Source organism: Diadema setosum, chromosome 20 (assembly GCF_964275005.1).
Source record: "Diadema setosum chromosome 20, eeDiaSeto1, whole genome shotgun sequence".
Taxonomy (NCBI): Eukaryota; Metazoa; Echinodermata; class Echinoidea; order Diadematoida; family Diadematidae; genus Diadema; species Diadema setosum.
Window position 1 is genome coordinate 25,329,142 of NC_092704.1, and position 66,152 is coordinate 25,395,293.

Below are 66,152 nucleotides of genomic sequence, written 5' to 3' on the forward strand. Positions count from 1 at the left end.
AAAAATCAGTGGTGCCTGGTCGGTCACAGGTTGGTCACCGGTGGGTGTCCGACCGAAATTGGCTAAAAACTCGCCGACCGGTCGCCGAGCAGGCTGATTTTGGGGATTGTGACCGTAGCCTTAATAATGATGTATCAGTCAACAACAGCAGTATTGCTTTATTAGTGAAACACTGCTTAATTAACAAAATATTGTGTGTGAATTTCAAAACTTTCAGGCCATATTTTCTTACATTAATTGAAGCTGTACTTCTGGCAAGGACTTTGAAGTTTATCTTCATACCAATACATGTCATTTGGCTCTGTAACATTGTAATAACATCTGGCATGTTTATGCAGAAATGTAAAAAAAAAAAAAATATTGGTGCACTGTAATTCACATATTAACTCATTTCCTTGGAGTTTATATTTGTTGGGTTTGTTGTTAAACAATTGTCCTCTCCAATACACTTTGATAAAATTAAAGGGATCGTATAGTTTTGGTTGAGACTTAACGTCAGGTTTTTATAATTTTTTGGTGAGATAGTGAGAAACATCTTATGAAATATGAAAGAGCATGGAATTCCATGAGGATTTCAACGTTTATTTGATGAAAATTGATTTTGAAATGGCTGAGATATCCATAAGAAAGTGATCCTAATAAAGTGTGGGACCCACATTTTATTACGATCGTTTTGTTTTACTTTGTTTTTTGGATGTTTCAGCTATTCCAATCCCGATTTTCATCAAATAAACCTTGAATTCCTCTTGAAATGGTATGCTCTGTACTATTTCATAAGTGTTTTCTTGGTATCTCGCAAAAAAGTTAAAGTCCAATTTTCATCTCCACCAATGGTCTTGTACCATCCCTTTAAGGTTTGGAAGCTCATGGTTCATTGGTTCTTCCACTTACTTAATTATTATACACAACAACAAACAATTTACACCTAAATAAAACACTGAACATCAAATTTGAAGTCATATTAAAAGAATGACTAGAATTTCTGATGTCACAACATAAATTTTACCCCATTCATATCGCAGTTTGCCACCTCACACATTTATTTTGTGGCAAAATATGGCTAACCTGAAGTTGAAATGAGTACATTGGCACTTGATAAGTAATACAGATACATATAAATACACAGAGAACCATATTTGTAGCAGTTACAGGCTTGATAAAGCTGATGTGTTTCTTGTTAAACAAAATGTCCTCTCCAGACGCCTATTTTTGTTACCATTATTTCAGTTAACTGTTTAAACAATAAGTAAACATGGACTTGACGCTCTATAATTTTAGATATAAATGGCATATACCCTACGGTTTCAGATTCTGTATATAATTTCCCCTAACAACAACTTTCATTTTTGGCCCTCTGTGAGAAAAAAAAGTGTACTCTTGGTGTGGGTTTTCTTTCCTTTTTTCGTCTCAGAGGTTCCTGATCCTTGTGCACAATAGTCCACACTGTTTGTCACAATCATCCTGTATTAGTCATTAAAAACTCCACAGCCTTTATGCGTCTCTGGCACCACGGAAATATTGGCCATATTTTTGTGCCCAAAGACTTTAGGTTTTCATCTCTACTAAATCATAGTTAGGCAGAATGCTCTAGAAATCATATTGATATCTATAAAGTGGTCATGGACAATTCAATCTGTTACATAATCAAGATATGGGACGACTATGAAGAATTCTAGTATAAGAGACGAGATTCCTAATATTAACAGATTTTTAGTTTCGACATGCAGCAGGGCACATTATTTACTCCAGCCGGGATTGAGTAACTTCGCACCTTTCTTTTCCTTCTTTTTTTTTGCGGCCATAAAGCCATTTTGTATTCCTATTTGGCAAAATAAAATTATTAGTTATTTCTTGTTTTTGTAAGCTTCAGTATAATGTTAATACCAGTCTTTATAGTGCGCGTATAAACATAGGATGCGGCCATTTTGGAGCCATTGAGTTTTGGCTGATCTGACAAATTCGCTTTACTTACTTGTGTACCTAACATGGGCATAAATCCCAAGGGGGATGGGGGTATGAATCCCCCCTCCTCCATTTCGGGTGGCCTGTACAATCATACCCCCCCCCCCCCTGAAATTTGAAAAAAAAATGGAGGAAGCAGAAATGTGATTTTATCAATTTTGGCATATTGCATGACGTTCGTACGCCCACCTTCAGAGAGGTAACAGAGCTGAAAAGTATTCAATCTTGTAGGAGCGCTCGCTCGCTTCGCTCGCTCGTGAAGAAAGTAATATCGACATATGGTATGGTCCAGACGTTGACAACGTCAAATAGTATAGGCCTACATGTAGACATGCTATGACGCGAGCATAAACATGCAAAAGCTCCACTATAACTGGGTCCCTTTGTCACTTTGTACAATTTTGAGATTGACGTATTTCGTAATATTTTATCAAAGAGTGTGCAGCAGAATTTTCACTTACAAAAGTTCCCTCATATTATGCAGAGGGGGGGGGGGGTGGTGGGAAGGTTCCCCCATATAAGTATTGGAGACAAACATAACATTTTGCTCCTCCTCGTAGCTCCCGAGGTGTAGAAATTTCTTACTTTTTTGATAGAAAATAGAGATCATAAGTTTTTCAACATTTCACTCAAAGTGTGCACCAGATCGTTGAATCTCTCGTGCTTGGGAGGGAGATACCCCCTCCCAAACCCTCCCCCTCTGTGCCCCTTCCCCTAGCCTTCGTACACTTTTCAGATTTAAAAGAAAAAAAAAATCTGAATAATTCTGAGTGCACAAGACTTATCACTTAAATTCCAAAAACTCAAATGTTCCCTCATGTACAAGGGGAATATCCCATTTTAATCAACACTTCCTTCGCTCAGTTCCCCCAGATCAATTTTATTTTTTTTTTATACTTTCCCAAATATTCCATCAAATATGCTTATACGAGATATCTCAATTTCAACTTTAAAAAGGCAAAAGCTCCCTCGCACGGGAAGGGTGGTGATAGCACTCGTCCACGCCTTCTCCCTGCTCGCCCGCCCCCTCCCCCCCCCCCCCCCGCCCTGTATATGTATACAAGTAGACTGTGGCTACACTTTGAACATAGAGAGTTTTCCAAATATGCCACAAAATGTGTGCACCAAAACGTTTAAATGCAATCAGAAAATACAGAATCTTCCTCGTGTATAGGAGGGGGGAATAGGGCTTATCCCCTCCCACCTTCTCTGATTGACAAATTTCCAGATATTCCAACAAAAGTGTGCACCAGAATGTTGAATTTCAGTTCTAAAACTGAAAAAAGCTCCATTGAATATGGGAGAGGTATCTTGCCACCCTTCAATTTCTTGGTCCCCTCTATAGACTTAGTACACTTTGGGGAATGACAATTTCCGAATTTTCCACAAAAAAAGTGTGCTTCAGATCGCTTTATTTCAATTCTAATAACGCAAAAGCTCCGTCGAGCGGGGCTCCCCCTCTCCCTAAGCTCTACCTCACTAGACTTTGTACATACACACAGATGGGGCACACTCGGAATAAAAGCTAAATTCCGTGATTTTAACACTTTCCTGAAAAAGCCCTATTTATTCCATTATTACTTTTTTGGCACCAAAGGTTTGCACCAGATCGCTGAATTTCAGGTCTGAAAATGCAAAATCATCTTCGTGTGGGAAGAGAAATGCCCCTTATCTACACCCTCGTGTGCTTGCTTTTTCTGTTTGATTGCTTAACAGACAGCGTTCATGATAATATTCATTGTAATAATATTGGTACAATAAGTTTATTTAAATAATACAATTTTATAGGCAAATTGTTCAATGTAATCTACATCACAATATAATGCTACCTTAAACAAGTGGGACTGTTTCAATCGATAAAACACGCAAACATGCATAAAATTGCACCATTTACAACATCAAAATGCAAAAAGTTCTCACCGTGGGAGAGGGACACCCCCTCGCACACCCTCCCCTCCCCCTTCGCTCGCTCGGCTCGCTCAGGCTCGGCCGCGTTCATGACATTCAGTGTAAGAATTAATACAAGAAATTTATTGAAATGATAATAATTTACATCAAAATATACTGCCACCTTCAATAAGTGGGACTGTTTCGAGTCGATAATTCACTCCAAAAAAAAAAAAATGCATCAAATTGCACCATTTACAACATCAAAATGCAAAAAGTTCTCACCGCGGGAGGGGGGACACACCCTCCCCTCCCCCTTCGCTCTCTCCGCTCGCTCAGGCTCGGTCGCGTTCATGACATTCAGTGTAAGAATTAATTGGGCCTACAAGAAGTTTATTTAAATGATACACATTTTATAGCCAAATTGTTCAATGATAATCGACATCAAAATATATTGCTACCTTAAACAAGTGGGACTGTTTCCAGTCGATAAAACTCTTAAAAAACATGCATCAAATTGCACCATTTACAACATCAAAATGCAAAAAGTTCTCACCGTAGGAGGGGGACACGCCCTCCCACACCCTAGCGATTAGCGCTAGGGTGTGGGAGCCTCCCCCCTCGCTCTCGCTCCACTCGCTCGGGCTCGGTCGCGTTCATGATATTCAGTGTAATAATTAATACAAGAAGTTTATTTTAATGATACAATTTTATAGGCAAATTGTTTAATAATCTACATCAAAATGTACTGCTACCTTTAACAAGTGAGACTCTGTCAAGTAGATAAAACACTCAAAAACATGCATCAAATTGCACCATTTACGACATCAAAATGCAAAAAGTTTTCACCGTGGGATGGTGACCACCCCTCCCCCCCCCCCCCCTCGCTCGCTCCGCTCTCTCGGGTTAGGTCGCGTTCTTAATGACATTCAGTGTACGAATTAATAGGGCCTACAAGAAGTTTATTTATATACCATTTATTTTCATAGCCAAATTGTTCAATGATAATCGACATCAAAATGTATTGCAACCCTTAACAAGTGGGACTCTGTCAAGTAGATAAAATACGCAAAAACGTGTATCAAATTGCACCATTTACGACATCAGAATGCAAAAAGTTATCGCCGTGGGATGGGGAACACCCCCTCCTCCCCCCCCCCCCTCCTCGCTCGCTCCGCTCGCTCGGGCTCAATTCGGTGTAAGAATTAATACAAGAAATAGTATTCAAATGATACCATTTTATAGCGAAATTGTTTGATAATAATCGACATCAAAATAAATTGCTACTTTAAACAAGTGGGATTGTTTCAAGTCGATAAAACGCGTAAAAACATGCATCAAATTACACCATGTACAACATGTACTGGTATACCTTAAACATGTGGATTAAATTCGATAAAGCACGCAAAGAAGCATCAAATTGCACAATTTACAACATCAAAATGCAAAAAGTTCTCACCCTCCCCTATTCAGCTCGATGCTACGTTTTTGAAAGAGAAACAACAACAACAACAACAAAAAGTCTTAATACTTTTAAGGTGTGATTTTCCTCCGAAAATCGGCTGACAAGCAAAAAAAAAAAAAAAAAAAATGAAAACAAGAACAAAAATTCTTCATATTTTTGCTGCCACTTCCCTTCCACTTTATATTTCATGCAAAAGAGTGGGGATGCAAACATTCAATCCCTGTAAAGTGTGTGTGTGTGTGTGTGTGTGCGTGTGCGCCCCCCCCCCCCCCCCAAAGGCTGCGCCGGTCCGGTTATGAACTTGAATCGTGGTGATGGTGACTATCGCCGATCATCCCCCCCCCCCCCCTCCTCACTACGGATTTACGCCGTTGTTACCTAAAGATACGGATTATTGCTTTCGCACTGGGTTTAATCCCCAGTTTCAATTCAGAATTCAATATTTGATAATTTCTTTAAAAAATATGTAAAGGAATTTACAAAGAAGCAAGAGTCGCATCAACCCAGGTTCGGCTTTAGCACCCTCGAAATAGGATAAAACTTTCATTTAATATTTAACGTGTTTCGTATTTTCGCCACTTTATAAGGAAATATTCATATTGGAATCAAGTTTGACAGCTATTTTGGAAGTCATCTTGAATAACTCAAACCCTTATAAAGAATGCAAAAGTTGTATCAGCCAGATTCTGCTTCAGCTCCCTCGAAATAGGTTAAAACCATCACATATTTTATTTTTATTTTTTGCCGTTTAGAAGGAAATACATTTAAATATCCATTTTGATGGCCACTTTGGCAATGACCTTGAATATCTAAAAAGCCCCAAGGATTCAAGAGTTGTATCATGCAGATTCGGAATCAGCACCCACTTGTTATCAATTTTTCAAGATTCAGACGGAAATACATAAGAATTTCAGTTTTGGCGGCCATTTTGGCAGCCATCTTAATTGGATATCTCAAAACCCTCAAGGATGCAGGAGTTGCATCATCCAGATTCGGATTTACCACCCTCGATGTAGGCTAAAACCATGAAAAAAAAAAAAAAAAAAAACCTTCAAAACCACCAATCGTAGGGGCGCTGTGGCATAGTGGATAAGACTCCCGACTAACCCAGTCGGAGGACCCGAATTCGACTTTACGTCCTTGGACAAGATGCTTTTACCCACTGTGTCCCTCTCGACCCAGGTGTATAAATGGGTACCTGGCAATGCTAGGGTAATAATAATAGCAGGGCCCTCTGGTAGAGCAGTGGCAACACTGAAGAGGCTGCCCTGGATAAATAAGACATTATTGTCCCCGCCGAACGAGTTCTAGCAGGGGACCATGAAACGGGCTCCGTACGTGTGTGTGTCTGTGTGTCCGTCCGTCCGTCCGTCCGTCTGTGTGTGCGTCCGTGTGTGATCAAAATGTTCAATTTGCTACTTCTCTGTCATTTATTAGCCAATTTTGATTCTATTTGCTTTATATGATAGCACTACATGGGAGCTTTGAAACTTCTACACAGAATTTCAGTTGTGACCTTTGACCTATATTGTACATTTTGCTTCAAAATGCTACTCCTTCGCCATTTCTAACCCGATTTCGATTCCGTTTGCTTTAAGTGATGGCACTAGGTGAGGGCTTCAAAACTTCTACACAGAATTTTGACCTTTGACTTCTTTGACCTTTGACCTTGATTTTTGACCTATATTGTACATTGGCTACAAAATGCTACTCCTTCGCCATTTCTAATCCCATTTCGATTCCGTTTGCTTTATGTGATGGCACAAGGTGAGGGCTTCAAAACTTCTACACAGAATTATGACCTTTGACCTTGATTTTTGACCTGTATTGTACATTTTGCTAGAAAATGCTACTCCTTCGCCATTTCTAACCCGATTTCGATTCCGTTTGCTTTATGTGATGGCACTAGGTGAGGGCTTCAAAACTTCTACACAGAATTTTGACCTTTGACTTCTTTGACCGTTGACCTTGATTTTTTACCTATATTGTACATTGGCTACAAAATGCTACTTCCGGCGGGGACATATATTACGCACCGCGTAATTTCTACTTTTCCTTGTTATTATTATCATTATTATTATTATTATTATTATTACTATTATTATCATTATTATCGTTATTATTATTATCATTATTATTATTATCAAAAACGTCGGGAAGACGGCAAACAAGGTTCAGCCTCTGGCACCTATAGACTATTATCTGTATGGTGCGCACTTTTAGTGAAATATTTGGACGACTTTCAAAACTGTAATGCTACTTATAAAAAAAACAAAAAAACTTAGTATATAAGGCTACATGGGCATAACGAAATATTGTGTTGTACAGTTTATTGACATTATTGCCTTACGGTTGTTCCATCGTTAGATTTTATGTATCAAGAGTATGAAGCAGGACTTGCGGTAAAAATCTCATCACGAAATTGTGCAATTATTGATTCCTGTTCAATCAGTTAGCCATCCAATATTGTTGGGGTTGTGGTGGATCTAACACGATCTCAGAAACTCGACTGACCGAGCTTTGTAATGGTGCATGTGCTAATGCATGAAAATCACAAAAATGGTCAATTAGTAAGAATTAACCAACTTTTGAAATGCAAAAAGTGCCCAAGTGCAAGGTCAAATGTATTTTTTGTATTTTTTAGAAAATTAGAATGCAACAGCGAAAGCAGAACTTGATTTTTTCATTCATTTTATTTTTACTTTTTAAAAACATTTTTCTTTCCTTATCCAGCTTGAAAGTTTTGCAGTGAATCAGCACGATAGCGATGCTCGAAACCAGATTACCAGCCCAGCGAAAACACACTTCACTATCGTGGACCCGAAGAAGACATATCGATTGTGCGATCGACTAGATGTCATTATCGACGCGAGGGATGGTAAAGGCAGGCCAGTATTATCGGGCGACGATTATTTCAGGGCGAGAATCTACAACCCGCGTTTAAAGGCCGGTGCGTCGTCTGACGGATATGTCAAGTACATCGGACATGGAAAGTATCAGGTATACAGGTTGACAATAACCGCCTTTTTCATTTCTCTTCATGTTTATCACCTGTATAGTCAAGTGGGGATTAAAAAAATATATATCAATGCTTGCGGCATTTTAAAGTAAAAGTTGGGAGCCGGGACTTTTGTTGGTAACTAGAGTAAACTGATTATAAAAAATGCTAAAATAAAAACGAAATTCTTATTAAATGACGATCGATTTTACGTCTGTGTGCGTCGATGGTGTCTGTTCGAACAGTACGGTCTCTGTCATAAAGTACAAAATAATACCTTTTAAATGATATATTGGTCACTACATATAAAGGTACGTTTTTTGAGTTATGGTCAAAAGAAGCAAAAATTTTCTCATTATTCTCTTTATTTTTCTTGACCTTTCATCGCAAATATCTCCATTTGGCAAATATGGACTTATCGGTTTTTGCAAACAAACTCTTCATATATATATATATATATATATATATATATATATATATATATTACTTGGGTACCTAAGGGGGGTCACCGTGCACCCCCCCCCCCCCCAGGACTCCTCGAAACTTACATTTTCAGGATCCTCATGACATACCAAAACATAATCAAGATGTTAACAGGAACGAAAAGTGGCTGTTCTAGGTGAAATTTAATGTATTCTATTGTTTTTCATAATTTCTTATGTATTTCTTTGAATTTCAACTTTTTCAACTTTTGTTTTTTCTTTGTTTTTCTATTGGAAATTGTCACTGACCACTTTTCTACCATAATTAGCACAAAACTAATCAATGAAAGTGATTAATTGTAAAAATAATCAGGTTTTCATGACCTTCATGACAGAGCACCTGTTTTCCATAGGAAATGTACACATAATCACAAAATTGTGCCCGTTTTGGGGAGACATACCGTTACAATAATGGGCGTGACTTCGCAAAAGTGTACGCGGATGTTGCAAATTTGGTCTCAAAAGTTGTGCGAGACTTGACCAAACAAAGTCAAGAAGCCTCGCGACAGATTTATAGCGCGAAACTTTGAGGGGGGGGGGGGTGGCGGATCCTCCCCCCCCCCCGTCCTTATGTAGGGCCTACATAGTAGGGTACCTAAGGGGGGGGGGGTCACCATGCACCCCCCAGGACTCCTCAAAACTTACTTGACTTTGTTTTGTTCAAGTCTCACGCAACTTTGCATCGATTGTCCAATTTTCCTCAAACTTTCACTGATGTGCTTTGCTAATGTTGTTGCTTTCACTCAATCCACATTGCTCTTTGGGTTTACCTTCCCTTTAAGTTGTCAGTTTACGACGATTGCGTATAGTCTTCGATGAGCAATAGCAATACGTGTATTATACGCTCCACTACACAATCCTTAAAGGCATAATTTACCATTTGCAGATGAAACAAAAACCCAGCATTAGTGCTTTAAAATTATGTGAGTCAGGGATAGAAATAACCACTGTAAAATTTGAATCCGTATTATCGATGTTAAATATCAGTGAATATTGTTGAATACACAAAATGTGAACAATAGTTACAGTATAACAAGAAGTTTCCAGACTTAACCGTCTACAGTTATGGTTAATTGAGAAAAATACTTATACTCCTTATATTTCAAGCTTTATGACGAAAAGTTGTGATACAACAGACCCACACATATCTGCATCATAATTACGTGATATTTTGATTTTTTTTTTTTTAAATCACTGCTCCCAAAGGTAAACAAGACCTTTGATTAAGGACTTTGTTGTTGTTCACCTAAAATACATTGTGAATTCAGTGAATGCAGAAATTACAAGTGGTACAATTATTTTTAGTGAAATTTAAGGTAAATTTGACAATCTGCTCAAAAGTCATGAAGTTTTAACGTTTTGGCTAAGTCTGTAAGAGAGAATCCTAACATATTTTCATTGCTTTTATGTCATAATGAAAGAGTATTTAACATCGCTTCCAAGGTATGAGAAATACTGTTGTTCCTTCCATATGTCAGTAATAAGTAAAAGTAGAATTTTTGTGGAATATTCTTCAAATTCATTTTCATTTCAAACCGTTCAACTAATCTAACATCACGATTTGTTGCAATCTTTTCATCTAGCTATTATGGCGCATCGCCATGATCTTAACAAACAAACAAACAAACAAAAAACTATCACAACATTTGAAGGCATTGTTCGTTTTTCTTCAAACTTCAATGTTGTATTCCTCTTACGTTTCTGCGTCTACCGAGTCCACAACAGCAGGGTCCCGTTTCATAAAACTTGCTATCCGTGACAAGTAATCATAGTTGTTATAAGCTGCTGAAATCCTTGCGTCTGATTGGCTAAGAGCAAATTTGTCACAGAAGAATGTGGCAGTTGCCACTGGTAACAAGTTTTATGAAATGGGACCCTGGTCTTACCATATATGGTGTACTTATCCTCTAAGCCGTGGATGAATTTGAAGAGCTTTGTCATTGGTTGCAGAACAGGTTAAGCGTCAGTTTGTATTGTTTTGAAATGCAGCAGTAAGTGGAGCAAAATGAAACATTTCCAAAGATATATACTTCACTTGTTACACAAAAAGGAGTGTTCTTATAGCTGTGACTAAAACTATCCATATTCTTGTTATTTTCTTTGTTTTTTTTTAGCAGCTTTAATCGCCGATATCTTAACACAAGTGGAGTTCATTCATTTTGCGATCGAAATCTTCATTTTGTACATTAATTGCAGATACAAACAAACCTCCTTTTAATAGATTTATTGCCACTTGGTCTTCTGTCAGATGGTCTACTTCCCAGTTCGTCTAACACCAATAAGGCTAAACTCATTTGGTCTACTATCAATTTCGTCTAATGCCAGTTTGGTCTAATCCTCACTCCTTGATCTAATGCCCAGTTTGGCTAATTGTTATTTTGTCTAATGACCAGATGGTCTAACTGCAATTTTGTCTTCTTGGATTTCCCCATTTCGTCTAATAAACTGTGGGTATTTAAGGCGAAATGGGCAAACCACATCAGTAAGTAGACCAACTAGTAATCAGGCTATAAGTGGCAATTGGACTAAATGGTCATTAGACTAACTGGTTGTAGACGAAACGGGATTAGACCATGTGGGTTGAAACTGAATGGCTATTAGACGAAATGGGAGTAGACCAAGTGATATAGATCACCCTTTCAATACACGGCTGCAGGTGTCGTTCGTGCTGCGGTGGCCAGGCGAGGCTTTTGTCAGCGTCACCCTGGTACATCCCGCGAAGGCCGTCCAGATTCTGCGGAAAATTCGAGACGACTTCCCGTCCAGATGCGGCTACAACGGCAAGTTCGTTCGTGCTCTAGAGGGGGAGAAGGCCATCACCAAATTCACCTTGTGCAACGTATTTCCTCCCGATCCGAACGTACGTTTCAGTTTAAGTTTAAGGTTGATTTCATTTGTCCACTTATACAAATACACGGAAATACACAATGAGAATGACAAAATGGAGATTTATCTTACTCATAACATAATTTAGACACAGAGGTACACACACACACACACACGCACACACACACACACACACACACACACAAAGAAACGATTATTATTTCGAGGTACAAGTTGAGAAGACCGTTATCAATGAGACATGTGCTTCACATGTGCCGTGAATGGAATACATTACGTTCAACATAAGACTATAACAAGACGAATGCGAAGGACATGCAGAGAACAGCTGGAGAAGGGGATACATAAAATAAAGAGAAGGGAGGAAAAAAGGTGATCGATTAAGGAAGGAAGTTGTCTTCTTATCGTACACAAAAATTGATACCCAGGAATTCTGTACATTGAGCATTCGAGCTTTGATAGTAAAATGAGCAACAACAGTGAAGATATTAATGAAATGCAGATTAACGAGTGGGATTATTAGTCGAATGTTACCTTATCAAAAAAGTGTTTTTTCCTAAGACTAATTAAAAACTGCATCGAAGAGAAACACTGCGTCTAATATATCCTCAGACAATGAGTTCCAAACATTCTGGTCCATAATGTCTTATGGATTTTTGTGCTATAATGAGTTTGAGCTTTTGCAATTACCTTACCATCAAACAGTCAAAACTGGATTTGGCAAACTTTGTAAAGGAGGTCTTACTATATAAAGTACAGTGTATATCATATATATATATATATATATATATATATATATAGGGCCTATATAAATAAATAAATAAATAAATAAATATATATATATATATATATATATATATATATATATGTATATATATATATATATATATATATATATATATATATATATATATATATATATGTATATATACCGTATGCAAGGAGTGTATCTAATGTGATAAATCACACTATAGACATGAAGCAAATCAAATTGAACTCAAAATTGTATATAATTTTACGGTATGTATATATATATATATATGTGTGTGTGTGTGTGTGTGTGTGTGTGTGTGTGTGTGTGTGTACACGAGTGAAATCCTACATCGTACTCGTGCTAATATTCCTGTGACGTTACATTGTTAGAGTCATTACTATCAAATTTACCAGATAATTAACATTTATGGGCTTAGCAGTTTGTTGCAGTGAATCTTTCTCCTGTATAATTAGTGTTACCAGTTTAGGGGGAGGGGCACGAGGAACGCTACGATTTGCTCTTTGTGACGCACTTCCATAGTGCTCCTTTAATTCCATGATTATAACGTGACATTAAAAAAAAATCTGAGTACAAGGTATGGCGTAAATGTGATAAATCACGCTACCGACATGAAGCAAATCAAATTGGACTCAAAGTTGTATATAATTTTACGGTAAGGGAGTTCCCCAAATAAAGATGTATTCCAAACTTTTCCTCTACTATAGACTTGAGAGGGTCCCCCCCCCCCCCCCCAATGGATTGCTCTTTTCTATTAGTTCTTTATAGAGCGCCTTGATGTGTGAGGTATTTTTGTCAAATCGTTCACGGTGGAATATCTAACTCGTTGCATCTTTTTTTTTTTTCTTTTTTTTTTGGGGGGGGGGGGTAACCGTTGAGAGGAAAATACAATAATGCGTACAAGATACTGATTATGTCTGTCTTGATTAGAATACAACATTAACAGCATCAAGGATGGAAATAGGCCAAGAGAAACCACATTCTCTTATTCTACTCAAATGCATGATTTTAAAGAAAATACACGATAAACACGGTTACTTTTATTGCTAACGTAGGCCGTAGTAATGAATGTATTTTCGTGATAATTAAGTTATGTTTGTGTGTGTACCACAAATCCTTACAGATGTGTATGTAGCACATTACCTTATACAAAATACGGAGAGAGAGAGATAGAGATGTGGATATTATATATATATATATATATATATAATTTATATATATATATATATATATATATATATATATACACACACACACACACACTATATATATATATATATATATATATATATATATATATATATATATATATATACATATATATATACAATTATATATATATATATATATATATATATATATATATATATATATATATATATATATATATATTGTGTGTGTGTGCGTGATAGTGCTGGGAGATAATACAGGTCATACACATAAATGGTAATTCCTTTTCTGTGTGTGCTCTTTACCATGCTCCTTGCAGAAAACAACGTGTGACTTCAGCAATCGTCGTCTGAACGCTCCCTGGTTTTGTACGTTGCCCGAGGAAATGCAGTGCGCAGACTTCGCCTGGACGTGCACGAACAGTGGCTGGGCGGAAAGCCGTCTCCTGCCAATCGTGACGGCGAGTGTTACGTGGCTGTTTTCTTCTGTGTACGTGTAGAGTATGCACAGTTGGGTGTCTTTCGTTTTTTGGTTTTCCTGGTCCTTTTTGTGAATAGAAAGCAAAGTGTCAGTTGTGACATTGCTTCACAAACCACCTAAAAGTCGCCAGACGTCGATTTTTAGTTAGGGCGGATTTCGAAAAAGTATAGACTCTATATTAAGCTTTAAAATGACATATACTTCAATACAAAGGGACTTTCCGAATCTAAATAATGGAAAATGAGTATACACTCTGGAAAAGTGAGTAGGTATATATACATACTAAGAAAAGAGGCTTATAAGTTTAGGGTCTAGTCAAGTCTGTAATTTCACCCTGCTGTGATTTGCTCTCTGCAATGAATGGAACACACACACACACACACACACAGACACACACACACAGAATATATAAAGTTCCATGGAAGACACTGTGAAGGGATAATCGAGCTAAACTCTTGCTGGTGGAGGTATTATAGTAAATGTAGTGATCAATAGTCTTTAGCAGCCACGCTTTCACCTCCCTGGACTTTCTATATATAGTGTATACAGGTGATAAGAATATAGAGAAAATAAAGAAGATCCGTTTTCAGCCTTCCCCGTTTGACATTAGACACTACCAGGCTTTCAGAGACTATGATATTAGCTTGCCCGGCGGATGCTATCACTATAGAAAATCATCGCCACTAGAACATGACGCACTGTTCAATGCAGATAAGTCAGATAAGTATTGCATCCTGTTTTGATGTTTGCAAGGATATCGATTGATAACTAACTTGTAACCAAATCACTTTGGTCGATCTTTTGTTTCATCTTTTGTTTTATCTCGCAAAAGTTTATGCGCAGACGATACAGGGCATCATACGCGCGTAAACCAAGAGAACTAAGGGCCCTGTCCCATCACACACTGCCATTTCACTATTCCAGACGGTTTTCACACTACGGCAGATAAGAATTTGTTGTTTTTTCTGTTTTGTTTTGTCGGTTTGTTTGGTAGTTTGTTTTTGTTGTTTTTTCTGTTTTTGTTATGTTTTGTTATGTTTTGTTTTGTTTGTTTGTTTTTGGGGGCTTTGGTGGTTTTTTTTTTTTTGCCGTGGACAGTTGATATCACAGTAAAAGCAATAACTTCGGAGAAACGTGTCCTCGACGATTAAAGAGATCGTATAGTTTTGGTTGAGACCTAACTTCAGGTTTCTAACATCTTTGGTGTGATATTGATAAACCGCTATTATGAAATATGACAGAGCATGTTATTCCAAGTGGGATTCAATCTTATTTTATGAAAATCGGTTTTAAAATGGCCGTGATCTCTAAAACAGAGCAATCTTAATAAAAGGTGGGACCCACCTTTTATTAGGATCTCTGTGTTTTATTTTGTTTTTCGATGACACAGCCATTCAGAACTGATTTTCATCAATTTATAATCTTTGAAAACCTCGTAGAATGATTATGCTCTGTATTATTTCAAAAATGATTTCTTGGCATCTGGCAAAAAGTTAAAAGCCTAATCCTCATCTCCACCAATACTATGCTATCCCTTTAAAATCATAACCGCGCCAGACATCAGTGCAATTCATTATTTTATTTTGAGCGTCTTTGCAGCCTTATCTGAGTAAACCATTTCGTAATGAGCTAATGTGCACTTTTCGGAGCTGCCTTTTCTTTTTCTCAATTGGTTAGGCACTTCAATCATTTCAAAGAGACATATTTCGACAAATTTGGCGAAATATGGGGATATGCAACGCGCAGAGTCCGAGCAGTCACCGAGCGATGCCCCATCGGCAACTGGACGATCTCCCACCGGCCACCGGCCGATTTTTACGAAATCGCTCAGCGACCGACGGGTGATCGATAGGTCATCTACCGGTGACCCGTAGGCTTACCGACGGTCACCCGCCGGTCTCTGCCGGAAATTTCTCACGAGCTACCTGCGTTTATTAATATACCTATGTGATTTGTGATGTGTTAATTGATTAAATGATTAAGATAAAACTCGAGGCAAAAGATCTAAGAGTTAAACTATCAACTAACAAGCCTCAGCTATGTGATACCACAGATAACTAGAAATTAGGAAATAAAACAAAAGGGAGGAACACCCAAGATAGAACAAAAATTAGAATGGATTAGAATTTTGCAAAATATCTTGTTTGCTTCTATATTTTACAGTATATTTCTATTCCTATTTATTTTCATACTTTAATTTCCCCATCTCTTGTCATTCAATTCATCTTCAATCAATACGCCTTTAATGAATGATAAAGTAACCAAACCATATTTTACTACGTCAACATATCGACACTAACTTTTAGCTTTCATCTCTTTTGCCCCAAAGCGGTTGCCTCTGACCTCCATGTCCCTCATGTTGGTTGCCGAGATGTTGAGATGCTGAGATGTTGGTGGGGTTTCCTTGCCTCTTATTCCTCTCCCTGCTTCTTCCACATTGCGCTAGATTATATTCTTCTCCATCTAGTCCCTGGTTTCCTTCAGTGCTTCTATTATTTTCATCTTAACATTTTTAGTCCCTAAATCGCTCGACGGCGACCACTCGATCTATTTTCTTGGTTTTCTTGTGTGCTGTTGTCATTTTTGACTCTATTATTTTTGTTCCCTAAATCGCTCGGCAGCGACCGCTCCATCAGGTCAGTGCCTGGGCGGTTCCTGCTCGGACACCGAGCGTATTTTGGGCAGCGAGTGAAAACTGGTCGGTCGCCGCTGAAATTTTAACTCCGCGTTAAAACTTCAGCGGCGACCGACCGATGCCCTAAAAATCAGTGGCGCCTGGTCGGTCACTGGTCGGTCACCGGTCGTTGTCCGACCGGTATTGGCTAAAAATTCGCCGACCGGTCGCCGAGCAGGCTGATTTTGGGGGTTGTGACCGTAGCCTTACTAGTATTGCCATACTAGGCTTTGAACACGTTGTTGCTGTCAAGTAGATGTGCTGACACTAATAATCATTACACCAGAGATGCTCATCTCTATGAATTTAAACCAACATGCCTGTTATGGCAAAATGACCCTTTTCTGCTCATGCGCAAAGTCGAACTATGAAATGGCTTGTTGCGACGACTTTACAAAACATGAAATATTTGCTCTTAGACTAAAACATTACAATATATTGATATTTAAAAACTGTAATTTCTAATGTTCTGAACAATGCGTAAAACAGCGTACATGTACTCAAAAAGCTAAGCTACGTACTATTCGTATGTAATCATATACAATTATATTATATAACTAGAGATTGTAATTTGTCATTACTGACAAATTAAGGTGATCCGATTTTTTTTAATCAATAATTCGAGTCCTGATCGCAATAGGCATGACCATACAGGTTTCATCTGTGTTTAGAGACGTTGGCCGTGTGATGTTTGGATTCTCATTTAGAAAAGGGAGTCATATCTGCATTTTTGGTACCAAATTCTGTATACACAAGATAACGAAGATACAGCAACAAATACATATGACCTTCGACCCACCTTAAAGGGATCGTACAGTTTTGGTTGAGACCTAATTTCAGGTTTCTAACATTTTTTGGTGAGATAATGAGAAACCTCGTATGAAATATGACAGAGCGTGTAATGCTATGAGGAATTCAACGTTTTATTTGATGAAAATCGCTTTTGAAATGGCTGAGATATCAAAAAAAGAGCGATTCTAATAAAGTGTGGGACCCACACTTTATTACGATCGCTTTGTTAGGTGATACGCTATCAGCGTATCACCTATTGTGATTGTCAAAATCTCTCTTTATTAGGTGATACGCTTTTAGCGTATCACCTATTGTGATTGTCAAAATCTGTCTTTTTTCTTATTCTTCTTTCTTTCTGGCCTATTTTGTGTCGTCAATATCTCAAGAATGACATTACGGAGTAACATGACATTTTCAGTCAACATGTCTCATGACAATATCTAGCCACAATAAGGTTTTCATGACAGTAACGTATCTATGACGTCATCTAGGCGCCATTTTGTGATTTTCGGACCATGTTACATGATCGATCATAACTTCATAACTAAAGGTCCTTTCTGTATCAGTTTTTGTGGACATAAAGTTCAGGTCACGCTCTATCTTTCTTTCTCTGATGCTAATTACCTAGGACGTCATCTAGGACGCGTAAGCGCGCGTCAAACATTTAAAAGGCTCAAAACAACTTTCCAATGGGAAATCTCGAAGTTTCAGACAATTTTAAGCGTTTCAAACAATTTTGCGCGTGCGCGTCCGTCCGCGCATTTTCGCGCGCACAGCGCGTCAGTAACATGAAAATGCACATTTTTTGACTGACCTGGATTCCTGATACTTTGAGTAACAATATCCATTGATTTCTGATCGATTTTGACAAATAACAAAGCAATGCACTGGCGTCAAAGTTGAAATTTCGCGTGCGCATCTATGTGCAAATATAGTGAAAAAACATGTCTTTGTTTATTTCGCCATAGCTCTTTAAATCGTCAGGTGACCCTATGTTTTTCTTGCATATTACAAAAGCATATGAATTGAAAATAACGTTTCAAGTATCATTATTTCCATAATTACAATATGACGTCATCGAATCGTCATCTGAAATCAAAAAAGTGGAATTAATTTTTTTAAGGTACTGTTTCTGACATTCATTTACTCGTATCTCTGTTGTTTAAGCTCAATATTATCCCAAATTCAGATATGTTGTACTTTGAACATTTGCCTTTTAAGTCCATGTCATGCTTTTGATATTTGATGACGTCATCATACCTTAAATTGTGATTAAAGGTAAAGACGCAAAATCGGACAAGTTTACGTGTATTGTCTATGGGAGGTGATTTTTTTTAAAAGCATCAATTGACTTAACAACGTTTAAGCACCTTTATCTCAGCTGATTTTGCTTCATTTCCTCTGAAACTTTAATATGTTGTAGCTGAGACAATAAGCTGCAGTAATCATGCATTTTATTCTTTGAAATCTCCTCATCAGATTGACAATTTTGCAGTTTAAAACTGAAAATGAAAATGGAATGTGGACTAAACGATTCCCCATGTATCTTTCACATACATAAGTTTACGTTCCCCATATTTTCTCGTCGAGACGTATGGCCGAGTGGTTAAAGGCGCCGTCTCAGAGACGTGAGATTGCGGGTTCGAACCCCACAAGATCACGAAACATTTTTTTTTTTATTTTACTTTTTTTTCTTCAATTTTGTATTACATATTCGTCCATGTAGAAATCACGTTCGTATATAAACGCACCTATACACACACACAGACACACACACACGCCATATCCCTCTTTTTTGTGTGTTGGAGACCACATTGCTTCGACTGCAGCAACATTTTGCAGGTTGACTTTGTCAAACCGATCATAGTATGTAATGACGACGACTGAGGTGTTGTACTTTGAACAATTGTCTTTCAAGACGATGTCATTGTTTTGTAATTTGATGACGTCATTACACTGAAAATTGTGATTAAAGGCAAGGTATCAAAACCAGCCGATTATAGGTTTTATGTCTGCGGGACGTATTTTTCCCAAGTTGCCAGAAATGGCATAGTGACCTCAGTCGTTACAGGGCCGCTTCTCCGTCTAGCAATGATATAGATGTTCACCAGGCCACGTTAGTTGAGTGGGCATTGACTTTCCCCCTGTTATATCTATACATTTCTTTTTTTTTTGTCTTACCATTTCCGTGGATGACCCGTGGCCGAGTGGTTATGCACGCTCAATATAACTTCAAGGTGCCTATATCACATTCTTTTCTTTGTCGATCACAGATGACCGTCATCTGATGACCACAAGCGTATCACCTAACTCGTCCTCAATGTGACGAGTTTTCATGTCTCGTTCTTCTTTCTTTCTGGACAATTTTGTGTCATCAATATCTCAAGAATGACATTACGGAATAACATGACATTTTCAGGGAACATGTCTCATGACAATATCTAGCCACAATAAGGTTTTCATGACAGTAACATATCTATGACGTCATGTAGGCGCCATTTTGTGATTTTCGGACCATGTTACATGATCGGTCATAACTTCATAAATAAAGGTCATTTCTGTATCATTTTCGGTGGACATTAAGTTCAGGTCACGCTCTATCTTACATTTTAATGCGAATTACCTAGGACATTATTACGTGCGCGTACGTGCGCGTCAAACTTTTAAAAGGCTCAAAACAACTTACCAATGGGAAATCTCGAAGTTTCAGACAATTTTAAGCGTTTCGCGCGTTCGCGTCCGTTCGCACATTTTCGCGCGTAGTGCGCGTAAGCAAAATCAAAATGCACATTTTTTGACAGATTTGGATTCCTGATACATTAAGTAACAATATCCATTGATTTCCGATCAATTTTGACCTATAACAAAGGAATGCGTTGGCGTCAAAGTTGAAATTTCGTGTGCGCGTCTATGTGCAAATATAGCGAAAAACATGTCTTTGTTTATTTCGCCATAGCTCTTTAAAACGTCTGGTTACCCTATGTTTTTATTGCATATTACAAAAACATATGAATTGGAAATAACGTTTCAAGTATCAATATCTCCATGAATACATTATGACGTCATCATATCATCATCTGAAATCAAAAAAGTGGAATTGATTTTTTTAAGGTACTGTTTCTGACATTCATTTGCTCGTATCTCTGTTGTTTAAGCTCAATATTATCCCAAATTCAGATATGTTCTACTTTGAACATTTACCTTTCAAGTCCATATCATAGATTTGAAACTTGATGACGTCATCATGCTTTAGATTGTGTTTAAATGTAAAGACGCAAAATCGGACAAGTTTACGTGTTATGTCTATGGGAGGTGATTTTTTTAGAAACCATGCATTGACTTGACAACGTTTAAGCACCTTTATCTCAGCTGATTTTGCTTCATTTCCTCTGAAACTTAAGTATGTTGTAGCTGTGACAATAAGCTGCAGTAATCATGCATTTTATTCTTTGAAATCTCCTCATGAGGTTGACAATTTTGCAATTTAAAACTGAAAATGAGAATGGAATGCGGACGAAATGATTCCTGATTCGTCTTTCACGTACATAAGTTTACGTTCCTCTAATTTTCTCGTCGAGACATATGGCCGAGTGGTTAGAGGCGTCGTCTCAGAAACGTGAGGTTGCACACGTACGGGTTCGATCCTCACAAGAGCACGAAAGAAAATAATTATTTTTTTTTTTACTTTTTTTTCTTCAATGGAGTACTACACCTTCGTCCATGTAGAAATCACATTTGCATGTAAACACACCTATACGCACACACTCACACAGTATACCTTTGTTTTGCGTTGGAGACTGCATTACTTCGACTGCTGCAAAATTTTGCAGGCTGGGCTTTTCGTCCATGTAGAAATCACATTTGCATGTAAACACACCTATACGCACACACTCACACAGTATACCTTTGTTTTACGTTGGAGACTGCATTACTTCGACTGCTGCAAAATTTTGGAGGTTGGGCTTTTCAAACTGATATAGTATATTGTAACAAAATGAAATTTGTTCATACCAATTCAGTAACACAATGTAGTCGTGGTTACTTTGTGCTGATTTATACATGTAACAAGCTATACATTGTAAAAAAGGTATTTGCATTGTTCCTTTAAGTCAGTCTTCTGTATTGATGATTATTTGTCAATTAGTGGTTTTTGTGGAGTTTCAGATAGTGATAAAAAGTATGGATGATAAGTGCAGCGATAATTCCTACAGTTAGTTCAAAGTTGTGTTACAGATGTTTGATACATGCATTTAGCATTGTGTGTGTATATACGTGTGTATACAGGTTGGCCATATGACACATTCTAGACAAATAATCTTAATTAATTAGCAAACGTGATCAGCTATGGAACTGAATATGGTACTGATGTATGATGTTAATGATTCTAATTAAACTGTGACGAGTTTAAAGGGATAGCATAACTGTGTGTAAAAATAAGGCAATTATAAGGAAATTTTAGGGGAATTTGATAACCATGCCTATAATAATTTCATACAGGTACTAATATCTGCCTCATACTCGTGCGATAGATCGTCATGTCAATAGCAAATTGACAACGTACGATGAATGTGTTATATATTGAACAACTGTCTTTCAAGTCCATAACGTTCCCCATATTTTCTCGTCGAGACGTATGGCCTAGTGGTTAAAGGCGACGTCTCAGAGACATGAGGTTGCGGGTTCGAACCTCACAAGATCACGAAACAATATACTTAGCTATTTTACTGTTTTTTTTTTCTTCAATTTTGTATTACATATTCGTCTATGTAAAAATCACGTTCGTATATAAACGCACCTATACACACACACAGACACACACACACGCCATATCCCTCTTTTTTGTGTTGAGTGGGCATTGACTTTCCCCCTGTTATATCTATACATTGTTGTTGTTTTTTGTCTTACCATTTCCGTGGATGACCCGTGGCCGAGTGGTTACAGAAACAGTTTCGCATGCACGCTCAATATAACTTCAAGGTGCCTATATCACATTCGTTTCTTGTCGATCACAGATGACCGCCATCTGATGACCACAAGCGTATCACCTAACTCGTCCTCAATGTGACGAGTTTTCATGTCTCGTTAGGTGATACGCTATCAGCGTATCACCTATTGTGATTGTCAAAATCTCTCTTTATTAGGTGATACGCTATCAGCGTATCACCTATTGTGATTGTCAAAATTTCTCTTTTTAGGTGATACGCTATCAGCGTATCACCTATTGTGATTGTCAAAATCTCTCTTTATTTTTTTTTATTCTTCTTTCTTTCTGGACAATTTTGTGTCGTCAATATCTCAAGAATGACATTACGAAATAACATGACATTTTCAGTCAACATGTCTCATGACAAAATCTAGCCACAATAAGGTTTTCATGACAGTAACATATCTATGACGTCATCTAGGCGCCATTTTGTGATTTTCGGACCTTGTCACATGATCGATCATAACTTCATAACTAGATGTCATTTCTGTATCATTTTCGGTGGACATGAAGTTCAGGTCACGCTCTATCTTACTTTTTAACGCTAGTTACACAGGTCATCATTAGGCGCGCGTAAGCGCGCGTCAAAATTTTAAAAGGCTCAAAACGACTTCCCCATGGGAAATCTCGAAGTTTCAGACAATTTTAAGCGTTTCAAACATTTTCTCGCGTGCGCGTCCGTCCGCGCAATTTCGCGCGCAGAGCCCGTAAGCAACATGAAAATGCAATTTTTTTGACTGATTTGGATTCCTGATACTTTGAGTAATAATATCCATTGATTTCCGATCGATTTCGACCTATAACAAAGGAATGCACTGGCGTCAAAGTTGAAATTCCGCGTGCGCGTCTTTCTGCAAATATGGTGAAAAAACATGTCTTTGTTTATTTCGCCATAGCTCTTTAAATCGTCCGTTGACCCTATATTTCTATTGCATATTATAAAAGTATATGAATTGTAAATAACATTCCAAGTATCAGTATTGCCAGGAAAACGCGATGACGTCATCATATCGTCATTTTAAATCAAAAAAGTGGAATTGATTTTTTTGAGGTACTGTTTCTGACATTCATTTGCTCGTATCTCTGTTGTTTAAGCTCAATATTACCCCAAATTCAGATATGTTGCACTTTGAACATTTACCTTTCAAGTCCATGTGATGGTTTTGAAATATGATGACGTCATCATACTAGAAATTGTGATTAAAGGTAAAGACTCAAAATCAGACAAGTTTACGTGTTATGTCTATGGGAGGTGATTTTTTTTAAACCATGTATTGACTTGACAACGTTTAAGCACCTTTGCCTCATCTGATTTTACTCCATTTCCTCTGAAACATAAATATGTTGTAGCTGAGACAATAAGCTTTAGTAATCATGCATTTTATGTTTTCAAATCTCTTCATCAGGTTGACAATTTTGCAATTTAAAACTGAAAATGAGAATGCAATCTGTACGGAACGATTCCCAATTTTTCTTTGCAACTGTATATTGATCGAATCCACGCTGCCACTTGTGGGAAGTTGAATAGCGCCATCACAAGTCAACACTGTCACGATAGTATTTAGATTTAAGTCTCGCACTCGATCTTCAGGACAGCCATGTGGCATAATCGGTTGGGCGCTGGTTGTTCATTATGCCATACCGGAAGGCGAGAGGTTCGACTCCCGCAGGACTTTTATCCGTTCTTTCTTTTTTTCTCTTTTTTTTTTCGGCAGTTCAGCTTTACTCCGATGTCATTTATCGTATTATTTTATCAAGTGTACGTAACCCGTGAACACGGCTGCTCTATTTCCCTTGTTTTGTATTGGAGTTTGGAGATTGGGTTTGCTTCATTAATTTTGTCACACTTAATGTTGTAAATTGCCCCTTGTTACAGTGTCCCGCTTGCCACCTTTCGTGTGCTCTTTCCTTTTCTCTTCATTGGTTATTGTTATACTGTAACAGGATAGGTAGGAACATGTACGTTTAAATAACTTGCAGGAATGGGAGCTGAATTGATTAACTCTAGTCCAGGTGTATGGCGTCTCGCTCATCTCTTTGAAATTCCAGGTTGTTATTGTTTGACCCAATAACGGAGTTGTAGACAGGTTATATGTTGCTATAGAGGTATCTTGTGCCACATGAATGGAAAGCATCACTGTTTAGTAGTAGTAATGAACTTTTTCATGTTGTATATGGTATAAATATTTTAGATATATATGTATATATATATATATATATATATATATATGAAGGGTTTGTTTGCAAAAACCGATAAGTCCATTTTTGAAGATTTTGAAGTATGATCTCTGTCATAAAGTACAAAATAATACCTTTTAAATGATGTATTGGTCACTACATATAAAGGTATATTTTTGAAGTTATGGTCAAAAGAAGCAAAAATTTTCTTATTATTCTCTTTATTTTTCTTGACCTTTAATCGCAAATATCTCCATTTGGCAAATATGGACTTATCGGTTTTTGCAAACAAACTCTTCATATATATATATATATAAAATAAAGATAAATTTCACATCCAATCTTCGGTACAGCCGTGTGGCTGTCACTTAGCGCGCTGCATGGTCATTATGCACTACCTTAGGACGAGATGTTCGAGACCCGCAGGACGCTATCATTTTTTTCTCTCTCTCTCTTTCTTTGTGTTTCTTTTGGCAGTTCAGCTTTATTCCGATCGATGTCATTTATTGTATTATCTTATCAATTATACTACCCCACGACACACAGTCGCTCAAGTTCCTTTTTTTTTTGTCGGAGGCTGGAGGTTGGATTTGCTTCATTTATCATACGTATTGTTTAAACTGCCCTTGGTACAGTGCCCCGCTTGCCACCTTTCCTTTTCTCTTTCCTTTTCTCTACGTTTGTTCCTGTTATATTGTCACAATACAGGTCGGAAAATAATTTGCATAACTCAACTGGAGTAGGAATGGCAACTGAATGAATTAACTCTAGGCCAGGTGTATGGCGTCTCGCTCATCTCTTTGAAATTCCAGGATGTTATTGTTTGACGCAATAACGGAGTTGTAGACAGGTTTTAATGTTGCTATAGAGGTATCTTGTGCCACATGAGTAGAAGGCATCACTGTTTAGTAGTAGTAATGAACTTTTTCATGTCCCTCCATGTCAATTATAGTGTGGTTTAAAGGGGTTGTGTGTCTATCTGCCAAAGAAAAGGAATAACTTATTTTCGTCATGGCTGTTTCTCTATACGTAGCCGTAGGTAATGAGTGTTGTTGGTATCTGAGCAGTGAAGAACAGAGCATCAGGCTAAAATCCCCCTTAGTTATACGCGCTAAGCGTTCAATTTGATATATCTTTCTTTATGAAGTCTAATGGAGTTACAGAATTATGTTATGACACGTTTCACTGAAACTTTGTAAAGCAAAGTTTATGGACAAGGCAAGCAATTGTACATGAATATACCTACCATTGATTTCAGAGGGAAATTATGGTATGCATAAATGTAAGGGTATCATTGCTTTGGAATTGCTGAGACAATATGCTTGGCACGAGGGCTTCCACTTCTAATAACTGATCCCTTTGAAGATGTGTCGGTCACGGGTGATCGTCATGATTCATCTTTCACGTAGAAGCTTACGTTCCACACTCTTGGTTCGAGAAGACTTACCATCATACTTCAAATTGTTATTAAAGGTAAAGACTCAAAATCAGACAAGTTTACGTGTTATGTCTATGGGAGGTGATTTTTTTTTAATGTGCATTGACTTGACAACGTTTAAGCACCTTTATCTCAGATGATTTTGCTCCATTTCCTCTGTAACTTAAGTGTGTGGTAACTGAGACAATAAGCTGCAGTAATCATGCATGTTATTCTTTGAAATCTCCTCATTAGTTTGACAATTTTGCAGTTTAAAACTGAAAATGAGAATGGAATGTGGACAAAACGATTCCTGATTCATCTTTCACATACATAAGTTTACGTTCCTCTTTTTTTTTCTCGTCGAGACGTATGGCCGAGTGGTTAAAGGCGACGTCTCAGAGACGTGAGGTTGCACACGTGCGGGTTCGAACCCCACAAGATCACGAAACAAAATACTTAGCTATTTTACTTTTTTTTCTTCAATTTTGTATTATATATTCGTCCATGTAGAAATCACATTCGTATATAAACGCACCTATACACACACACAGACACACACACACACCATATCCCTCTTTTTTGTGTTGGAGACCATATTGCTTCGACTGCTGCAAAATTTTGCAGGCTGACTTTGTCAAACTGATCATAATAATGTAATGACGACGACGAAGGTGTTGTACTTTGAACAATTGTCTTTCAAGACCACATCATTATTTTGTACTTTGATGACGTCATCACACTGAAAATTGTGACTAAAGGCAAGGTATCAAAACCAGCCGATTATAGGTTTTATGTTTACGGCACGTATTTTTCCCAAGTTGCCAGAAATGGCATAGCGACATCAGTAGTTACAAGACCGCATTTCCGTCTAGCAATGCAATACATGTTCACGCGGCCACGTTGGTTGAGTGGGCATTGACTTTTCTCCCTGTAATATCTATACATTTCTTTTTTGCCTTACCATTTCCGTGGATGTCCCGTGGCCGAGAGGTTAGGGAAACGGTTTTGCATGCAAACTCAATTATAACTTCAAGGTGCCTATATCACATTCTTTTCTTTGTCGATCACAGAGGACCGACATCTGATAACCCCAAGCGTATCACCTAACTCGTCAGTCTGACGAGTTTCATATCTCGTTTTTTATTCTTCTTTCTTTCTGCCACATTTTGTGTCGTCAATATCTCAAGAATGACATTACGAAATAACATGACATTTTCAGTCAACATGTCTCATGACAAAATCTAGCCACAATAAGGTTTTCATGACAGTAACATATCGATGACGTCATCTAGGCGCCATTTTGTGATTTTCGGACTTTGTCACATGATCGATCATAACTTCATAACTAGATGTCATTTCTGTATCATTTTCGGTGGACATGAAGTTCAGGTCACGCTCTATCTTACTTTCTAACGCTAGTTACACAGGTCATCATTACGCGCGCGTAAGCGCGCGTCAAAATTTTAAAAGGCTCAAAACGACTTCCCAATGGGAAATCTCGAAGTTTCAGACAATTTTAAGCGTTTCAAACATTTTCTCGCGTGCGCGTCCGTCCGCGCAATTTCGCGCGCAGAGCCCGTAAGCAACATGAAAATGCAATTTTTTTGACTGATTTGGATTCCTTATACTCTGAGTAACAATATCCATTGATTTCCGATCGATTTCGACCTATAACAAAGGAATGCACTGGCGTCAAAGTTGAAATTCCGCGTGCGCGTCTTTCTGCAAATATAGTGAAAAAACATGTCTTTGTTTATTTCGCCATAGCTCTTTAAATCGTCCGTTGACCCCATATTTCTATTGCATATTACAAAAGTATATGAATTGTAAATAACATTCCAAGTATCAATATTGCCAGGAACACGCGATGACGTCATCATATCGTCATTTTAAATAAAAAAAGTGGAATTGATTTTTTTGAGGTACTGTTTCAGACATTCATTAGCTCGTATCTCTGTTGTTTAAGCTCAATATTATCCCAAATTCAGATATGTTGTACTTTGAACATTTGCCTCTCAAGTCCATGTGATGGTTTTGAAATATGATGACGTCATCGTACTAGAAATTGTAATTAAAGGTAAAGACTCAAAATCAGACAAGTTTACGTGTTATGTCTATGGGAGGTGATTTTTTTTCAAACCATGCATTGACTTGACAACGTTTAAGCACCTTTACCTCATCTGTTTTTGCTCCATTTCCTCTGAAACATACGTATGTTGTAGCTGAGACAATAAGCTTTAGTAATCGTGCATTTTATGTTTTCAAATCTCCTCATTAGGTTGATAATTTTGTAGTTTAAAACTGAAAATGAGAATGCAATCTGTACAGAACGATTCCCAATTTTTCTTTGCAACTGTATATTGATCGAATCCACGCTGCCACTTGTGAGAAGTTGAATAGCGCCATCACAAGTCAACTAGTCACGATAGTATTATTATATATTTAAGTTTCGCATTCACTCTTCAGGACATCCGTGTGGCGTAATCGCTTAGCGCTGGGTGTTCATAACGCCATACCGGAAGGTGAGAAGTTCGACTCCCGCAGGACTTTTCCCGTTCTTTTTGTTTTTCTTTTCTTTTTTTTTCGGCAGGTCAGCTTTACTCCGATGTCATTTATCATATTATTTTATCAAGTGTACGTAACCCGTGAACACGGCTGCTCTATTTCCCTTGTTTTGTATTGGAGTTTGGAGATTGGGTTTGCTTCATTAATTTTGTCACACTTAATGTTGTAAATTGCCCCTTGTTACAGTGTCCCGCTTGCCACCTTTCGTTTGCTCTTTCCTTTTCTCTTCATTGGTTATTGTTATACTGTAACAGGATAGGTAGGAACATGTACGTTTGAATAACTTGCAGGAATGGGAGCTGAATTGATTACTCTAGTCCAGGTGTATGGCGTCTCGCTCATCTCTTTGAAATTCCAGGTTGTTATTGTTTGACCCAATAACGGAGATGTAGACAGGTTTTATGTTGCTATAGAGGTATCTTGTGCCACATGAATTGAAGGCATCACTGTATAGTAGTAGTAATGAACTTTTTCATGTTGTAAATGATATAAAGATATGAATTTCACATCCAGTCTTCGGGACAGCCGTGTGGCTTTATAGTCGCTTAGCGCGCTGCATGGACATTATGCACTACCTTAGGACGAGATGTTCGAGACCCTCAGGACGCTATTACTTTTTTTTCTCTCTCTTTCTTTGCTTTTCTTTTGGCAGTTCAGCTTCATTCCGATGTCATTACCCCACGACACACAGTCACTCAAGTTTCCTTTTTTTTTTGTCGGAGGCTGGAGGTTGGATTTGCTTCATTTATCATACGTAATGTTGTAAATTGCCCTTGGTATACAGTGCCCCGCTTGCCACCTTTCGTTTTCTCTTTCCTTTTCTCTACGTTTGTTCCTGTTACACTGCACAAAACAGGTCGGGAAATAATTTACATAATTCAACTGGAGCAGGAATGGCAACTGAATAAATTAACTCTAGGCCAGGTGTATGGCGTCTAGCTCATCTCTTTGAAATTCCAGATTGTTATTGTTTGACCCAATAGCGGAATTGTAGACAGGTTTTATGTTGCTATAGAGGTATCTTGTGCCACATGAGTAGAAGGCATCACTGTTTAGTAGTAGTAATGAACTTTTTCATGTCCCTCCATGTCAGTTATAGGGGCTATAGGGGTTGTGTGTCTATCTGCCAAAGAAAAGGAAAACTTATTTTCGTCATGGCTGTTTCTCTATACGTAGCCGTAGGTGATGAGTGTTGTTGGTATCTGAGCAGTAAATAACGCAACATCAGGCTGAAATCCCCCTTAGTTATACGCGCTAAGCGTTCAATTGATATTTATCATCTTGATTTATGTAGTCAATCACTGCTAATGGACGGTTACAGAATTATGTTATGACACCTTTCACTGAAAGTTTGTAAAGCAAAGTTTGTGGACAAGGCAAGCAATTGTACATGAATAATACCATTGATTTCAGAGGGAAATTATGGTATACCTAAATGTAAGGGTATCATTGCTTTGAAATTGCTGAGACAATATTATCTTGGCACGAGGGCTTCCACTTCTAATAACAGATCCCTTTGAAGATGTGTCAGTCACGGGTGATCGTCATGATTCACCTTTCACGTAGAAGGTATACGTTCCACACTCTTAGTTCGAGAAGACTTACCATCATACTTCAAATTGTGATTAAAGGTAAAGACTCAAAATCAGACAAGTTGACGTGTTATGTCTATGGAAGGTGATTTTTTTTTTAACCATGCATTGACTTGACAACGTTTAAGCACCTTTATCTCAACTGATTTTGCTCCATTTCCTCTGAAACTTAAGTATGTGGTAGCTCAGACAATAAGCTGCAGTAATCATGCATTTTATTTTTTCAAATCTCCTCATCAGGTTGATAATTTTGCAGCTAAAAACTGAAAATGAGAATGGAATGTGGACAAAACGATTCCTGAATCATCTTTCACGTATAAGCTTACGTTCCTCATATTTTCTCGTCAAGACGTACTGTCATGGCCGAGAGGATAAAGGCGACGTCACAAGAGACGTGAGGTTGCACACGTACGGGTTCGAACCCCATAAGAGCACGAAACAAAATACTTATATCTTTTGCTTTTTTCCTTTTATGGAGTATTCACATTCGTCCATGTAGAAATCACGTTTTCATGTAAACGGACACACACACACACACACACACACAATATCCCTTTGTTTTTTGTTGGAGACCACATTGCTTTGACAGGCAACTTGGACTTGAAATTACAAATGTTAAAGTGAAGATGACTTTTAAAAGACCGCATGGCCATGTTTGATTTTTTTTTACAATATAAAGACCTATTGGTAAATATTCATTCACATATCCTTTCCAATCAACTTACTTGGACACGCCGACACCACTACACGAAATTTTCAATTAGTTGCATGACAGAAACAATTTCATCTGAATTATGTAGGACTGTATAAAGAATTGGACTTCACGAACATTTCTCAATATTACTTCAAGTCGCTACTTTACATTATTTTCATTGTCGATCACTGAAAATGAGAATGAAATCTGGTTGAAACGATTCAAGATTTATCTTTGTAACTGTATATTGATCGAATCCACACGGCCACTCGTGGGAAGTTGAATAGCGCTATCAGTCACTTGACGTATATAGCCAAAAAACTGAATATAAATGTATAGCATACATAGATATATTTAAGTTTCGCACAAGATCTTCGGATCTTCCATGTGGCAGAATTGCTTAGCACGCTGCGTGTTTATAATGCCCGACTGGAAGGAGAGAAGTTAATCGAGTCCCGCAGGACTTTTTCCTTTTATTTCTTTTTTCTTTCTTTTTTTTCTGCAGTTCAGCTTCACTCTGATGTCATGAACACAGCTACTCTATTTCCCTTGTTTTGTATTGGAGTTTGGAGGTTGGGTTTGCTTCTTTAATTTTGTCACACGTAATGTTGTAAATTGCCCCTTGAATTAAAACAGTACCCCGCTTGCCACCATTCGTTTTCTCTTTCCTTTTCTCTTCATTTGTTCTTGTTATACTGTAGCAGGATGTTTAGGAACGTGTACGTTTCTATAATTAACAGGAATGGGAACTGAATTAATTAACTCTAGTCCAGGTGCATGGCGTCTCGCTTATCTCTTTGGAATTCCAGGTTGTTATTGTTTGACCAAATGACGGAGTTAAAGACAGGCAGGGAAGGAAGTGACGTGATATTGCTTCATAATGAGGAATTTCGGGCAACACCTTTCCAAGTGTAGTGATTATGACGGCGTTCTCTGTCGTTTATTTTCGTCATGGTTGTTTCACTAGTTCAGCCATAGGTGACATATGTTGTTGGCATCTGGGAGAATAGAACAGATCTGTACCAAACTGGAATAGCCCTATAAGCAATGTGGTAAGCGTTCAATTTTTTGCATTATCTTTCTTCTTTAAAGTCAGTCATTACTGATCGAAACACACAATATAATATGACACGTTCTACTGGTAGTTTAGGAAAAGGGAGTTACTGCACGATGCAATGATAAATGTGCTACCATTGATTTTAGAGACGTCATTGTGGTGTGGTACTGGTGATGGTAAGGGAACCATAGATTGCTTTTAAAGTAATGAGACAATCATTGGACCTTTGCATCAAGACCGTATTCCCATCTAGAATATAATGCATGTTCGTGCGGCGTTTTTTTTTTAATCCTGACGTGGGCATTTTCTTTTTCTTGTTTTTAATTCAAGAATGTTATATCTAAATTTGTTTCTTTCCCCTAACATTTTTTTTTTTGGTTGAATATAAAGTTGGACGTTCCGTGACCGAGTAGAAAAGCAGCGATTTAGTTACAGTTTCAATGCATCTTGTTTACCATCTTTTCTTACATTAAATTGATGGTTTTTATATTTGACATGGTCTGTCTATTTGCCAGTTTATGCTCATAAAACACTGCTATAACAACTAATACATTTGCTTCACTTGTCACACGCAATGATATGGATTGCAGTTGTGCATGCAGTTTTCCTTTTGCCACCTCTCGTTTTTCTCTCCCCCTTTCCCTCACTTTGGTTTTGTTATACTGCAGATGGGAATGATTACAATTAACATAACCAAACTTGAGGTAGGAATGAGAACTGAATAAATTAACTCTAGGCCAGGTGTATATAGCGTCTCCCTCATATCTTTCAAATTTCAGGTTGTCATTGTTCGACCAACGGAGTTGAAGACAGGCTTTATGTTGCTATAGAGGTATCTCGCGCCACATGAATGGAATGCATACGCTGTTTAGTATTAGTAATGAACTTTTTCATGTCCATCCCTGCCAATAAAAGTGTGTTTGACGAGGTTCTGTGTCATTCTGCCTACGAGAAAACAAAGTTTTATTTTCGCCATGGCTGTTTCGCTATGCGTAGCCGTGGGTAATGGATGTTGTTGGCATGTGGGCAGTAAAGAACCGAGTATCATGCTATAATACCCCCCCCCCCCGTTAGGTTCTAAGCGTTCAATACGGTGATATATCTTTCTTCTTTATTATATCAATCACTGCCGATGGAATTACAGAATTATGTTATGACACGTTTCACTGAAAGCTTAAAAAACAAAGTTTATGCACGATACAAGTAATGGTGCATGAGTCCTATAGACCATTGATTTTAGGTGAGAAATTATGATATGCCTATAGTAGGGGTGTCATTGATTAGGAATTAATGAAACGATTAAGCACTCCTTCCACTTCTAACTGTCCCCTTTTGAATGTGTGTCGATCACGTGAGATCGTCATAAATTATCATTCACGTATAAGCTTACGTTCAAAGTGTACTCTTAGTTAGAGGAGACCTATAGTTACATGGTTAAAGGCGATGTCTCTTTCGCTGGAGCCGTACGTTTGGCCCATTTTTCTTTTGCCCTTTTCTCTTTAATTGAGGTATCACTTTCGTCCAGGATAAATCACATTCTCATGTAAACAGACTCCCTTGCTCTATATCCCTTGTTTTGTATCGGAGGCTTCATTGGTTTTAATGCTGGTAAATCTCACAGGCTTGTATATAGCTGTAAGAGATCTCTGAACTGAGCATTGTAATAGCAAGATTAGAGGGAGTCATATTGGTTATGTAAATAGTGGTCAAAGGTCATGTTTTAAAAGGCCACTGTTAATGCCAGGATGGTTATAAACACTTAATTGTCATATTTTATTTGTACGTGCCGAGGATCGCTTGGACCCCGTTTAGAGTGCGAGGCTCGGCCGCGGCTCGGCCGCGGCTCGGCCGCGCCGAGCCCACCTTCATTTCGGTGTAAACGCGCAAAAGGCCAAATGCGGGGCCAAAATTGGCCTCGCATTATGCCACGCTCTGGAGGTGGTCTCGGCCGCGGTCGAGCCGCGGTCGCGCCCGGCCTTTTTCTCAGTGTAAGCGCAAAGTGGGCTAAATGCGCGGCCAATTTTAGTCTGGCTTCCAAACCCTCGCCTGTACTATTTCGCTATTCAGGATATTAACCACTTTAACGTCGAAAACTAGGATAGTTTAAGGTGGTTTTGTCCTGCAAAGGATTTTCTCCTTCGGCAAAGGCCTTTGCCCGAACGGCGACTTCGTCGCCATGGAATTCAGTTGGCAAAGGATCTGATAACCAGACAATACCAAATTGCATTTGTTTAAAAGTAGAGCGCCACTACGACAAAATATTGAAAGGTTTGAATCAAAAGTGCGGCCGAGCCCGGCAGTGTAAACGGACTAAATTGCGGGGCTCGGCCTCGCAATTGAGGTTGGCCTTTGCCGCGGCTCGGCCGCGGCTCGGCCCAGCCCCGCACCGTAAACGGGGTCTAAGTTTATGCACTGTACGTACTCAAAAAGTCCGTAAATCGACTTAGTCGCACACGCACAGAATTTCCACTTAGTTTGTGTGACAGAAAAACAAATGTGATCTGAATAATGTAGGCCCAAAAAAGTTCAACTAAGTATCTCATTATAACTTCAATGTGCTATATTACATTCTTTTCTTTGTCGATCACGGATGACCGACATCTGATGAACCCAAGCGTATCACCTAACTCGTCCTCAGTGTGACGAGTTTCATATCTCGTTTCTTTTTATTCTTCTTTCTTTCTGGACAATTTTGTGTCATCAATATCTCAAGAGTGACATTACAGAATGACATGACATTTTCAGGGAACATGTCTCATGACAATATCTAGCCACAATAAGGTTTTCATGACAGTAACATGTCTATGACGTCATCTAGGTGCCATTTTGTGATTTTCGGACCATGTTACATGATCGATCATAACTTCATAAATAAAGGTAATTTCTGTATCATTTTCGGTGGACATTAAGTTCAGGTCACGCTCTATCTTACATTTTAATGCTAATTACCTAGGACATTATTACGCGCGCGTACGCGCGCGTCAAACTTTTTAAAGGCTCAAAACAACTTACCAATGGGAAATCTCGAAGTTTCAGACAATTTTAAGCGTTTCGCGCGTTCGCGTCCGTCCGCACATTTTCGCGCGTAGTGCGCGTAAGCAACATGAAAATGCACATTTTTTGACAGATTTGGATTCCTGATACATTAAGCAACAATATCCATTGATTTCCGATCAATTTTGACCTATAACAAAGGAATGCGTTGGCGGCAAAGTTGAAATTTCGTGTGCGCGTCTATGTGCAAATATAGCGAAAAACATGTCTTTGTTTATTTCGCCATAGCTCTTTAAAACGTCTGGTTACCCTATGTTTTTATTGCATATTACAAAAACATATGAATTGGAAATAACGTTTCAAGCATCAATATCTCCATGAATACATTATGACGTCATCATATCATCTGAAATAAAAAAAGTGGAATTAAATTTTTTAAGGTACTGTTTCTGACATTCATTTGCTCGTATCTCTGTTGTTTAAGCTCAATATTATCCCAAATTCAGATATGTTGTACTTTGAACATTTGCCTTTCAAGTCCATGTCATAGTTTTGAAATTTGATGACGTCATCATGCTTTAAATTGTGTTTAAAGGTAAAGACGCAAAATCGGACAAGTTTACGTGTTATGTCTATGGGAGGTGATTTTTTTAGAAACCATGCATTGACTTGACAACGTTTAAGCACCTTTATCTCAGCTGATTTTGCTTCATTTCCTCTGAAACTTAAGTATGTTGTAGCTGTGACAATAATCTGCAGTAATCATGCATTTTATTCTTTGAAATATCCTCATGAGGTTGACAATTTTGCAATTTAAAACTGAAAATGAGAATGGAATGCGGACGAAACGATTCCTGATTCATCTTTCACGTACATAAGTTCACAATCCTCTAAATTTCTCGTCGAGACGAATGGCCGAGCGGTTAGAGGCGTCGTCTCAGAAATCATGAGGTTGCACACGTACGGGTTCGATCCTCACAAGAGCACGAAAGAAAATAATTATTTTTTTTAACTTTTTTTTTTTCTTCAATGGAGTACTACACCTTCGTCCATGTAGAAAACACGTTTGCATGTAAACACACCTATACGCACACACTCACACAGTATACCTTTGTTTTGCGTTGGAGACTGCATTACTTCGACTGCTGCAAAATTTTGCAGGCTGGGCTTTTTAAAGGCATAATTCACCATTTGCAGATGAAAGCATTAGTGCTTTAAAATAGTTCTAAAATGTGAGTTAGAGATAGAAACAACCACTGTCAAAATTTGAATCCGTATAATCGATGTGAAGTGTTGTTAAATACACAAAATGTGAACAATAGTTATAATAAAAATGTTTCCAGACAAAACCGTATACAGTTACGGTTTACTGAGAAAAACCCTGATATCTCCTTATATTTTAGGTTTTATTGCAAATATTTCATATGGTAGGATGTTTTATGATACAACAGACCTACACATATGCATCAAATGTGATATCTTGAACATTTTTGAAATCACTGCTCCCAAAGGTAAACTGGACCTTTAAACTGATATAGTATATTGTACCAAAATGAAATTTGTTCATATCAATTCAGTAACACAATGTAGTCGTGGTTACTTTGTGCTGATTTACACATGTAACAAGCTATACATTGTAAAAAAGGTATTTGCATTGTTCCTTTAAGTCAGTCTTCTGTATTGATGATTATTTGTCAATTAGTGGTTTTTGTGGAGCGATAATTGTGCAGCGATAATTCCTACAGTAAGTTCAAAGTTGTGTTACAGATGTTTGATACATACATTTAGCATTGTGTGTGTGTGTGTGTGTATACGTGTGTATACAGGTTGGCCATATGACACATTCTAGACAATTAATCCTAATTAATTAGCAAACGTGATCAGCTATGGAACTGAATATGGTACTAATGTATGATGTTAATGATTCTAATTAAACTGTGACGAGTTTAAAGGGATAGCATAACTGTGTGTAAAAATAAGGCAATTATAAGGAAATTTTAGGGGAATTTGATAACCATGCCTATAATAATTTCATACAGGTTATAATACCTGCCTCATATTCGTGTGATAGATCGTCATGTCAATAGCAAACTGACAACGTACGATGAATGTGTTATATATTGAACAACTGTCTTTCAAGTCCATAATGTTCCCCATATTTTCTTGTCGAGACGTATGGCCGAGTGGTTAAAGGCGACGTCTCAGAGACGTGAGGTTGCGGGTTCGAACCCCACAAGATCACGAAACAAAATACTTAGCTATTTACTGTTTTTTTTTTCCTCAACTTTGTATTACATATTCGTCCATGTAGAAATCACGTTCGTATATAAACGCACCTATACACACACACAGACACACACACACGCCATATCCCTCTTCTTTGTGTGTTGGAGACCACATTGCTTCGACTGCAGCAAACTTTTGCAGGTTGACTTTGTCAAACCGATCATAGTATGTAATGACGACGACTGAGGTGTTGTACTTTGAACAATTGTCTTTCAAGACGATGTCATTGTTTATTAATTTGATGACGTCATTACACTGAAAATTATGATTAAAGGCAAGGTATCAAAACCAGCCGATTATAGGTTTTATGTCTGCGGGACGTATTTTTTCCAAGTTGCCAGAAATGGCATAGCGACCTCAGTCGTTACAAGGCCGCTTTTCCGTCTAGCAATGCAATAGATGTTCACACGGCCACGTTAGTTGAGTGGGCATTGACTTTCCCCCTGTTATATCTATACATTGGTTTTTTTTTTTTTTTTTTGTCTTACCATTTCCGTGGATGACCCGTGGCCGAGTGGTTACAAAAACGGTTTCGCAAGCACGCTCAATATAACTTTAAGGTGCCTATATCACATTCTTTTCTTTGTCGATCACAGATGACTGTCATCTGATGACCACAAGCGTATCACCTAACTCGTCCTCAATGTGACGAGTTTTCATGTCTCGTTTTACTTTGTTTTTGGATGTTTCAGTCATTCCAAACCCGATTTTCATCAAATAAACTTTGAATTCCTCTTAAAATGGTACGCTCTAGTACTATATCATAAGTGTTTTCTTGGTATCTCGCAAAAAGTTAAAAGCCCAATTCTCATCTCCACCAATACTGTACTATCCCTTTAACACTCCCAAGATGGCATCTGAGGAAAAAGTGGTTATTTTGTGAAATGATTCTTGCGACATCGTCTATACGTGTGCAAAATATCGGAAAGATAGGATAGGCTTTCGCCAAGATACAATATGAAACACTTATGACCTTTGACCCTAATTTACATACCCAAGATGTTGTCCGATCAAGTAGTTGTTATTTTATGAAATAATGTACGTGACATGAACTAAACATATGCTAAGTATGGGGGTGATAGGAGCTGTTTTTCTTGATTTATTGCAAAGAAAGTTGCAGAAAGAAAGAAATATCTGAATACATCGAAGGTAAGCTTTAATTTCAACCAAGATGTTCGATGTGATTTCGACGTTGTATGAAAAAACGAAGGGCACATGACGATAGCGCAAGGTCTCAGCTGCAACATATTAAAATCTAGGAGAAATTCACGGAAGCATAAGTGAGATAGTGCTTGATAAAGATAGTCATGTCAATTTTCACATCTAGAAAAACTCCCTCCCATAGAGATAACACATAATAGCGAAGATTGAGAAAGAAGTACATATGACCTTTGACCCCACTTTGCACAGACAAGATGGCATCGGAGCAAAAAGTGGTTATTTTGTTAAATGATTCTTGTAACATGGTCTTTGCGTGTGCAAAATATGGGAAAGATAAGACATGTATTCACTAAGATACAAGATAAAACATTTATGACCTTTGACCCTAATTTACATACCCAAGATAGTGTCTGATCAAGTAGTTGTTATTTTATGAAATAATGTACGTGACATGATTAAACATGTGCAAAATATTATGCTTATAGAGCTTGTTTTTCTTGAGTTATGGCAAAGAAAGTTGCAAAAAGAAAGGAATATCTCAATACATCGAAGATAAGCTTTAATTTCAACCAAGTTTTTTCACGTGATCACGACAGCGTATAAAAAAACAAAGGGCACACTAACGATAGCCCTACGTCTCAGCTACAACATATTAAAATCTTAGAGAAATTCACCGAAGCATAAGTGAGCTAGTGCTCGAAAAACATAGTCATGTCAATTTTCATTTCCATAAAAATTGCACTCCCGTAGAGATTACACGTAAACCGGTCAAATTTGACATGGTTACCTTCAATCCATTTTTGTGAGGTGATGTCGTCATCTCATTAAAATTGTGTAATTACATTTATGAAAGAACATTTCATAAGCTACAACATATTGAAACTTGGGTGAAAATTGGCAAAGGATAAGTGAGATATGCTCGAGTAAACTTGAAATTTGATGACGTCATTTTGAAAATTTACTTTTTTTACTTTATTAAGAAATTTGATATCTTTTAATCATTTTTTCAGCATAGCCAACCCATGTAATGACATGTACAACTCATCAGCTTTTAGAATATGTTAAGAAAATGGGGGGTCACCGTCCATCCTGACGAGTAAAATCCGATTTAAAATTGACGTTTTTTTGGCATAGTTGCACTGTGTATCCCCATTGACGCACGCGCGGAATTTTCAATTTGACGGGCCCGTATGACGTCATATTGAGCCGAATCGACTTGAAACTTGGTAGAAATATTCCTTGACATTTTGGACATCCGATCCGTGTGAAAAAACTGAAAATTTCTATTGCATATGAGCTTTGTGTGCGAATATGTGCGCGCGCGTACGCGTCCGTCTAATTTGTTCAATTTTTCAAAAAATGCTCCAAATCGTCTGAAACGTGTGCAAAAAAATTTTGAGCTCGATTTGAGCATACAAATATTTCAACGCGCGCGTACGCGCGCGTTTTACAATAGATATGAATTTTGAGAATATGAGTAGAATTCACTTGAATTGAAATATATGTGACGTAAATTTCATTGAAGAATTCCATTCTATTAATGAGATATACATGAAAATGTGTTTTCATATAATGACGTCATAGTGACGTCACGGTCGACTGATCACTATGATTTTACTTGCGCTGTCGTCTTTGGGACATGATACATATATGGTATAAGTTTGACATTGATAGGTAATGCACTTTCTGAGCTAACCTCTGCACAACTTTTGAGGAGAAATAAAGAAAGAATCAGTACAGATACAGAAGGTGATCCGAAGGATACTCGGATCACCTAATAATCACAGATATTTATTTTATGTCAATCGCTTTCCCTTTCCACAGGCAAAAGAAACCGATAAAGGCGAAAGAAGCGAATAAAGTGAAAGTCTCTGATAAACCTGCCGGTAAGAAACAATTTTTACCAAATAATTAGTGGCATGATAGTAAGGCCCGTTGCAGAGCCATGCAACAATGATGTTTTTATCAAATGATTGTGAAAGACAAGTTTCATGCATTCATGAGCTTTGCCGCAGCAATTTTTGATTGCAACTTTTGTTAGCAACACCCCCCCCCCCTTGGCTTGTATAGGCCTACTTGAAAAAAAAATGAAAATACTGCCATTTTATCATGTTGTTGACCAACTGTTAACCACCCTCACCCCATAATCGCTAAGTTATCACAAGTTATTTCAGATGCGATAGATGGCGTTCGTTATTTTCTGTCGTTTTTTTTAAATTCTTTTTCATCAAAAGTTAGTTTAGGATTGTGTTCAGAACGACGGGATATGTTTGGGTCATATAGGCGTCTATGCGATCCTGAACAACATTATAACTGCCCAGTATGAAAATAGTTATGTAAAGTTTAAAAATTAATAAATGTCGTTGTTTCATGTCCGACTTTACTGGAACCATTCTGTTATATCAAACGTGTATAGCAACCTCGTGTCTAAGTCGAATCCAAACGGCCTTTGAGAAAAATTCTCTGACTTACTTGAATATCAACTTAACCGATACAATTAACATGTATGTCAAATCCATCTTGGGTATGATTTATTTCTTCACCGACTTAGCAATTTTTCGATATGTGCAAGGTTAAATCAGGCGAGGTTTACTGTACTTATTCTGGTATGATAAGGAAGATGATGTCAGTTATGATGCAATACCTCTGAACAATTGATATTTTATCAAACTGTGTATCACTATATTCTCATCTCTCGCTTAAAAATGCAGGGAACGCTAGTGCCAGCGGGTGTCTAAACTCTCAACTGCTTCCTTGCCGGGTAGGATTGCGGTCAGGGAGCTCCTCGGCGGCTGCTGGTTACTTCAAAGGCGAGCAGTGGTTTTCGAATGTCTGTCGCTTGCGCTCGTTTAACGCTGACGATGCCAATCGGTGTCTCCGAAATAAGGTCGTGTATTTTCACGGCGATTCCACCATGAGGCAGTACTACGAGTACTTGATAGCAAAAATGCCCTCAACGCTCAAACCCAACCCACCGACAAAACAGTCGAATTGGAAAGTGGGTCCGTCGATGGCAGAAAGTCGCACGTACAACTTCTCAATACACTATCGACATCACGGCTATCCAATACGCAACAACTGGACGAGAGCGTCGGAAGTCATGTACATCGCTGATGCTCTGGACAATTTAGTCGCCACGCCAGACACTGTCTTCGTGTTTACTATCTGGGCTCATCTCACCGCCACCAACTTAAGCTACTACGAGGATCGCGTAGTCGGAATTCGGCGCGCGGTGGAGAGATTGCATGCGCGAAGTCCGCATACCCTCGTGCTCATCAAGACGGCAAATACGCGCTCTCACGGGAACGCAATGCAATCGTTCATTTCGAGTGACTGGTACGCACGCGAGTTGGACATGAAACTGAGGGAGACATTCCGGAACTACGACAAAGTCGCCTTCATTGACCAGTGGTCAATGGCACTTGGTTATTCCAGTTCTGACCATATCCATCCCGGTCCTGAAATCATAGAAGCAGGTGTTTCGACACTCCTGTCATATATGTGTCCAGTTGATTCGACTTCGACAACAGGTACGCAGGACAAACTTGGTACCGATGATGTCCTAAATGATTGGTAAATCGTTTCATAAAGGGGCATTTTTCACATCTATTACTGATTTTTTAAATGTTTGAGCACAATGAAGTGCACTGTGGAGGAGACAGACAAGAAAAAGTAGGGTCTACTTAAAGGACAAGAAGGACAAGTCCACCTTCGTGGACATGTGGATCGAGTGAATGCAGCAATATGAGAACACATCAGTGAGAGTTTTGATTACAATCGGACAATCCATTCAAATGTTATGAATCTTTGAAGTTTCTGCTCAGTCGCTGCTGGATGAGAAGACTACCACAGCTTGTGATGTCACATGTAGAACGCTATAAAGAAAGTTTAAAGAAAACTTAACATATTCTCACTTTTCTCGCGTAATAAAAGAACCCTTGACTTGCCTCTTTCATAAGGCAGGGGGACATAATATTACCCTTAAGATGCGTAAGCCACAAGTCGAGGAAATGTGCACTCCCCCCCCCCCAAAAAAAAAAAAACACACACACACACAAACATTTTGTGAAATTCTCTTTGTATTTTCCTTATATCGTGACATCATCCACTGTAGTAGTCTTGTCATCCAGCAGTGACTGCGCAGAAACTTTAAAAATTCATAACTTTTGAACAAATTGTCCGATTTCCCCTCTTTCACTGATGTGTTCTACTAATATTGCTGCATTCACTCAATCCACATATTTTTGAAGGTGGACTTGTCCTTTAATGCGCTGCATTTCACGAAAACAAAAGTCCAAGGATGAGCATTAGATCATTACAGATGAAGCATTGTGGCTTGCGATGTGAGCGTTTCGCAGCCCCTGTGACGCACATCCCCCACCCTCCAACAAGGAAGGGAGATAAGTTTTCAGCATTCGGACTGCAGGACCCTATCTTGCATTGCTTAAGGAGGATGATCGAGGAGGGAGTGATATCAGCTATTATTACCTATACGAGGTAGTTTTGTGAGGCAATTACAGTTGTTATTTTGCAGGGTCGGGAGTTCAGCGGGCGATATTAGAGCATATTACGAGCATCCGGGGTTTTACATATACAGTGGGCTCCGTTATAAAGAAATCCTCGGGACCGGCAGTTATTCTTTCGTCGTATCGGAATTTTGTTATAACCGAACAAATAAACGATAGAAATACATAGAGTGTATTACATTGCAGCCCAATTTTACTTTGTTATAACCAGATTTTTGTTATAACCGCGTGTTCGTTATAACGGGAGTGCACTGTAAAACAGGGAGATGGGAAGAGAGATTCCACTCCTTCTCTTCCCACCTCATGTAAACATTCCGATCGACCGCGAAGAGAAAACATTCAAGGAATTCGCTGCGTGTCGATTGCACGCACCGCAGAAAAACGCCGATAAATCAACTCATACAAAGGTCGACCACTTCCACTAGTTCCAGCAGCACGACGCGTCAAACAATGACAAACTGCACAGTGACCATCAGTTATTACAACTCTCCAAATTGAAACAGAAGCAAAAATAAAGTGTAAAAGCGTTCAGATGTTTGAAGTTCGCCTGTTACAACTACATATGTATCTTTGAAGTTGGAGTTGAATGATATACATTGATGAAAAATTTTTCAATTATTCGACATGTTGGTGATGATCTACAGGTAGTCAAATGTGGCTTGATCTATATCATAGTGTATAGCTGTCTGTATTCACGTATTTTCTTAATTTACCTAGGGGATAGGTAATAATTATGATATTGACTGGCCTTGAGGGAGATACCAGATAAATATTGCCCGCACTGAAAGAATATTGCCCTCGTCTTCGACTCGGGCAATATTCTTTCAGTTTGGGCAATATTTCTGGTATCTCCCTCGAGGCCAGTCAATATTATAGAAGTATCAGTGGCGGATACAGAGGGGGCGCACCGGGCGCGCGCCCCCTTTTCTATTTTTGTTAAAACAAAGGAAATGAAAAGAAAAATGTGTGTGTGTGTGTGTGTGTGTGCGTGTGATGGGAGCTTTGTGCCCGCCTTTAATTTTGTAAAGGCGCCTCCCCTTTACAGAACTCCTGGATCCGCCCCTGAGTATAGAGAGCCATAGATTAATTTGTTTCGTTGTAAGACACTTCAACCATATTGTCGATCGACGTAAGGCGTCCGGCTGGTGCTATTCCATAAAATGACATTTGCTCCTGCGACAGTTGCTCCTATGAATTATCTGCACCGTAAGCCCAACATGAATTTTCTACCCTCATAATAATCCCAACGCCACTCCTCACATCAAACTAAACCTAAACCCTATCACAGCCCAAAACCTAACCCTATCACAGCCCAAAACCTAACCCTAAGTCCGCGGAGAAAATAACACCGGGCGGAGCAATTCTCGCAGAAGCAAGTCCTGTCATCATAGCAATTACACTGGATATTTACACTGCAAAAAAAAAAAAATACTATTGTTAGGTGCTAACACCAATCAAGTGTCATTAGAGGACCACACCCACAGGTGTAGAAAGTATGATGTGAATACTTGTGATGGTGTTGAAAAGTGTTCACCTGGCACTTCTTGGTGTTAATTTGACACTGGAACTGGTGATATTTTTGACCCTGCGCTGGTGTTATACAATGACACCACATTGTGTTGATTTGATATTGCTGGTTTTAGTGTAACTGGTATAACACCCGCCCAGGAGACCACACCAACTGATGTTACTGTGGTGTTTAATGTGTTCACACCTTTTTATTTTAAAAAAATCAAGTACTTTATCGGAAAGTTCTTGATCGTCTTGTTGAAGTTCAGAGTCAACAAGAAGAACAGTATTCAAATATATATAATATTTTGAAGTGACATCCGGAGGTGTTAATCTAACACCACATATTTGAGCACCGGAAATTTAACATCAGCTCGGTGTTTCATATTTAACACGGGACTTTTTGCAGTGTAGGCGAAACAGTGTTTAGGGATTTCCCAAATTGAACATGGTCTATTTGATGATTTATAGGAAGCGTGTATGGCTTCCGGAAACGTTTGTGTGATTGTATCATTGATGTGATTTTTCAGCATTGATGTACAGTGTATTCGTCATGTTCGTGGTTGTATAATATTGAATGACGGCTCTATACAAGTTATTTCTGCCTTTCAATGAGAGTATACGTTTTATTGTTTGTTTGTTTGTTCATTTCCATCTGAGAAGATGGCTGGATAGCCCGTATTCAGCTATGTTAAGCTGGTTTTCCATGGAGACCAGCTGGATGTGAGGTGGAACCACTTCACCGAGTTAAACACCCTGCTCTTTGCAATGAATGAGTGAAGCTGGATCTTTTACGTGCATGAGCTGTGACTCTCTAATACACGGGACCTCCATGTTATGTCCTATCCGAGGGACAGAGTGTTTTGCCTCTTGCTAGAGGGGACGGTATGCTTCCACACAACATTGCTCAGTCTTTATGAATAACCGGTATATGGCCTCTTCAGTTGTGGTATACTGATCTTCCAGCGGGCCCTACCACTATTGTTACCTTTAATAGCATTGTCAGGTATCGATTTCTACGGGTGCTGTTCGTTATTCCGAAGGTTCGATATTCCGAAGGTTCGTTATTCCGAAGGTTCGTTATTCCGAAGGTTCGTTAATCCGAAACACGCAAATTCCCTATAACTAGAGGTTCGTTAATCCGAAAATGAAAAAGGGTTCGTTAATCCGAACATTGTGGAGTTATTCCGAAGGTTCGTTATTCCGAAGATTTGTTCATCCGAAAATGAAATTCGGAAAAACCAACATTCGGAATAAGGAATCTTTGGACTGAAGAGCCTTCGGAATAACGAACCTTCGGAATAACGAGCTGTAACCGATTTCTACACACCTTGGTCGAGAGGGGCTTCCATGGGTGAGGCACTTGGCGGGACTTGAACTCGGGGTCCTTCGATTCAAAGGCCGGGTGTTATCCACTCCACCACAGTGCATACAACCGAATGGACAATAAATTCTTCCGGATTCCGATTTTATGAGATGAGACTGCAATGTTGATGGAATTCCTCTGAATTTGCTCTTGATTTGACTTTGGCATGTCAAAGGGGAAAAAAACAGCAATATCATTATAGTCATTCAAATCAACCAATGGTAATTGGCCATGTTGTAAGACTTCAGATCAAGCCGGTCAAATTTATAAACATCAATACCTACATGTGTTAATCACTCAGATTTTGAATTCATACAATACATAATTATGGCAACTGACCAGAATAATCAAGAAGAATTAAAGTAAAAAAAAAATAAAAAAAAAAATCATGTTCAATGGGATTCGAACCCGAGACTGCCAGATTGTTAGACCGGTGCTCTTACCGACTGAGGTGGGCCTAATATGGAAAACCCTATGTACGATGTGCCTCCCTAAAAGCCCTTGATTTTCATTGGATAGAAATCAACTTTGTGGCAAGTAATTATTAATTGATGCTGTACTTTCGTATATCTGTCATTTTCTTTTCATAATCAATTATTGAGTGTTTCGTACGAGCTCTCTGCAATGCCACGAAATTTTGAATAGCCTATGTATACATGCTGCTGGCCACGTTTCTTCGACCTCTCCTGAGAAATTTCAACCATAACAAATAGTGAAGGTGGACTTGCTTTTCCTTTGTGCCAAATATAAAAAAAAAGAAGATTGGTTTAAGATAAAAACATATTTACTTGGGATGAAGAATTAAAAAAAAACCAACAACAACAACATGATTTTAGCATTATCATTGCCTATGTACTTCTCAATATTTTTGGTAAATATCGCCCTCAATGGGTGACCTTAAAACATTTCGAATGTTGGGTCATGCAGAGTATGAGTTGCTCTACCCATGTGCCAAATATGGCGGTGATGCATCACATAATAAAGAAGTTTTATGGGGGCATCATATGCTCCACCCACCCCCCGTTACTGGAAGGGGTCAAAATAGCTTGGGCTTTACAGGGTCAACACGGAGGCGCAGCCTATACTAAGTAGAATAGCGCCCCCATGATCATGGCATCAAGTTAGCAGCTCTCTGCGTTATGAATTTGAGCGGACGCAAAAATGGCCTAGACTATTAAACTAATAACTCAGACGACGCGAGATCAGTGTTGATGAGCGATTCCCCCACCTTCCTGAACGTCCGCGTCGAGAAAATCTACAGCTCTCTATTATTATTTCTGCTTGCCAATTATGTCGTTTCCTTCATTTTGTAATTGTTTTGTACATCTCATGAGATATCTGAAATCATTTGCATGCAGTGCAATTTGGGAGGTAGGCCCACATTATGTAATTTTCTCTATTATAATTCAGAAGCGATTTAGTTGTCTCTTCTCATCAGGCCCGTTTTAGTGCTAATGCGTATCCCGACATTGTTGTGTGATTGATGTGTCCTTATAAGACACAATAACTGTTTCGATTTTTCTATATCTTCTGACTTCTTTGAAGTTTTTAACATGAACAATTAAAACAAGTGCCACTTATGATCAAGTTATAATCACTATGCAGGAATATCAATTTGCAGCCTAACTGTTTCAATATTTTCTTGCCAGTAGCGAGAGAATACTATATACATGTACGCATTATCACCCACTATGATTATAAACTGATCAGGGCGATTGTCACAAACAGCGTCTATGTAGTCACTTAAAAGCAGTAAGTTCCAAATCACTCGCTCACATAGCCAGTGCACAGTATGTTCAACACAGAAATATCCGTAATATTTCTTAATCTAAAACAGAAAATAAATTATTATTCATTAAAATGAAGATTAGATGGCCAATTTTTGGGGTCAGTCACAAATTATGAATACTTGGGTGTCACTTTGCAACAAAAAGGACTCTTTGCAAAATTGAAGATATAACTTCTTTTATGTGAAAAGTCTTTGTAATAATTTATATAAATGCGTGTACAACAGTGTTTCTGACACTCACCTTTATCAGATTATAATCATCATCGTGGTTTATAATGATGGTTATCATCATACGTTGCGTTTAAATGGATGGATTATTTCTCCAGCAATCAACGCTCTTCTTTATGATAAAGTGTGCTATCCCTCTTATGCTGCGTTTACATCATGTTCCTGGCGGCCACAGCAGTCCAGTTTGCCTGAAACGCAGAGCGCCGTGGATACTGTGACGAGACATTCTCCTGCGTTTTCCTCCCTACGCATTCCAGTCTTGTTCGTTGCAGTCCTTGCCCGGTGAATATAGCTATCAAACGCTGTTCTCGCGGCGTCTGATCAGGACAGACTATCAATATTTTCAGTCGCTTCCCGCTCCGGATCCCGGACCGCCTATTACATGCCAGCGCGTCTTATTGCGTTGTCGGAGATAGCGATGGGGTGTATTACTATTATGTAGGCGATATTATTATCATGTTTGGTGATACTCTGATAAAGGAATTGTTGTAAAGTAATGTCATACGGAGAATGAATTAATCAAATCATGTCAATCAAATCTGATAATAATCATGATAATAACGGACATTTAGATTACGCAGCTACTATAAGAATATACTCTACTGACCCCGATGTTCATTGTCATGAAAAGATTGAATCAGATCAAGAAGTCGTTATTATGTGAAATGATCTTGGTAACAAGGTCTATAGTGAATTATTTATGTTCTCGTCGAAAAATGAAATAAAACTTGATTTTAATTGAATTGAATGTTATAAGATATGTGCAAAGTATCGGGGCGACAGGACAGAAGGCCTACTAAAGAACATAATATGGAATCAAGTGTTACTGCAATGATCTTTTACCCTCATTTATAAAGCCAAGATGGCGTCTGATCATAAGACGTCGTACTTTATATGATTCATGTGATGTAACATGGTCTGTATATGTGTGCAAAAAAAAAAAGTGATTAGGCATGTATGATTATAGGCCACAATGACGCTCGAACCTATTTTTACAGCCAAAATGGCGTCTGAGGAAAAGGTCGTTATTTTATGAAATGTTTGGATGCAACATAGTTTATTGTCGTGTACAAAATATGCGGGTGATTGAACATAATATACTAACAAAGATTCAGGATGATGTATTTTTTACCTTTAACCTTAATCGACATTGCCAAGATGGTGCCTGATGAAGCAGTTATTATGAAATGATGTATGTGACACGGGCTAAATGTGTGCAAATATTGCGGTGACAGAGCATGTGCTAACAAAGACACAGAATGAAGTGCATATTTTGGTCCTTGCAACTTAACTTGCATAGCAAAGATTGCGTCTGAGCCAATTTTTTTTTTTTCTCCCTTAAAAATGATCCATGTAACAGTCATGGTCTATATCCCTGTGTGCCAAATATCGGGTTTATAGGGCATTACACTATCCAATGTTCAGAATGAAATATGTTTGACATGTTTTCGGGGGGGGGGGGGAATGTTTGTTTGTTTGTTTGTTTGTTTATTTTTACTTAATTTGCACAGCTATGATCAAAATAGCGTTATTCTAGGAACTGTGTGATCCATGGAACATGGTCTATAATTAATCTCTGTGTGCAAAATATGGGGGTGATGGGCACAAACTCACAAAGATACTCTGAGATCAATATGTTTTATATTTGAATCTATGTACGCACAGCAAAGATGATGTCAAAGCAAAAGGTCGTTATTTTAAGGAAATCACCCATATAACATGGTTTATGTGTGCAAAATATTGGGGTAATTGAGCATTTACGAAACCATTATTAATTCACTAGATATTTGACCTTGGAATCTAATTTGCACAACCAAGATTACGTCTAACTCATTGGTCCTTCTGCGTATAGTGTCGAGCTTGTGGACCTTATAGCTATAACTCGTAGATCTATTTTAACTGATGTCCAGCTCATGATCCTTGTTCACTTATAGTGTCTCTAGCTCGTGGGCTGTATGACTCGTAGACAGTATAACTCGTGAGCTGTATGATTGTGTGGGTCGTATGATGCGTGGGCTGTATGACTCGTATAGGCTGTATAACTCGTGAGCTGTATGACTCGTGGGAAGTATGACTCGCGCGCTATATGACTCGTGGAAGTCAAGCTCGTGACGTGCAAACAACGTATAGAGGTAATACATCCTATGAGGAGAGGCTCACGGCACTTATTGGTCAACTCTGATCGTAAGAGGGAGCTCTTGATCTGTTTGTTTGTTTGTTTGTTTGTTTGTTTTATTTTTAAGTGTTTAGAGTGGCAACACTCTGCGGATGTGACGCATTCAGTGACAGTGTTCAAATTAACACCAGGCGGGAATGAATTACAGTATCATTTCTAACGCCTCTCCTCACGAACCCAGGCACTTATACTTCTATTCTGGGTGGTTTCTGAGGACATGGACTAATCTTCCAAATATTTATGAAGTTCATAGGTATGTCGCCGTTCTGTGTTCCCTGTCTTCCTGCATTAGATCACTGAAGCAATTACTCCTTTGTGTTTTAGCTTGATTTTATGAGGTTTCTCTTACTATAAAACACGATATTTTCGCGGCATGAAATTTTCGCGATTTGGAGCCGACGGCCTTTTTCGCGTCATGATATTTTCGCGAGTTGCCTCTAACATTCAATGCATATAGTGAAGACAAGAACTTTTGCGTGCATTTTGATATCGCGAATCTTAGCCCTCACGAAGTTATTAAAATGTAGTCTTCGTTTTACAGTATGTACCACTAGTACATCACTATGACCCTATTGTTGCACCTCTTTTTGTTTTGGTTTTTGTCAAGTAACTTTTGAATATGTTTGACATTTCAAATATATTTCACTGATCTGAAATACTCCTTTATTCAAACTCCATCTTGAGTTTTTGTTCTTGTTTTAACAATGTATATTTGATTCGAGTAGTAAATGGATAAATGTGTAATACAAGTAAGGATTATTGAGCAAAAATCTATTTTTTTTTTGTATTTCATGTATTTTGATGTAACATTTCTATTATTGGTCTGTTTTTATAAATGAGTTTATTTTCATGCATGTAGGCTACATTGTATTTACAACGTTTGTTCACGTATGTACGGGAATGCATCGCATGATCAGGGCTCACATGCCTAAGAATAACGGGTGCTGTTCGTTATTCCGAAGGTTCGTTATTCCGAAGGGTCGTTAATCCGAAACACACAAATTCCCTATACCTAGATGTTCGTTAATCCGAAAATGAAAAAGGGTTCGTTAATCCGAACATTTGTGGCGTTATTCCGAAGGTTCGTTGTTCCGAAGATTCGTTAATCTGAAAATGAAATTCGGAACAATGAACCTTCGGAATAACGAATCTTCGGACTAAAGAGCCTTCGGAATAACGAACCTTCGGAATAACAATCTGTAACCAAGAATAACAGTAAACAAACAGTAAAACAGTAAAATGATTACTTTTGTGAGCCGTGGTCCATGTGTTGCTTTCCTCACAATATCATATTGCATGTCGACTGTGAAATTTCTGTGTGAATGTATAATACTGTCATTACTGCAATTGTGATGTTTTGTTTAGCTGAATAAATTATAATTTCAATGTTACGTGTGTTCACTCTTTGATAAAAAGAAAACAAAAAAAGCATTGTCTCTGGCTCAGTGCAAAACGAAACCGTCCATTTTCAAAAGCATGAAAATTTTGGTTAGAATACTTATTATTGTGTATATATTATATACGTATATATATATATATATATGTCATATATATGTATATATATATATAGATATAGATATCCATGGGGTATATTTCCGTCAGGATTAATAGTTTGTTGAGGATTGAAAAGTGCTCAATGTTGTAAAGCAGAGCATATACATATATATATACATATATATATATATATATATATATATATATATATATATATATATATATACATATACACTCTTTGATTAAAAAAAAGCAATGTCTCTGGCTCAGTGCAAAACGAAACCATTTTCGAAAGTATGAAAATTTTGTGCCTCAGCTGGGTCGGGTATTCGAGCTTGGGTCTGCCTGAATCGCTATGTCGTCTCCGTGGCCGAGCGGTTAAGGCGTTAAGCGTTCCAGGCCAAAGACCCGGGTACGATTCCAGGCGGAGACCAATTTTTCAACTCTTGCGCTTTTCCGAAAAGGAGGAACAGTAGAAGGAATAATAATGTCAAAGCTACGCACCGATTTCTCCTTCCTTTCTCATATCTCACATATGCAAAATTATTCAGGAGAAGCCAAAAAGCTGTTGTAGCGGCGACTTCTTTCGCAAAACATTAAAATATAATATAATATAATATATATATATATATATATATATATATATATATATATATATATATATATATATATATATATATATATACGTAAGTAGAGTGTGAACTGCAATATGGCTGACAGTGCTCAACTATATAGGAGCCCATGTAGTACAATATATAGTAGGATGGAAGGCGTTGCTTTATTAGTGACTTAGCTGGACAGTCTGTTTCGGCCGAAGCCTCGTCAGCAACTAAATCAGTTTCTTGTTAAAGTACAGTGTAAGACATACGGCTCTGGTGCACTCAAGCAAGCAAACAAAAGATACAAAAGATACAAAAATACATGCACGTGGCTACTTAACAGCACAATAAAGTTGATAATGACACTGGTACTGGGCTTAAGGCAGGGGTAATACACTTGTATGGCTTAAATTGTTACATGTGGAAGCCGGGGAGGGGGGGGGGGGAGCTAACCAAGCTCTGCGAGGGAAAACTTTTTCTTATGTTTACATGTTGAAATGAGTTCTGTTCTTGAGTTCAGGATTGCTGGTTTCTTGGCCGTGATGATGTGGTATTTCTCCCATAGACACAGGTTGCAGCGGTTTGTTTTTGGCGAGTACGGTTGGGCGTGCCTGACGATCCTCCATGTGAGTGAGTAGGGAGTGCCTTCATCCTTCAGTCCCCAAATGTATTTACTCAGTTCTGTCTGGTGTCGCTTTTCCCTGTTTGTGAAGCTTGCCTTGTGTGTGGCATATCTGGATTTGAAGGAGGTTGAGGTGAGGCCGATGTATATTTTCTCATCTTCTGGGGTCGCTACCTTCGCTTCGTATATGATGTTCCTGGCTGTGCATTTCCCAGGGATCGGGCAATCTTCCTTCTTTCTGCAGTTGCAGGAGTCCCTGGCTTGCTCTTGACTGTTGTTGATTATTTTGTTGTTGTGTGCCTTTGTTATAGTATGCATATTGTCCATGCAGCTGTAGCTTACTTTCAGAGTGTTCCTGTTGCATATATATATATATATATATATATATATATATATATATATATAAATGTGTGTACAGTACACACACACATATCATGCATATACAGACGTGTGTGTAACTTGTGTGGTTCTTCTCTCCGAGGCGCTCAGGTAAGCTGATATTTCGACTGAAGATTCACAGCTGAAGATAAGGCTGATTATTACCTATACGAGGTAGTTTTGCGAGGCAATTACAGTTGTTATTTTGCAGGGTCGGGAGTTCAGCGGGCGATATTAGAGCATATTACGAGCATCCGGGGTTTTATATATACAGTGGGCTCCCGTTATAACGAAATCCTCGGGACCGGCAGTTATTCTTTCGTCATATCGGAATTTTGTTATAACCGAACAAATAAACGATAGAAATACATAGAGTGTATGACATTGCAGCCCAAATTTTTACTTTGTTATAACCAGATTTTTGTTATAACCGCTTGTTCGTTATAACGGGAGTGCACTGTAAAACAGGGAGATGGGAAGAGAGATTCCACTCCTTCTCTTCCCACCTCATGTAAACATTCCGATCGACCGCGAAGAGAAAACATTCAAGGAATTCGCTGCGTGTCGATTACACGCACCGCAGAAGAACGCCGATAAATCAACTCATACAAGGTCGACCACTTCCACTAGTTCCAGCAGCACGACGCGTCAAACAATGACAAACTGCACAGTGACCATCAGTTATTACAACTCTCCAAATTGAAACAGAAGCAAAAATTAAGTGTAAAAGCGTTCAGATGTTTGAAGTTCGCCTGTTACAACTACATATGTATCTTTGAAGTTGGAGTTGAATGATATACATTGATGAACAATTTTTCAATTATTCGACATGTTGGTGATGATCTACAGGTAGTCAAATGTGGCTTGATCTATATCATAGTGTATAGCTGTATTCACATATTTTCTTAATTTACCTAGGGGATAGGTAATAATTATGATATTGACTGGCCTTGAGGGAGATACCAGATAAATATTGCCCGCACTGAAAGAATATTGCCCTCGTCTTCGACTCGGGCAATATTCTTTCAGTTTGGGCAATATTTCTGGTATCTCCCTCGAGGCCAGTCAATATTATATAAATATTTGATTTTTAGCAAGTTTAGTCAACATTTACCCTGAAGGAATTTTGCCCCAAACCTAATGTAACATACATGTACTATCGATGTAGGTTAGCATTTCTACACTTTAATCAGCATTTAGCAAACTCCTTAAACCACGATAATCAGATTTGGGACAGATGGATGGACAACCTGAAAACATCACTGCGTTCTCAGGGCGGGATCACTCTGTCCCGAAGTTGACACGAGATGGCAGTATGTACTAATGTGGAATTTTCAATTTTAGGAAATGGCCCCGAACTGGCCAAATGTGGTCAAAAAGCCAATCACCAGCCGAAGCAAGTACAAAAGGTCACACAACGGTACCCGAACCACAATCGAAGGCAACACGAAGATGTGAATCTTTATGAAAAAGTTTACCCAAAGGACACACAAACAAAACACAATGGCTACACAATGATTTTGCCACCGACTGCTCACATAGGTGCTGCAGGATCAAGAAGGAGCCGTGGAAATCCCACTGCTGGTCATTGGTATGGCTCAAGATGCCCTCATGAATGACTAGATTTTCATACGATCGGAGCTGAATTCAAACTTTTCCTTTAAAAGGAAACCAAAACCCAAAGAGCAGTGTGGATTGAGTGAAAGCAGCAACACTAGTAAAACACATCAGTGATAGTTTGAGGAAAATCGAACAATCGATGCAAAAGTTATGAATTTTCAAAGTTTTGGTGTTGTCATATACTGGATAAGGAGACTACTAGAGTTTATGACGTCATGTGTGGACAACAATGTAAAGAAAATAAAAGAGGAATTCCACAAAAATTTATTTTTCATATGAAAACTGAACATTCCATCAACTTGGTGTTGATGCAGCTGACATATATGTTAAGAGTAATATAATTCCCCCCGCTTTCTGAAAGAGGTAAGTCAAGTGCTCTTTCATTAAGGTAGAAAAGTGAAAGCATGTTGAATTTTCTTTATATTTTCTTTATATTGTTGTCCACACATGATGTCATAAACTGAAGTAGTCTCCTTATCCAGTCATTACAACACCAAAACTTGTATGGTAAAAATTCCATAACTTTTGCATCGATTGTCCAATTTTCCTCAAACCTTCCACTGATATGCTCTGCTAATGTTGCTGCTTTCACTCAATCCACATTGCTCTTTGGGTTTCAGTTTCCTTTAATATTGTCCATCTTTGCTCAATTTCAAGATACATGTAGTGTGCATGACTGCATTACCCGTCTCTCACAACAAACTAACACTGTGTATCGCATAACTGCTATATAAGACAGCAATAAGAGAAGCACATGAAACAAAAGTCGCCATGTTTAATAATCTTAATTGAAATATATTTTGCAAACTGAACATTTCTTCTTCTTCTTTTTTTTTTTAATTCTTTAAAGGGAAATGTACTGTACAGCATACATGGTGTGTAACACATTGGCAATGACATACAGATTACAATGTAGTATAGCAGAACAAAAACAAGAGTGACAGTAAAACTACCTTGTACATGTACTTAAGGTTGCACTATTTTTCAGTAAATAAAAAACAAAACAAACCTTAAAATAGGATATTTGTATTTCACCGGTCAAAACAAGTTTGACTTGAACGGCTATTCAATCTTTCTGATATGCATGAGAGAATTAGTAGGCCTACCCACAGTCACAGCAATAAATGAATAAATAATATTTGTAAAAATATCTCCAAAAAAAATATTTGTAAATAAACACATATCAGGTAGCTTAAAAAAAATCATGTCAGTTTCATATAATTAAATGTCAAAGGGAAGAGTGTTGTTTTTAAGGTTAATACATTGTGAGAGAAATATTTCCTGCATCTACCCCCCCCCCCCAAAAAAAAAAAATAAATAAATAAACACAAATAAATAAAAGGAGGGGAGGGGGCAAGTTTACCATGGGACAAACAACTATAAGACAATTAACAATTGATATTCTGTTTAGCTGATAGGCGGATGCTTACTAGCTGCCTGTGGGAAGTAGTCTGCAGAACCTCACATGTGTGTCTGTGTGTGTGTGTGTGTGTGTGTGTGTGTCTGTGTGTGTGTGTGTGTGTGTGTAGAGAGAGAGAGAGGGGGGAGTGTGGGAGATGGACAAAAGTGTGTGTTCATAAAAAGCAGTGCTCAGATATGATACACATGCCACCTTTTGTCTGTTAAACGAAAGCAGTGTGACCTTGTACTAGCAAATGCATTACGTACTATACTCTTTAGTGCTTTGTGATGACAGAAATACACTATTATGAATGACAAATCAGCGAAGGGTGAGAGAACATCTGTGTCATAATAATAGTGATGACCGTCATTTCGTGCAACCGAGCTTTTCATTCATCATACCTCCTCTGCTCCAAACCCCAACTTACACATGCAGGTAATATAGACACCCGTACATGTTTACCATACTGGCTGGTAAAGTATGAAATATCAGATGAATGACTACGACTGCCATCATTTCCATCTTCAAAATTCCCTTAACTCGCTATCAATCAATCTATCAATCAATCAACCGCAGACTGTTTCTAATTTCAGCACCATAGGGTGGACCCTCATGGCAAACGGAAGTCTGACTTATTTATTTATTATTATTATTATTTTTTTTAGTCCTGTCAAATCTCTGTTACCACATTTTCTCTGTTTTGATGCCATTCTAAACCCCTCAAAATAAGTTTTGCAATTAAAGTTTGATATATCATATTTCTCTTATCCTGGCATTATCTTCATTGAATAATACATCATAAGAAAGCCTGATTAATTATCTTGAAAATGACACCTCACTTGCTATGATTGGGTGTTCTTGGAATGTGCAAAACAGCCGAGTATGGGGACAGATCAAAAGTGAAAAGTCACAACAATTCTGCTATTGATGATGTACAGTTTTGATGAAAAATTGCCACTGGAATAAGCAATGCTGAAATGAGAGCACTTTCAAAAACTCCCATTTCCTAAACATTAGATGACTGTTTGGTCAACAACCAATGTTTAATTTTAATCTCAGATACTACTGCAGTTTTTAATTCATGGATGAAGCCTGGAATCTAATGATAATCTCACAATGCATTCTTTTCAAGCACATTCCTTCCCTGAAACGACAAAGCAAATGGGAATTATACTGTTTGACATAATTTATGTTTGCTGTATTTTGCAACATTTCACATAATGTACACAAGTGAGTTGTTGTTGTTCAGAAAATTAATTAGGCTTTCTTATGATGTCACATTTGAATAAAATTATGTAGTTTTTAAGAGAAGCATGATACATGTACATCAAATTGGAATTGCAGGACTTTTTTTGAGGAGTAGTTTTAGCATACTTCTTTAAAACTTATTGCTAGTCTTATCATAAAGTAGAGTAAACAACAATCTTTCAGGTGAACCCGTACTGTTGTTGTTCATATAACACACAAATGTTTCTCTGGATGGATTTTTAAAAAGCATCTTAGAACTGATTCTCAAATTGGCAACACATTTGAGAAGATTAAAAGGTTTTGTGTGTCTGTCTCTACAATTGGCAAACTTTGAAAATTTTGCACTTATTTACTAGATATGGCATGTCATCTATTTTTGTGCCTGCCCCACAACCTGGAACAGCCTTCCCAACCACAACAAAGCATCTACAGCATGTGACTACTTCAAGAAACATTTCAAAACTCTTCTGTTTTTGAGGTTGTTTTTTTCTAAATCTTGCTCTGTTTATATGCGCCTTGAGTACGTCCAGAGTGGATTTGGCGCAATATTAAGTTATACACATGTATATCATTATTAACTTCATCATTATTAGTGTTAATGCAGGTTTAGAAAAATTCACATATTCAATCTAATCTCACAAAAAGCATATCATCACTGGGGTGACAATACCTCGTATCTCAAATTGTGGTGAAAATCAGTTTTTTTTCTTTTTAAATAATTGTCAGATAATAACTTATGCTACCAGTAATTAATAATGTCCTGTTACAAATCCTGGCTTTCTTACCACCAAAAATGAAGCCACCACGTCCTGTCAAGGGAAAGGCTAAGCCATCTGTTACAATGCTTTGGCTGTCCATGTTTTTGTATTTCGCTTTCCTGAACACTTTGCTTTGTTTGTTTGTTGTTGTTTTTTTTAATATGAGGTTTTGCCACTCCAACAGCGATATGCAGTTCAATATTCCAGGCTGCTAATTTAAGAAGAAAAGGATAAATATTTCTCTGGCAAAATTTCCACAGAATGATTGGTTACTGTAAAAACAGGGCAGGGGGGAACAGATTTAGAAAAGTTTCATTCAAAAATAACACAATATGGGAAAATGTGGGTAAAATTGTTCATATTCACGCTCACGCATATTCAACGGATGGACTTTTGCGTTGGTTCGCATACAAAATCATCACTTTCTTTACATGCAATGAGCTGCAATGCAGACACGATTTGGGAGATTGTTATCAAATGGATTTTACTAGAGGGTGCAGAATAAATTCACATCGGCGATTGGCTGATTGCTGTACTGAATTTCATATGAAGCTATTTCTGCCGCTCCACATATAATTCTGCATCCACGATACCTACTTACACTACGAATGTATCAATATCAACATAGTATAAATAAGTCCACAACAAATTTTGTATTTCTTTTCTCCCCCCCCCCCCCCCCCCCCCATTCTGTGAGAATCTGTCATCTATCACTTCAACTGCAGGCTCTTTTGAAGTTTTGATGACGGAGGTAATCTTTTAGAGACGGATGCATGCAGCAATGGTGGGGGGACAAGAGCTCGAAGTTATTGTCGCTTAAAATGTCATTAAAGCGTCGGCACTTTAATGTCAAGTAAGTGTCATTAAAGCCATGCAGAAAGCTATTCAAGGCACCCACATCAGGACATTTCCTAGACGAGGGTGTGGTTTGGGCTACAGTGCACTCCCATTATAACGAACACGTTTCTAATGAAATTCCGATTACAACAAAGTAAGAATTCAGGCTGCAACATTATCTGCTCTTTGCTTTTTATTATTTGTTTGGTTATAACGAAATTTCGATGTAACGAAAGAAAACTGTAGGTCCAGAGGACTTTGTTATAATAGGAGTCCACTGTACTGTTAAAGTGGACATTTTCGCGCAAGTAATTTTTCGTGCTCAGCCACATGTGACAAATTTCACGTGTTTCTAATTCCACAGAATCAAGACATTACACAGTGGTACACATAGCAAGTGAAAACATTTATGTCCTTTTGCTTTCGTGTTAATTTCTGGTCTTGCAATATGCACAAGCATTTCCACTTTTACGGTACTTGGATAGAAGAATTCCAAACACGATGTTTAGGATCACTACTAATGTCCAATGTTCAGTAATTTTTCTCCTTTTATACATACACCTCTGTATATATTATATTCTTTTTTTCTCATCAGCAATGATTGGAAATTAATGGAAATAAATATGTACCACATTGACTCAACACACAGCATCGGAGGGTCTGCTATTTTCTTGAGAGTAGCTAGTTTGGGCAACTGCTACTACGCTGCAACCATACTGTGCATGTTTCAATAAATACATTGTACACATTAATGCAATATTTAACACAATCTTGACAACATTATTTGGATATGAGGTTCTTTTATCAATATTAGCGCTGCTGTATGACTCTGAGGTCCATTATTCCTACAGTAAAAACTCAGCATACACACGGCATTAAAGACAAGGCCATTTCGGTCAATTGAAGAGTTTTCATACCAACAATCACATGAAAAATCACAAGAGTAATACAATACATGCTATCTAACATCTTACTAATAAATCTGTTCTGTTTTCCTTACATCTATCATATGTAGGCGGATGCAAATTAATAAGTACTCAACCACGACACAAATGAAAATAAATAACAGAAATGGTGGCTTACACAGAGATAAACATGATAGTGAGCAAATGTGTCAGTTGGGAGCTGCCATGACATCATTTGATTACAGTGCACTTCCATTATAACTAACATAGTTGTAACAAAATTCTCATTGCAACAAAGTACAAATTCAGGTCCCATAATCATCATCTGTATCTCTTTACATACTACACTGTTTGGCTATAACGAAATTTCGATATAATGAAGGAAAAACTGCCGGTCCTGATGAGGACTTTTGTTATAACGGGAGTCGCTTGTACCAACAAAAAAACAAACAAAACAAAACAAAAAAAAACCCAACTGCTTCAGGGGGCAGACTGCACTGAAGCATTTATTACAAACTGATACAGTCTGATACCAGGAATAGATGGGATACAGCAGAGAAAAACTAGAATGTTTCACGTGCTCATCGATATTTGGCAGCATCACTCACTGAAGAGAGTCTGGTTCCGGCAGAGCACAGCCCCAGGGGCCTCGGGTACACATTTCCTGTACAACTATTCAGAAGACTTTGGACGGGGGTGAACACACAAGGCATGGCAGTCCTAAATCTGCACCCATAGTGTGACACTTGCATCCAACATTGGATTTAGCAGCAGAAGGTCGCAACTCCAGGGACTTGGCAAACCATGTAGCCTGGCCTTTGGTGGTCTCATTGACGACCAACAATATTTTGTCTGCATGGGACTGGGAAGTGATTTCTTAAACCTGGAAATATTAAGAGAGTCAGTATCTGTTTTTCTTTTTGGGTTGTGCCAATCCTCACAAGCCCCTCCCCCCCCCCCCCCCCACCTCTCTATTGGGTGAGAGCATAACAGGAAACTAACAATCATTCTCTCGAAACATCTATACAAATCAGCCACACAAGACACAAGGGAGGATGGCAAACATCTAGAGGACCATTACTTAAGCAGCAACATACATCAGCTAAAATACTACCAGGAGCTGACCTTATAATAAGCCTTAAAATCCTTCCATTTTACAGGCCACTTTGATTTTAAAGACAATTGTGCTGCCCACAAACTACATGTATTTTCACTTGACCTGGACATCAAACCTGCCCCCTCCAGTTGGATCAGAGTTTAGGGCCATTCATGCTGATCGTGAAAAATCATAACATTAGACAAAATTGTGACATTTGGTGATTCTATAACACAGGGGTCTATACAGAGTTAGGAGTGAATGGGGTGCTTGGGAGCTTCCCTGCTGACGCTTTATGCACAACTGAAGGCACCCAAAACTCATCAAAATATTTAAATACCTTGTTAAAAATTACATTCACACGGAACATTAATGTGTTTAACCAATGCACTGACGATATACACATACACAGATAGCAATCAGTTTGTTTTAAAAATTGAGTTCATAAAATACAAGACATAACACCTCACACCACACGTACAACTTGCCGCGTAGTGTGCTGAAGCATTCTTATGTTCACGATACTGCTTGTAGTTCTCATGTACATATACATTCCTAGTCCTAAATGGTCTACATAAATACTGGTCGGTGATTGGTCATAATGCCACCACATGACTAATGCAGCAAGGTTCGGAATCGTTATATTATATTGCCCGCAGTTACGTCATGTCAGGTAATACAATTCCAGAATTCAAATGGCTGCCGACGGGGCTAGAATGAAAATGATGTGTATTCATGTAGACCATAAAATGAGTGTGCATCACAAAACCAAAAAAAAATGACAAGACTTGATCCTATAATACGAGGACTAAAAATAGGTGAAATGGGTCAATCTTGTCATCTTTTGGTTTCTACATTTTCTGAAGGAGCAAAGTTTCCTCTATGATATTTCAAAGTTTGGGATCTTAAAATGGATGAGAGGTTGTCTATATTGCAGTTTTTCTATCGAAAACCTTTTTCCTAGTCTGTATGATTAGGCAGGGCTGCACACCAGCCCATTTCTTCTACTGGTCCGACCTGTCTGTTGGTCCAGTAGCTACCCAGATTTTCCATTTTTCACTGGTAAATTCCTGAAAAACTTACTAGTCTGACAGTGATTTTTACAGGTCCTGGACCGTCAGACCAGTGCCAGTGTGCAGCCTTGAATTAGGTACATCATAAAGGTCCCGTCTCATTTCTTACAAAACCCTTTACACACTCATCTCTTTGAACTCTAATAACTTTAAAAAAAAAAAAAGGGGGACAGTGTTATTGCAATCTAAATTAATATTTGGTAAAGAATGTAATCAAAAAGTTCAAAAGTATCAGCTTCAGCTGACAATCCCCTCACAATGGTTGCTATATAGTTTTATTTCCTGTTTTGTCCCATTCATTGCACACAGCACAACTCGGCGAAATTAAGTACTCGAATAGACCCTTCACTTTAAAGCATTGTTCTTCAGTATACACTTTTCTAGCGGGTGTACTTTCTTTCCAGTATCTAGATGGGTTAGGAGAATTCATTTTCATTGAGTTATACATTTTAAAGCTCAGAGTCTACTCTTTCAGAATCTCTCCATAATCAAAAATCCATGTCTCACAAATTTTTGCTGGTTTTGAATATAACAAATACTGTTTATCATTGTACTATAACACTTGATAGGCCCTTGGGAGTCATATTTTTGCCCCGAGGCAATATTTTCCCTAAATGCTGCATGTTTCAGGGCAAATACGATCTCTTGGGGAAAATATAACTCGCGCGAAGATATCAAGTGTTATATTGCATCTTTAATTCGTATGATACAAATACATATATAAAAGTGAATAATGGGAGAGTGACAAGCTACTATTCATATAGATCATTAATTGTAAAAAAATGCTACCTGTTTGGATATTGTGAAGTAAAACTGCACGCGACAAAAAGCCCTGCTGAGTGGGAATCATGATATCTGTTGCCATCAATTTTAAAACACAGAAAGAGAGAAAAAAAAAAACACCACCAAAACTTTGAAGTATCAGAGAGTGCAAGTTCCTCCGTAGATAAATGAGCAAAACAAAAGTGAAAAAAAAATTAATCTTCCCTCACAACTAAATGTGGCAGACAAATATCCTTCAGAAAAATTAAAAACAAAAAAATCTTTGGTTCGTTTACATAATGATGACTTCCTATGAATTTGAACACGCCCATCCTTGCAAAGAGAGCGCATTTATTGTGATAGGATGTTCTAGAGCAAAAAAACAAAACAAAAACAAAAAACAAATAAAAAAGATCTAAAAATGGAAAATCTCACACATTTCTTGACTCTGAAGTAGTCAGAACTCTTTGTCACTGAACATCACTTATATACTCCTGTTATAACAGACACAGTTATATAAAATTTCCTTATAACGATGTAAAAATTCAGGTCCAAAATCATTGCCATCAAAGTCTATAGTGCAAAGTTCCCTTGGGGTTTTAACAAAATTAAACTGCCTGTCCCGAGAACTCCGTTGTAACAGGAGTTGCCTGTATTCTTACAAGTTGGCCGAGGATGCTTCCATTGCAGAGACGGTAAATGCCCTCTGAAAAGTATCCATAAGCAAATATACAGAAATATGATTTGAAATATATGTCAAGGAATCTTGAGTCCGATCTCCATACTGCAGCACAAAGAGCAGATCTCAATTCCTATGAGATCCAAACTACGTCCAGGCGAGTTTTGCTGGGCCGCCATCACCAGAGCTGCCGACATTCTCGTGTCAAGATGATATCAGGGAGACACTGGCATGGTACATGATGCATCTCAGTGGGCATAAATGATTCCCTCGTCAGGAGGATTTTTTTTATACTCTCTGGTTAAGACACAGAGAGAGATGCTGAAGTTTCATGAAGTCCCCCTGCATAAACATGGAGAGCTGCCGCCAGCTGCACTACCGTGGCAGAACAGGAGTCTACATGGGTGAACAATCTTCTTAAATAACAACGATAACTAAAGATTCAAAATCAATGGCTTAATGATAACATTACTACATCAAAATATCACAAGCTCCCTGCAGGTGTCACAGTTCGTGGGCCAAATATCATCTCCTATGCCTGTCGTTGACCCCCCGAAATCCCCCGAGACAGTCGTTGGCTCCTTGGACACGTCCCTCCAGCTGTGGTTTCCGGAGATCACAGTTGTCAGACTGCCATTGGGACTAATACGTTACTGCTAACAAGTTGCTATAAAAAAGACCGTCGCCTCCGAAGCTTGCCTCTCGAGGATGAAGAGGGTCTGCGAAACCAGAACATGAAACAGACAAAGAGCAAGTGGATTAGAATCAGTGACTTGCATTAACTGTAGGTAAGAAAAAGTATTTCAACACAAAGATTAAGACTTGTCAGTAATAAGGATTGAGTCTACCCGCATTGTGAGAGATCAGCATATGCACTTTTAAGTGCAATTTCAAACATTGTTCAAAATGGCTCCGAAATAAAAAGGATCGAATCAGATGAACAGAATAATAAGATTTTCATCAAAATTGAATCTAATTGAGAAAATTACAGTCTCGGTTTCGCAGGTTTTCAAAGAGTGACATGACGAGCGACGATGAATGCAAACTGGAGGGGCGATGGTGTCATCACCTCACAGGAAAATCTAACAAAGTGCATTCCTTATAAAACAAACAAACAAACAAACAAACAAACAAACAAACAAACAAACAAACTCCCTTCAGAGCAAATCACATTTGTTTGGGTTGGTTTAAGTCTGCAAGCTTTTATGACTTAGATCGACAGCTCCATCTGCAACCCAGAAATGTAAATATTTGAGAAATCTATAAATCAACTCCAACAATCAATGATTTGACAAAGGATCTTCTTGCCGATTCCATTCAATATAAAGGCAAAGATAAGAAAAAAAATCTGCGAGCAGGTCAACTGGAGACGACATCATACCCTATGACATATATACTGTCTCATAAAAACTTACATATTTTATATGCAAATTTAAAGTACACTAATTTTCTACTTTTATATCTCAATCTTAAAGGACAAGTTCACCTTCATAGACATGTGGGTTTCGTGAATGCAGCAATAATAGTAAAACACATCAGTGAGAGTTTGAGGAAAATCGGACAATTCGTTCAAAAGTTATGAATTTTTGAAGTTTCTGCTCAGTCACGACTGGATGAGAAGACTACTATGGCTTGTGATGTCACATGAGTACAACGATGTAAAGAAAGAATAAAGAAAATTCAACATATTTCCATTTTTGTCGCATAATAAAAGAACACTCAACTTCTCTCTTTCAGAAGGCAGGGGGAATAATATTACCCTTAATATACGTCGGTAACAAGTCGAAGAAATGTACACTCTATTCAAAAAGTAAAGTTTTATGAACTTCTCTCTTTATTTTCCTTGTATAGTTGTACGCATGTGACATCATACACTGTAGTAGTCTTCTCATCCAGCAGTGACTGCGCAGATACTTCAAAAATTCATAACTTTTGAACAGATTGTCTCATTTTCCTCAAACTTTCACTGATGTGTTCTACTAATATTGCTGCATTCTCTCAATCCTTATGTATATGAAGGTGGGCTTGTCCTTTACGGCACGCATTTTGCTGTATCTATCAAAGTCAACTTGAACTAGGACTGTGTGTTTCACTTTAATTTTGGTACAGGCTATTTAGTCCATCCCCTTCTTCACACTAGGTTCCACATTGCCAGGAAAGTCCCGCACCACAGGGCCTCCAATCAATTGAAAAAAAAAAAAAGAAGACATAATGTGGACGCTCACCTGGACTTATACCCCTGTCCCCGCAAAGCAAGTCAGGTCCAGGGATAAAATTTGGTGGGGAAACTGACCTTGGGTCATAGTTGATAGCAGCCAGCTGTATCAAATGTGTACTTGCGCAAAGTCTGGGGGCAAGTGGCAGGGCCTACCCTTAACCATCATTGCCCCCACGGCTTGGGGACAAGTCGAGATAGGATCTTTTCTGACTGTCCCAGTATTGCGGAACTTAGTGTGAACACAGGGTATTACTGAACTTAACAAATGACAGTGGATCCGTGGTGACTTCTTCATATTTTCATTCTGCTGTGCTCACTGACTATTACTGGTCATCTGGAATAAAATGCAAGAGGTTCACAGCCTGTTTGCTGACTTTATTCTTCTTTTAAAAGTCAACTTATGGAATTGA

At 38.2% G+C, this 66,152-nt stretch overlaps 1 protein-coding gene across 1 annotated transcript; it reads left to right on the forward strand.

The window, feature by feature from the left end:
• Positions 1 to 7,946: 7,946 nt before the first annotated feature.
• On the forward strand, positions 7,947 to 42,034 carry LOC140243532 (NXPE family member 3-like). Its single transcript, XM_072323201.1, has 5 exons — positions 7,947 to 8,314; positions 11,451 to 11,654; positions 13,900 to 14,069; positions 40,282 to 40,343; positions 41,169 to 42,034. The coding sequence occupies exons 3-5, from the start codon at positions 13,966 to 13,968 to the stop codon at positions 42,032 to 42,034; spliced, it is 1,032 nt and encodes a 343-aa protein (XP_072179302.1). The 5' UTR covers positions 7,947 to 8,314; positions 11,451 to 11,654; positions 13,900 to 13,965.
• Positions 42,035 to 66,152: the final 24,118 nt, after the last annotated feature.

Excerpts from the sequence above, each read along its gene's own strand:
- LOC140243532 (XM_072323201.1), top strand. The coding sequence starts at position 13,966 with ATGCAGTGCGCAGACTTCGCCTGGACGTGCACGAACAGTGGCTGGGCG. Across the intron at positions 14,070-40,281 it reads ACGTGGCTGTTTTCTTCTGT|GCAAAAGAAACCGATAAAGG; the intron begins GTACGTGTAGAG and ends CCCTTTCCACAG. Across the intron at positions 40,344-41,168 it reads AGTCTCTGATAAACCTGCCG|GGAACGCTAGTGCCAGCGGG; the intron begins GTAAGAAACAAT and ends TTAAAAATGCAG.